The 72,089-nt window shown below is 43.7% G+C and overlaps 1 protein-coding gene, 1 long non-coding RNA gene and 1 pseudogene across 4 annotated transcripts; 1 reads left to right on the forward strand and 2 right to left on the reverse strand.

Annotated features, from left to right (window-relative positions):
- The first annotated feature begins 4,368 nt into the window (after nt 1–4,368).
- On the forward strand, nt 4,369–8,101 carry LOC139537863 (uncharacterized). Its single transcript, XR_011667610.1, has 2 exons — nt 4,369–5,481; nt 5,575–8,101. It is a non-coding gene; the product is annotated as an uncharacterized lncRNA (long non-coding RNA).
- Nucleotides 8,102–10,484: 2,383 nt separating this feature from the next.
- On the reverse strand, nt 10,485–54,465 carry LOC139537865 (P2X purinoceptor 1-like). 3 transcript variants are annotated; one of them, XM_071339719.1, is made up of 14 exons: nt 54,195–54,465; nt 37,845–37,989; nt 31,563–31,634; nt 27,418–27,472; nt 23,814–23,904; nt 22,766–22,846; nt 19,238–19,379; nt 18,717–18,862; nt 17,088–17,178; nt 16,899–16,964; nt 12,561–12,656; nt 11,238–11,279; nt 11,017–11,106; nt 10,485–10,616 (listed from the first exon to the last, which is right to left on the reverse strand). In XM_071339719.1, the coding sequence occupies exons 1-13, from the start codon at nt 54,380–54,382 to the stop codon at nt 11,053–11,055; spliced, it is 1,269 nt and encodes a 422-aa protein (XP_071195820.1). In that variant the 5' UTR covers nt 54,383–54,465; the 3' UTR covers nt 10,485–10,616; nt 11,017–11,052. The 3 variants fall into 3 exon arrangements, with proteins under 3 accessions (XP_071195820.1, XP_071195819.1, XP_071195821.1); XM_071339718.1 differs by having other exon boundaries at nt 27,406–27,472; nt 54,195–54,464; XM_071339720.1 differs by lacking the exon at nt 11,017–11,106 and having other exon boundaries at nt 27,406–27,472; nt 54,195–54,463.
- LOC139537998 (TBC1 domain family member 22B pseudogene) lies at nt 41,085–42,171 on the reverse strand (annotated as a pseudogene).
- Nucleotides 54,466–72,089: the final 17,624 nt, after the last annotated feature.

Genomic DNA, 72,089 nt, shown 5'->3' on the forward strand with positions numbered 1-72,089 from the left:
CTGTCCTCAGCCGTAGCCTCCGGGTTGTCTGGGATAAGTTATGTTACTGTCCTCAGCCGTAGCCTCCGGGTTGTCTGGGATAAGTCATGTTCCTGTCCTCAGCCGTAGCCTCCGGGTTGTCTGGGATAAGTCATGTTCCTGTCCTCAGCCGTAGCCTCCGGGTTGTCTGGGATAAGTCATGTTCCTGTCCTCAGCCGTAGCCTCCGGGTTGTCTGGGATAAGTCATGTTCCTGTCCTCAGCCGTAGCCTCCGGGTTGTCTGGGATAAGTCATGTTCCTGTCCTCAGCGGTAGCCTCCGGGTTGTCTGGGATAAGTCATGTTCCTGTCCTCAGCAGTAGCCTCCGGGTTGTCTGGGATAAGTCATGTTCCTGTCCTCAGCCGTAGCCTCCGGGTTGTCTGGGATAAGTCATGTTCCTGTCCTCAGCCGTAGCCTCCGGGTTGTCTGGGATAAGTCATGTTCCTGTCCTCAGCCGTAGTCTCCGGGTTGTCTGGGATAAGTCATGTTCCTGTCCTCAGCCGTAGCCTCCGGGTTGTCTGGGATAAGTCATGTTCCTGTCCTCAGCCGTAGCCTCCGGGTTGTCTGGGATAAGTCATGTTCCTGTCCTCAGCCGTAGCCTCCGGGTTGTCTGGGATAAGTCATGTTCCTGTCCTCAGCGGTAGCCTCCGGGTTGTCTGGGATAAGTCATGTTCCTGTCCTCAGCCGTAGCCTCCGGGTTGTCTGGGATAAGTCATGTTCCTGTCCTCAGCCGTAGCCTCCGGGTTGTCTGGGATAAGTCATGTTCCTGTCCTCAGCCGTAGCCTCCGGGTTGTCTGGGATAAGTCATGTTCCTGTCCTCAGCCGTAGCCTCCGGGTTGTCTGGGATAAGTCATGTTCCTGTCCTCAGCCGTAGCCTCCGGGTTGTCTGGGATAAGTCATGTTCCTGTCCTCAGCCGTAGCCTCCGGGTTGTCTGGGATAAGTCATGTTCCTGTCCTCAGCCGTAGCCTCCGGGTTGTCTGGGATAAGTCATGTTCCTGTCCTCAGCCGTAGCCTCCGGGTTGTCTGGGATAAGTCATGTTCCTGTCCTCAGCCGTAGCCTCCGGGTTGTCTGGGATAAGTCATGTTCCTGTCCTCAGCCGTAGCCTCCGGGTTGTCTGGGATAAGTCATGTTCCTGTCCTCAGCCGTAGCCTCCGGGTTGTCTGGGATAAGTCATGTTCCTGTCCTCAGCCGTAGCCTCCGGGTTGTCTGGGATAAGTCATGTTCCTGTCCTCAGCCGTAGCCTCCGGGTTGTCTGGGATAAGTCATGTTCCTGTCCTCAGCCGTAGCCTCCGGGTTGTCTGGGATAAGTCATGTTCCTGTACTCAGCCGTAGCCTCCGGGTTGTCTGGGATAAGTCATGTTCCCACAGAGGTCACAGCGGGACTTCTTGTGATGTTCCCCCGATTGCAGAGATTGTATTCACACTACAGATATCGGCTCAATCATAAATTATCTTTAAATGCTGCATTGTCGACAGCTATCGGATGAAATCCCAGCCCAAGGCTACGTCCCTAAGGGCCCTGGTCAAAAGTAGGGCACTAAATAGGGAATAGGGTGCTATAGTAGTGCACTATATATGGAATAGGGTGCCATTAGGGATGTACAGTATATTAACCCCCTGGTGGACGTATCAGTGCTGTTAGGTGCTACAGTGACAGGATGGATAGAGGGATGGTAGTGGAAGAAAAAGCTTTATTATACATTCTCTGTTGGCCAGGTCACATGGTGTTTTCTCTTTCACTCAAGCCATCTTAACACCCTCTCTTTATCCCGCTGGGGTTTTTCTTCATCGCCCTCCAGTTGCTTCAGTTTCACGTATTTACGGCAGCCATCTTTAATTATACTTGTTTCTTTGTGATTTCTATAGCATGCTATTCCAAGTGAAGGGTTTCAATCAACCTGAAGAGCTTGCTTTGTTTTCGGTAATGGCTTCTTGTTTTTCTACTCTTACTTTTCGTCCTGCTGCCTGTGGGCTGAACTCTATATTCATGTTACGCTGGAAGTGGTTGTTATGCGATGGAGCTTTTAAGGGGTTGTCTTTGTCACCTGTCAGTCTGTGGGTTAACTGGCAGTCAGTCTGTGGGTTAACTGTCAGTCTCTAGGTTAACTAACAGTCTGTGGGTTAACTAATAGTCTGTGGTTTAACTAACAGTCTATGGGTTAACTGTCAGTCTCTAGGTTAACTAACAGTCTATGGGTTAACTGTCAGTCTCTAGGTTAACTAACAGTCTATGGGTTAACTAACAGTCTGTGGTTTAACTGTCAGTCTGTGGGTTAACTGTCAGTCTGTGGGTTAACTGTCAGTCTGTGGGTTAACTGTCAGTCTTTGGGTTAACTGTCAGTCTTTGGGTTAACTGTCAGTCTTTGGGTTAACTGTCAGTCTGTGTGGTTAACTGTCAGTCTGTGGGTTAACTAACAGTCAGTCTGTGGGTTAACGGTCAGTCTGTGGTTTAACGGTCAGTCTGTGGTTTAACGGTCAGTCTTTGGGTTAACTGTCAGTCTGTGTGGTGAACTGTTAGTCTGTGGGTTAACTAACAGTCTGTGGGTTAACTGTCAGTCTGTGGGTTAACTGTCAGTCTGTGGGTTAACTAACAGTCTGTGGGTTAACTGTCAGTCTTTGGGTTAACTGTCAGTCTGTGTGGTTAACTGTCAGTCTGTGGGTTAACTGTCAGTCTGTGGGTTAACTGTCAGTCTGTGGGTTAACTAACAGTCTGTGGGTTAACTGTCAGTCTTTGGGTTAACTGTCAGTCTGTGTGGTTAACTGTCAGTCTGTGGGTTAACTAACAGTCTGTGGGTTAACTGTCAGTCTGTGGGTTAACTAACAGTCTGTGGGTTAATTGTCAGTCTGTGGGTTAACTATCAGTCTGTGGGTTAACTAACAGTCTGTGGGTTAACTGTCAGTCTTTGGGTTAACTGTCAGTCTTTGGGTTAACTGTCAGTCTGTGTGGTTAACTGTCAGTCTGTGGGTTTCATTCATGTTACGCTGGAAGTGGTTGTTATGCGATGGAGCTTTTAAGGGGTTGTCTTTGTCACCTGTCAGTCTGTGGGTTAACTGGCAGTCAGTCTGTGGGTTAACTGTCAGTCTCTAGGTTAACTAACAGTCTGTGGGTTAACTAATAGTCTGTGGTTTAACTAACAGTCTATGGGTTAACTGTCAGTCTCTAGGTTAACTAACAGTCTATGGGTTAACTGTCAGTCTCTAGGTTAACTAACAGTCTATGGGTTAACTAACAGTCTGTGGTTTAACTGTCAGTCTGTGGGTTAACTGTCAGTCTGTGGGTTAACTAACAGTCTGTGGGTTATCTGTCAGTCTGTGTGGTTAACTGTCAGTCTGTGGGTTAACTAACAGTCAGTCTGTGGGTTAACTAACAGTCAGTCTGTGGGTTAACGGTCAGTCTGTGGTTTAACGGTCAGTCTGGGTTAACTTTCAGTCTTTGGGTTAACTGTCAGTCTGTGTGGTGAACTGTTAGTCTGTGGGTTAACTAACAGTCTGTGGGTTAACTGTCAGTCTGTGGGTTAACTGTCAGTCTGTGGGTTAACTGTCAGTCTGTGGGTTAACTAACAGTCTGTGGGTTAACTGTCAGTCTTTGGGTTAACTGTCAGTCTGTGTGGTTAACTGTCAGTCTGTGGGTTAACTAACAGTCTGTGGGTTAACTGTCAGTCTGTGGGTTAACTAACAGTCTGTGGGTTAATTGTCAGTCTGTGGGTTAACTGTCAGTCTGTGGGTTAACTAACAGTCTGTGGGTTAACTAACAGTCTGTGGGTTAACTGTCAGCCTGTGGGTTAACTAACAGTCTTTGGGTTAACTGTCAGTCTGTGTGGTTAACTAACAGTCAGTCTGTGGGTTAACTAACAGTCAGTCTGTGGGTTAACTAACAGTCAGTCTGTGGGTTAACTAACAGTCAGTCTGTGGGTTAACTAACTGTCAGTCTGTGGGTTAACTGTCAGTCTGTGGGTTAACTAACTGTCAGTCTGTGGGTTAACTAACTGTCAGTCTGTGGGTTAACTAACTGTCAGTCTGTGGGTTAACTAACTGTCAGTCTGTGGGTTAACGGTCAGTCTGGGTTAACTGTCAGTCTTTGGGTTAACTGTCAGTCTGTGTTGTGAACTGTTAGTCTGTGGGTTAACTAACAGTCTGTGGGTTAACTGTCAGTCTGTGGGTTAACTAACAGTCTGTGGGTTAACTGTCAGTCTTTGGGTTAACTGTCAGTCTGTGTGGTTAACTGTCAGTCTGTGGGTTAACTAACAGTCTGTGGGTTAACTGTCAGTCTGTGGGTTAACTAACAGTCTGTGGGTTAACTGTCAGTCTGTGGGTTAACTGTCAGTCTGTGGGTTAACTGTCAGTCTGTGGGTTAACTGTCAGTCTTTGGGTTAACTGTCAGTCTGTGTGGTTAACTGTCAGTCTGTGGGTTAACTAACAGTCAGTCTGTGGGTTAACTGTCAGTCTTTGGGTTAACTGTCAGTCTGTGTGGTTAACTGTCAGTCTGTGTGGTTAACTGTCAGTCTGTGGGTTAACTAACAGTCAGTCTGTGGGTTAACTAACAGTCAGTCTGTGGGTTAACTAACAGTCAGTCTGTGGGTTAACTAACAGTCAGTCTGTGGGTTAACTAACTGTCAGTCTGTGGGTTAACTGTCAGTCTGTGTGGTTAACTGTCAGTCTGTGGGTTAACTAACAGTCTGTGGGTTAACTGTCAGTCTGTGGGTTAACTGTCAGTCTGTGGGTTAACTGTCAGTCTGTGGGTTAACTAACAGTCTGTGGGTTAACTGTCAGTCTATGGGTTAACAAACAGTCTGTGGGTTAACTGTCAGTCTAGGTTAACTGTCAGTCTGTGGGTTAACAAACAGTCTGTGGGTTAACTGTCAGTCTCTAGGTTAACTAACAGTCTGTGGGTTAACTGTCAGGCTGTGGGTTAACTGTCAGTCTGTGGGTTAACTGTCAGTCTGTGGGTTAACTGTCAGTCTGTGGGTTAACTGTCAGTCTGTGGGTTAACTGTCAGTCTGTGGGTTAACTGTCAGTCTGTGGGTTAACTGTCAGTCTGTGGGTTAACTGTCAGTCTTTGGGTTAACTAACAGTCTGTGGGTTAACTAACAGTCTGTGGGTTAACTGTCAGTCTGTGGGTTGTAACTGACGGGCTGTTGGGATCAGAACAAAGACAGCACCTGGCTGTGAGTTAACTGTCTGCCACCAGGATGAGAAATCACTATCTGACATTTCATCTAAAAGAACGATGATGCACACTGTACTGTATGTACAGGTATGTATGTACTGTATGTACTGTACTGTATGTATGTACAGGTATGTATGTACTGTATGTACTGTATGTACTGTACTGTACTGTATGTACTGTATGTATGTACAGGTATGTATGTATGTACAGGTATGTATGTATGTACAGGTATGTATGTATGTACAGGTATGTATGTATGTACAGGTATGTATGTATGTACAGGTATGTATGTACAGGTATGTATGTACTGTATGTATGTATGTACTGTACTGTATGTATGTACTGTACTGTATGTATGTACTGTATGTATGTACTGTATGTGTGTACAGGTATGTATGTATGTACAGGTATGTATGTACTGTATGTGTGCACTATATGTGTGTACTATATTCAATATTCTTGCCCTCTTTAGTGTTGTGTCCTGATTCTAAATGCACTCAGGTGCTCTTTCCTTCTGTCGATCATGTACATTGTCTTGGGAGTTGAGCTTGGTGATATTAACACGGTCTATATGCTAATTAATATGAACGTTGTGCACGTTTCCCCTTTAGCCGGCCCTCTATACTGCTGCCTGTCACTCCAGCTACACCTGTTAACATGCCCATGTCATTATGACACAGTCACACCTCTATACTGCTGCCTGTCACTCCAGCTACACCTGTTAACATGCCCATGTCATTATGACACAGTCACACCTCTATACTGCTGCCTGTCACTCCAGCTACACCTGTTAACATGCCCATGTCATTATGACACAGTCACACCTCTATACTGCTGCCTGTCACTCCAGCTACACCTGTTAACATGCCCATGTCATTATGACACAGTCACACCTCTATACTGCTGCCTGTCACTCCAGCTACACCTGTTAACATGCCCATGTCATTATGACACAGTCACACCTCTATACTGCTGTCTGTCACTCCAGCTACACCTGTTAACATGCCCATGTCATTATGACACAGTCACACCTCTATACTGCTGCCTGTCACTCCAGCTACACCTGTTAACATGCCCATGTCATTATGACACAGTCACACCTCTATACTGCTGTCTGTCACTCCAGCTACACCTGTTAACATGCCCATGTCATTATGACACAGTCACACCTCTATACTGCTGCCTGTCACTCCAGCTACACATGTTAACATGCCCATGTCATTATGACACAGTCACACCTCTATACTGCTGCCTGTCACTCCAGCTACACCTGTTAACATGCCCATGTCATTATGACACAGTCACACCTCTATACTGCTGTCTGTCACTCCAGCTACACCTGTTAACATGCCCATGTCATTATGACACAGTCACACCTCTATACTGCTGCCTGTCACTCCAGCTACACCTGTTAACATGCCCATGTCATTATGACACAGTCACACCTCTATACTGCTGCCTGTCACTCCAGCTACACCTGTTAACATGCCCATGTCATTATGACACAGTCACACCTCTATACTGCTGTCTGTCACTCCAGCTACACCTGTTAACATGCCCATGTCATTATGACACAGTCACACCTCTATACTGCTGCCTGTCACTCCAGCTACACCTGTTAACATGCCCATGTCATTATGACACAGTCACACCTCTATACTGCTGCCTGTCACTCCAGCTACACCTGTTAACATGCCCATGTCATTATGACACATTCACACCTCTATACTGCTGCCTGTCACTCCAGCTACACCTGTTAACATGCCCATGTCATTATGACACAGTCACACCTCTATACTGCTGCCTGTCACTCCAGCTACACCTGTTAACATGAGTTGAGATGAAGTGAATCTAATCGAGGGCTGTGAGTCTACATAGTGTTAAGATGAGGACAGTTTTTTGCATCGCTGTCATTTATCATATGTGATTGTCCTGGCCTCTGTGTTGAAGGTGTCATTTATCATATGTGATTGTCCTGGTCTCTGTGTTGGTGTCATTTATCATATGTGATTGTCCTGGTCTCTGTGTTGAAGGTGTCATTTATCATATGTGATTGTCCTGGTCTCTGTGTTGAAGGTGTCATTTATCATATGTGATTGTCCTGGTCTTTGTGTTGAAGGTGTCATTTATCATATGTGATTGTCCTGGTCTCTGTGTTGAAGGTGTCATTTATCATATGTGATTGTCCTGGTCTCTGTGTTGAAGGTGTCATTTATCATATGTGATTGTCCTGGTCTCTGTGTTGAAGGTGTCATTTATCATATGTGATTGTCCTGGTCTCTGTGTTGAAGGTGTCATTTATCATATGTGATTGTCCTGGTCTCTGTGTTGAAGGTGTCATTTATCATATGTGATTGTCCTGGTCTCTGTGTTGAAGGTGTCATTTATCATATGTGATTGTCCTGGCCTTGTTGTGAAGGTGTCATGTATCATATGTGATTGTCCTGGTCTCTGTGTTGAAGGTGTCATTTATCATATGTGATTGTCCTGGCCTCTGTTGTGAAGGTGTCATTTATCATATGTGATTGTCCTGGTCTCTGTGTTGAAGGTGTCTTTTGTTCAATGGGTTTATTCGATGTCTGTACTGTTCTGCATATTCCTGAAGCCTCTTTCATACCCGGTGCTAACGTGCCAGTTGTCCTGATGTTGTCCACATTTTGATTGTGCCCACATTTTTAGACGGTTGTAGTAAATATGCATTGTGATCTGATTGGGATCAGATCTTACAAGTGTAAACAGGACAAGATAAGGATGCATGTTAGAACCAGGTATAAATGGGAAAAAGCATGGCAAACCTGTACTGAATGCAACTGTTACCATGTAAATATGTACCAATATATAAATATGCTATTTTTTTTGCATGCTTTTTGTACACTAAGACATAATCAAATAATTAAAAATATCAGAATAATTTAATAATGTCTTTTTTTGTAAGTAATCTGTCAAAGTATTTGCAAGAGTACAACCTTCAACTCTGAAAGATTTATTGAATTTGCGTATCAATCGCAAAATTGTCAATGAGAAAGATTTAAATATCAAAAGTATGTAATTATTACAGTATTTCAAAGTGGAATACAACCTGGTGTGTGCTGTGCTGATGGAAGAGGTTGGACGCCGGCTTTCAACTCCGTCCGGCGTTCAACTTCCTCTTGAAAGTTGTTATAGTAGAATGCACAAGGTGCAACTTCTATATTGGGTAGGTGCATCATCAGTTCCTCTTGTGATGTCAGTCATTACAGACCTTAGAGAGCTATTTATTACCTGTCAGAAACGGTCCAGATCAACTAGCCCATGTCAGTCATTACAGACCTTAGAGAGCTATTTATTACCTGTCAGAAACGGTCCAGATCAACTAGCCCATGTCAGTCATTACAGACCCTAGAGAGCTATTTATTACCTGTCAGAAACGGTGCAGATCAACTAGCCCATGTCAGTCATTACAGACCTTAGAGAGCTATTTATTACCTGTCAGAAACGGTCCAGATCAACTAGCCCATTTAAGCCCATAGATTTTGTAGTAATGTTTGAGTCACTCAAATATCACAGGAATACACATTAGACATGGCCAAATGTATACAATTCCAAGAAAATTACCTTTAAAAACGGCAACATTTTCCCTGCACCCCATGACAAAATGTGTAGAAATGTGTCCCCATAGAAAATAGAGAATGTGTCACAATGTTTCTGAGTGAACCACGGCTTTAAGGTAACAAATGTGTTATAAAACGCATGACTCTGAGTTAATGAACGAACCCTAAACTAACACATAGTACTAATTATGACACATTGAGAGAGCAGCGCTTCAACAGTTGGTTTGGTTTTAGCAAACAGCCTGCACGACAGCAAACAGGCTACCCGACAGCAAACAGGCTACCCGACAGCAAACAGGCTACCCGACAGCAAACAGCCTGTACGACAGCAAACAGGCTACCCGACAGCAAACAGCCTGCACGACAGCAAACAGGCTACCCGACAGCAAACAGGCTACCCGACAGCAAACAGGCTACCCGACAGCAAACAGGCTACCCGACAGCAAACAGGCTACCCGACAGCAAACAGGCTACCCGACAGCAAACAGGCTACCCGACAGCAAACAGGCTACCCGACAGCAAACAGGCTACCTGACAGCAAACAGGCTACCCGACAGCAAACAGGCTACCCGACAGCAAACAGGCTACCCGACAGCAAACAGGCTACCCGACAGCAAACAGGCTACCCGACAGCAAACAGGCTACCCGACAGCAAACAGGCTACCCGACAGCAAACAGGCTACCCGACAGCAAACAGCCTACCCGACAGCAAACAGGCTACCCGACAGCAAACAGCCTACCCGACAGCAAACAGCCTACCCGACAGCAAACAGCCTACCCGACAGCAAACAGCCTACCCGACAGCAAACAGCCTACCCGACAGCAAACAGCCTACCCGACAGCAAACAGCCTACCCGACAGCAAACAGGCTACCCGACAGCAAACAGCCTACCCGACAGCAAACAGCCTACCCGACAGCAAACAGCCTACCCGACAGCAAACAGCCTACCCGACAGCAAACAGCCTACCCGTTAGCAAACAGGCTACCCGACAGCAAACAGGCTACCCGACAGCAAACAGGCTACCCGATAGCAAACAGGCTACCCGACAGCAAACAGCCTACCCGACAGCAAACAGGCTACCCGACAGCAAACAGGCTACCCGACAGCAAACAGGCTACCCGACAGCAAACAGGCTACCCGATAGCAAACAGGCTACCCGACAGCAAACAGCCTACCCGACAGCAAACAGCCTACCCGACAGCAAACAGCCTACCCGACCGCTCGGAGGCGTCCGCATGGTCCTAAAGCACATCGACGCCATGTTTTGTATCACATTCCAATGATAAAACTGGGGGGGACATAAATGCAATTTCAGAATGTGGGGGGGGCCTGTCCTCCCTGTCCCCCTGATGATTATTATTAGACAAACAAAGGAGGGTGGCTGTCTGAAAGAATGTTCCGTAATTATCTATCGGCAGGTAGCCTAGTGGTTAGAGCGTTGGGCCAGTAACCGAAAGCTTGCTAGATTGAATCCCTGAGCTGACAAGGTAAAAATCTATTGTTCTGCCCCTGAACAAGGCAGTTAACCCACTGTTCCTAGGCTGTCATTGTAAATACGAATTTGTTCTGACTTGCCTAGTTAAATAAAGGTAAAATCAAATTTAAAAAATCTCTTAAACTGAGAGCATGGTTTCAGGTCTGTTGACATGATTTGAAGGCAATAAATATCAGTTGAATAATAGAGCAAGAAAGTGGACACAGGCAGAAAACCATCACACTTGTTTAATCGTTTAAGAATGTACATTTCTCAGTGCAGATTGGAGTCAGTGTGTTGGAGTCGCAGACACCTGTTACTGCAGACTGGAGCCCAGGAGTCAGGACCCCTCTGCAGAATCACTCCTGTAGGAGAGGAACACAAACCCGGCCCATGTTCAAATGGGACTCCTTAAAAAACACGCATTATCGCCTGTGTGTTTCAATAGGCCTACGACGGGGGGGTAGATTACAGTGTGCACATCAAGAAATAACTGTCAGATGCAAAATGTATTGAACTCCTCTTTATCGATCCCCCACCAATAGTTAAACATGCTTGTGTGGTTCACCAATGTGTTTCTTCTGGGCCATGTTTGAATACATTCATCCTTCCTTCGTCCCTTCTATTGGGCTGAACACAGTCTGATAGCTGTCCACTGATCAAGTCATGTCAGATCAGACTGTAGTTCAGGAAGGGAGGGAAAGAGGATGTTTTTTTGTAAGTATTCCAACACAAACCAGAGGACCCACACCTGTCAACACAAACCTTAAGACTGATCTGATCCCGGCAGCTGCTGTAGGGCTAAGTCTCTGACAGCGGTGCCTCGTGATGCACTAGAACCTCTTCTGAATGCTTCTGTGTGGCCAAGAAGACATCAATGACATGCTACACCACAATGTGTTGGCCTGTCACCCACGGTAACCACAAACAATAACAGTTTAAAGGTGATAACTGGTGTATGACACAAACACACACTATGCGCTTACCTTGGATACTTCTTTTTCAGACTTGAACTCATCTAAAGGTTCCTGAAAGACAGACTCTGATTTATATCGATCCATTTTGTATCTGACCATCTTCTGTTTCACTTGTTTGAAACCAGTATTACTCTCTCAACTAATGTATTTTAAACATATTTACTTTGTAAGGTTTGAGTGTATTAAATAAAGATGAAGGGAAATAATATTCCAAACTATTGTTTCATCCTTTATTTAACCAGACGAAACACATTGAGATTTTACATCTCTTGTTCAAGTGATCTGAAGGGATATCTTCTTTACACTTTGACAACAGAGTGTCAGTTGGAGTTTGAATTTGCCCAATGGCGTGCTCTCACTAAAGACTGGGATGAAAATAAACACTGCTTTGGATAACATGTTATTTGGATAGTCTCCAATAGATAGATGTTAAATTGTCCTACTAACTAACCCCTAACTTCAACCCCAGAGTCATGTCCCATATCCCAGCTCATTCCTAACCCTCAACCCTAACCCAGAACTCCATCTTCATGTCCTCATCCTGATTCAACCCTAGCCTCAGCTACAACCCTAACCCTAGCATCCATGTCCATATTCATATCCTGATTCAACCCTAGCCTCAACCACCATCCTAACCCTAGCATCCCATGTCTATATTCATATCCTGATTCAACCCTAGCCTCAACCACCATCCTAACCCTAGCTTCATGTTAAACAGCCATCACTAGTAATGTTTGAACCATGTTTTGTGCTGCTACCATGTTGTTGTCATGTTGTGTTGCTACCATGCTGTGTTGTCATGTGTTGCTGCCTTGCTATGTTGTGGTCTTAGTTCTCTCTTTATGAGGTGTTGTGTTGTCTCTCTTGTTGTGATGTGTTTTTGTCCTATATTTATATTTTATAAAACATTTTATTTTTAATCCCAGCCCCCATCCCCACAGGAGGCCTTTTGGTATTCATTGTAAAATAAGAATTTGTTCTTAACTGACTTGCCTAGTTAAATAAAGGTTATATATAAAATAAATACAAATCTACGTGGCTTAAATGAGGACCAGCCAACCTTTTAATGCAGGATGCAGTGATGCGTATAAAAACTGATGCGTATTAAAAATAAAGTGGGACCCAGTAGCCTTCCCCAAAGGAGGAGCAAATTATTATTATTATGTATTTCTTAGAGAGACAACACATGAACTGTTGGGTAAATAATCGTGTGTACTGTTGAGGATCTGTCTTCCCAGTTATCTTCACAACTATTTTATTTTTTTTAAATGCCTCTTTGCTGCCACCTGGTGTTTAAACTGGATGTTACATAACAGTTAGATGTAAACTCACCTTCTCCATTTTTTCAGTGACCTTGAATTTCATGTTGTTGTAGAATTCCCTCTTGGGTAGTAGATGCAGGAGAATCAGATCACATACTACAGTTGCCTTTGGAAACAGCACAATTAGAGCAGAATTAGAGCCATAGAAATATGATATAAATGTAATTCTGTGATCACAACTAACTCCATCACATTGTTTAATAGATAAACATATTTGTTTAGTCTATTTCTATACAAGCTGTTTAAGAGATATACAGTAGGCTACTGGAGATTCTGTATGTTTTGCAGTATCAGATAGGATATATATTATCAGATAGGATGTGTAATATTAGATGGGATGAGTAGTATCAGATGGGATGTGTATTATCAGACAGGATGTGTAGTATTAGATGGGATGTGTAGTATCAGATAGGATATATATTATCAGACAGGATGTGTAGTATCAGATAGGATATATATTATCAGACAGGATGTGTAGTATCAGATAGGATATATATTATCAGACAGGATGTGTAGTATCAGATAGGATATATATTATCAGACAGGATGTGTAGTATCAGATAGGATATATATTATCAGACAGGATGTGTAGTATTAGATAGTATGTGTAATATTAGATAGTACGTATAGTATTAGACAGGATGTGTAGTACTAGACAGGATGTGTAGTATCAGACGGGATGTGTAGTATCAGATGGGATGTGTAGTATCAGATGGGATGAGTAGTATCAGATGGGATGTGTAGTATCAGATGGGATGTGTAGTATCAGATGGGATGAGTAGTATCAGATGGGATGAGTAGTATCAGATGGGATGTGTAGTATTAGATAGGATGTGTAGTATCAGACGGGATGTGTAGTATCAGACGGGATGTGTAGTATCAGATGGGATGAGTAGTATTAGATGGGATGTGTAGTACCAGATGGGATGAGTAGTATTAGACGGGATGTGTAGTATCAGATGGGATGAGTAGTATCAGATGGGATGTGTAGTATCAGATGGGATGTGTAGTATCAGATGGGATGTGTAGTATTAGACGGGATGTGTAGTATTAGATGGGATGTGTAGTACCAGATGGGATGAGTAGTATTAGACGGGATGTGTAGTATCAGATGGGATGAGTAGTATCAGATGGGATGAGTAGTATCAGATGGGATGTGTAGTATCAGATGGGATGTGTAGTATTAGATGGGATGTGTAGTATTAGATGGGATGTGTAGTACCAGATGGGATGTGTAGTATTAGATGGGATGTGTAGTATTAGACGGGATGTGTAGTACCAGATGGGATGTTTAGTATTAGACAGGATGTGTAGTACCAGAGGGGATGTGTAGTATCAGATGGGATGTGTAGTATTAGATGGGATGTGTAGTATTAGATGGGATGTGTAGTATTAGATGGGATGTGTAGTATTAGATGGGATGTGTAGTACCAGTTGGGATGTGTAGTATCAGATGGGATGTGTAGTATCAGATGGGATGTGTAGTATTAGATGGGATGTGTAGTATTAGATGGGATGTGTAGTATCAGATGGGATGTGTAGTATTAGACGGGATGTGTAGTACCAGATGGGATGTGTAGTACCAGATGGGATGTGTAGTATCAGATGGGATGTGTAGTATTAGATGGGATGTGTAGTATTAGATGGGATGTGTAGTATTAGATGGGATGTGTAGTATTAGATGGGATGTGTAGTACCAGATGGGATGTGTAGTACCAGATGGGATGTGTAGTATTAGATAGTATGTGTAGTATTAGAAGGTACGTGTAATATTAGATAGTACGTATAGTATTAGACAGGATGTGTAGTACTAGACAGGATGTGTAGTATCAGATGGGATGAGTAGTATCAGACGGGATGTGTAGTATTAGACGGGATGTGTAGTATTAGATGGGATGTGTAGTACCAGTTGGGATGAGTAGTATCAGATGAGATGTGTAGTATTAGACGGGATGTGTAGTATTAGATGGGATGTGTAGTACCAGATGGGATGTGTAGTATCAGATGGGATGTGTAGTATTAGATGGGATGTGTAGTATTAGATGGGATGTGTAGTACCAGTTGGGATGAGTAGTATCAGATGAGATGTGTAGTATTAGACAGGATGTGTAGTATTAGATGGGATGTGTAGTACCAGTTGGGATGTGTAGTATCAGATGGGATGTGTAGTATTAGGTGGGATGTGTAGTATTAGATGGGATGTGTAGTATTAGATGGGATGTGTAGTACCAGATGGGATGTGTAGTATTAGATGGGATGTGTAGTATTAGACGGGATGTGTAGTACCAGATGGGATGTGTAGTATTAGACGGGATGTGTAGTACCAGAGGGGATGTGTAGTATCAGATGGGATGTGTAGTATTAGATGGGATGTGTAGTATTAGATGGGATGTGTAGTATTAGATGGGATGTGTAGTACCAGTTGGGATGTGTAGTATCAGATGGGATGTGTAGTATCAGATGGGATGTGTAGTATTAGATGGGATGTGTAGTATTAGATGGGATGTGTAGTATCAGATGGGATGTGTAGTATTAGACGGGATGTGTAGTACCAGATGGGATGTGTAGTACCAGATGGGATGTGTAGTACCAGATGGGATGTGTAGTATCAGATGGGATGTGTAGTATTAGATGGGATGTGTAGTATTAGATGGGATGTGTAGTATTAGATGGGATGTGTAGTATTAGATGGGATGTGTAGTACCAGATGGGATGTGTAGTACCAGATGGGATGTGTAGTATTAGATAGTATGTGTAGTATTAGAAGGTACGTGTAATATTAGATAGTACGTATAGTATTAGACAGGATGTGTAGTACTAGACAGGATGTGTAGTATCAGACGGGATGAGTAGTATCAGACGGGATGTGTAGTATTAGATGGGATGTGTAGTACCAGTTGGGATGAGTAGTATCAGATGGGATGTGTAGTATTAGATGGGATGTGTAGTATTAGATGGGATGTGTAGTACCAGTTGGGATGAGTAGTATCAGATGAGATGTGTAGTATTAGACAGGATGTGTAGTATTAGATGGGATGTGTAGTACCAGTTGGGATGTGTAGTATCAGATGGGATGTGTAGTATTAGGTGGGATGTGTAGTATTAGATGGGATGTGTAGTATTAGATGGGATGTGTAGTACCAGATGGGATGTGTAGTATTAGATAGTATGTGTAGTATTAGAAGGTACGTGTAATATTAGATAGTACGTATAGTATTAGACAGGATGTGTAGTACTAGACAGGATGTGTAGTATCAGATGGGATGAGTAGTATCAGACGGGATGTGTAGTATTAGATGGGATGTGTAGTACCAGTTGGGATGAGTAGTATCAGATGAGATGTGTAGTATTAGACGGGATGTGTAGTATTAGATGGGATGTGTAGTACCAGATGGGATGTGTAGTATCAGATGGGATGTGTAGTATCAGATGGGATGTGTAGTACCAGTTGGGATGAGTAGTATCAGATGAGATGTGTAGTATTAGACAGGATGTGTAGTATTAGATGGGATGTGTAGTACCAGTTGGGATGTGTAGTATCAGATGGGATGTGTAGTATTAGATGGGATGTGTAGTATTAGGTGGGATGTGTAGTATTAGATGGGATGTGTAGTATTAGATGGGATGTGTAGTACCAGATGGGATGTGTAGTACCAGATGGGATGTGTAGTACCAGATGGGATGTGTAGTACCAGATGGGATGTGTAGTATTAGATAGTATGTGTAGTATTAGAAGGTACGTGTAATATTAGATAGTACGTATAGTATTAGACAGGATGTGTAGTACTAGACAGGATGTGTAGTATCAGATTGGATGTGTAGTATTAGATGGGATGTGTAGTATTAGATGGGATGTGTAGTACCAGTTGGGATGAGTAGTATCAGATGAGATGTGTAGTATTAGACGGGATATGTAGTATTAGATGGGATGTGTAGTACCAGATGGGATGTGTAGTACCAGATGGGATGTGTAGTATTAGATGGGATGTGTAGTATCAGATGGGATGTGTAGTATCAGATGGGATGTGTAGTATTAGACAGGATGTGTAGTGTCAGATGGGATGTGTAGTATCAGATGGGATGTGTATTATCAGAGGGAATGTGTAGTATCAGACAGGATGTGTAGTATCAGATAGGATGTGTAGTATTAGATAGGATGTGTAGTATCAGATGGGATGTGTAGTATCAGATGGGATGTGTAGTATCAGATGATGTGTAGTATCAGATAGTATGTTTAGTATCAGATAGTATGCGTAGTATCAGATAGTATGTTTATTATCAGACAGGAGGTGTATTATCAGACAGGATGTGTAGTATCAGACAGGACGTGTAGTATTGAAAGACTCACCACTCCAAAGATGCCAACACCAGATCCTATAGCTGTTAGTGTTGGAATGATATCAAATTTTCTGGCCTGGAAAATAACAATAACATCAACAATCTTTTAGACTTTTTAAATCTACAGTCGTAAGGGAGGAATTCAAAAACACTGTCTGGAACATTACAAGGATCGCAACCGTGAACTTCATGAACTTACCACTGAACGAACAATGATGTCAAATCGAATCCCAAACACTTTCATAAGCGTTCTTTTCTCCTGCTTGTCCTCCATATAATGCTTTGCATACCTAAAGCACAAAATTTAGACACACTTTTCAGCCTCTAGGCTAGTGTTCAGATCTGTATCTCTTCTGTCTTTCACATGACCCTAGCCATGCAACTAAGAAGAGTAAGTTGTATAATGAATAGTGTAATTTCCTTATTCGCATGGTTAGCACGACCCCCAATGGCTAACACGACCCCCAATGGCTAACACATGGCTAACACGACCCCCATGGCTAACACGACCCCCATGGCTAACACGACCCCATGGCTAACACGACCCCCAATGGCTAACACGACCCCCATGGTTAGCACGACCCCCAATGGCTAACACGACCCCCAATGGCTAACACGACCCCCAATGGCTAACACGACCCCCAATGGCTAACACGACCCCCAATGGCTAACACGACCCCCAATGGCTAACACGACCCCCAATGGCTATCACGACCCCCATGGATAACACGACCCCCATGGATAACACGACCCCCATGGATAACACGACCCCCAATGGCTAACACGATCCCCATGGATAACACGACCCCCAATGGCTAACACGACCCCCAATGGCTAACACGACCCCCATGGCTAACACGACCCCAATGGCTAACACGACCCCCAATTGCTAACACGACCCCCATGGTTAGCACGACCCCCATGGATAACACGACCCCCATGGATAACACGTCCCCCAATGGCTAACACGACCCCCAATGGCTACCACGACCCCCATGGTTAGCACGACCCCCATGGTTAGCACGACCCCCATGGATAACACGACCCCCAATGGCTAACACGACCCCCATGGCTAGCACGACCCCCAATGGCTAACACGACCCCCATGGCTAGCACGACCCCCATGGTTAGCACGACCCCCATGGCTAACACGACCCCCAATGGCTAACACGACCCCCAATGGCTAACACGACCCCCAATGGCTAACACGACCCCCAATGGCTAACACGACCCCCATGGGTAACACGACCCCCAATGGCTAACACGACCCCCATGGCTAACACGACCCCCAATGGCTAACACGACCCCCAATGGCTAACACGACCCCCAATGGCTAACACGACCCCCAATGGCTAACACGACCCCCAATGGCTAACACGACCCCCAATGGCTAACACGACCCACAATGGCTAACACGACCCACAATGGCTAACACGACCCACAATGGCTAACACGACCCCCAATGGCTAACACGACCCCCAATGGCTAACACGACCCCCATGGCTAACACGACCCCCAATGGCTAACACGACCCCCAATGGCTAACACGACCCCCAATGGCTAACACGACCCCCAATGGCTAACACGACCCCCATGGCTAACACGACCCCCAATGGCTAACACGACCCCCAATGGCTAACACGACCCCTTTCTAAGTGTTTTTCTTTGATGTATTTAAAATCTTAACTCGAGAAAGGACAGGAAATGTAGAAGAGGTTGCGAGTCAGAAGGGCAGTAAGCTGGATCTCAAACCCATGCTGACTCTGGTACACAATTGTGCCAGGGTCTGCAGCACTAACCACAAGACCATGGCAGATGCTTTATGTACCTGAAGTTGTATCCCAAAGATGCTCTGGCCGTGTCTGTCTCGTTGGGGTTTCCATAGAGACCGTGGAAGGAGTAGATCGGTTTACACTCTGACTGGGCATGGTCCAGGTTACAGGTCCAATCAATAATGATACCAATCGCCCCACCCTGTCAGATCAATCAATACATCCAGTCAATGATGATTACCAATAACACAATCATTATACCTCGTTACCAATAACACCATCATTATACCTCATTACCAATAACACCATCATTATGCCTCATTACCAATAACACCATCATTATGCCTCGTTACCAATAACACCATCATTATATCTCATTACCAATAACACCATCATTATGCCTCGTTACCAATAACACCATCATTATACCTCGTTACCAATCACACCATCATTATACCTCGTTACCAATAACACCACCATTATACCTCATTACACCAAAAGAAAACCACAGCCATACACGGACTGACAGGTACTTGCAAACCCCCTTTACTCATAAATATAATAGCATATTGCTCACCAGTTTGGCTATGTCGGGGAAGATGAAGCCAGACAGCTGTACCAAGTCGCCCAGTCTGAAAATTGGACACAGTGGGGACGTCTTTGGGTCATACAGGCAACTTTTGACGTATTCATTGTCGATACCTTCTACGAGGTTACACCTGGAGTGAGAACAGGAAGAGATCATTGTTAAAAAGATGGCAAGTTTATATCATACTGTACTGGTTATGTAGCAAATAGATATTTGAATCAACATCACATTTGGGACATCCTCTATATTCAGTGCATAGCTACATACACAATATGTGTGTGATGTAATGCATGTAACAAACATAGCAACCATTGCCTGAGGCTCCTTAATGGTTACTAGGCTGAAGAGGCTAAAGAGGTGTGGTCTCTGGTCGCTTCACTCATAGAAAGAAAAGTGCCATCTAGAACCCTGTTCCTGGAGTGTGCAGGTACTGCAGGATGTTGTTCCAATTAGGCACCACACCTGACCAACTGATATAATTGATCAGTTCAGTAATTAGCCTACATTCAACACACCTGGTCTTCCAGGTCGGTTTAATCAAAATCATGAAGTGCCTGCGGCACTCCAGGACCACGGTTGTCTATCCCTGATCTAGAACCTTAAAGCGTTCTTCGGCTGTCCCCATGGTAGAACCCTTAGAAGAACGCCTTTTGGTTCCAGGTAAAACCCTTTGGAACCCCCTTTTCTAAGAGCACAGGCTGGTGGATGTTATTTATTCTCCTGTCGAACTACTCTATATGAAAAAATATATATTTCACCTTTATTTAACTTGTAAAGTCAGTTAAGAATAAATTATTATTTACAATAACGGCCTACCCCAGATGACACTGGGCCAATTGTGCGCCGCCCTATGGGACTCCCAATCACAACCGGATGTGATGCAGCCTGGATTTGAACCAGGGACTGCAGTGAACCCTCTTGCACTGAGATACAGTGCACCACTCGGGAGCCTAATATATGGTCTGAGGCCTCAAGGTTCTGCTCCCCCACAGAAGAGCAGAGAGGGGGCAGTATTATTAACAATGATGTATATAAACCCTGGATTGCTGATGCTATGCATCGGTCGGCCATATTGGTACTACCCGGTAGAAGAAGTCCTCCATAGGAATGAATGGAATTCTACACTATTTAAATTAAATGTTTCAAGGACAGAATTACATATATTTAAGTATTTTTTGTTCTTGTAGTGGGGACAGTAACATCAGTAATCTAAAACATTATACTCGAAGGAAAATGTTTTTATATACAGTACCAGTCAAAAGTTTGGACACACCTACTCATTCAAGGGTTTTTCTTAATTTGTACTATTTTCTGCATTGTAGAATAATAGTGAAGACATCGGAACTATGAAATAACACATATGGAATCATGTAGTAGCTAAAAAAGTGTTAAACAAATCTAAATATATTTTATATTTGAGATTCTTAAAAGTAGCCACCCTTTGCCTTGATGACAGCTTTGCACACTCTTGGCATTCTCTCAACCAACTTCATGAAGAATCTCAAACATAAAATTGGAGTGGCCATCACAAAGCCCTGGCCTCAATCCTATAGAAAATTTGTGGGCAGAACTGAAAAAGCATGTGCGAGCAAGGAGGCCTACAAACCTGACTCAGTTACACCAGCTCTGTCAGGAGGAATGGGCCAAAATTCACCCAACCTATTGTAGGAAGCTTGTGGAAGGCTACCCAAAACGTTTGACCCAAGTTAAACAATTTAAAGGCAATGCTACCAAATACTAATTGAGGGTATGTAAACTTCTGACCCACTGGGAATGTAATTCTCTCTATTATTCTGACATTTCACATTCTTAAAATAAAGTGGTGATCCTAACTGACCTAAGACAGGGATTTCTACTAGGATTAAATGTCAGGAATTGTGAAAAACTGAGTTTAAATGTATTTGGCTAAGGTGTATGTAAACTTCCTACTGCAACTGTATATATACTGTCTATATATATATATAGATGAGTTCCACGACCTACAAGACAGATCGGTTGAGGGGCGAGTGTCGGGTAGGAGTGACGCCATCTAACGTGAGGCAATGCTTAAATGAAAAAAATAATCTAATATCACGATTTATTTGATTTATATATATTTATATTTATATTATTATAATAATTTATGTTTAGCTCACATAATATAATTTCAAAGTATTCAATAAGGTGTCTGTAATAGAATAAATGTGGCAAAAAAATGTATGTAGACATTAATACATGCATTTCTGTCTTCCTAAATGCTGTATTTTTCTTTTACAATGTGAGGGAGTGCCAAGATGGAGGCACGATGGCTTCAAAACAGCACAGTCATCTAGTGTATATATACATAATGAATTATGAATCTGTGGTTGTGTTAAATGTGTATTCACCAAGCCGTTACTATCATGATCATCTATCTTCAGAAAGGTACACTCAGCGGGAAAACATACCCACTGGACGCAGACGGCAGTTCAACGTCTATTTTTTTATTTACATTTGGTTGAGTTGTCAACTAAAGTGAACAAAAAATATCACCATTGGATTTAGGTTCAAAGTTGGGTGAAAATCTGACGAAATTCTCTTACGTTGATTGATGCCTTTTGCAAATCCAATCAGTTTTCCACTGTGATTCAAAGTAATCTGGTAATGCCCTCTGTTCCTGTTTTGATCAAATTGAATATTTTTGTTGAAATGACGTGGAAACAACATTGATTCAGTAGTGTATATCTCTATATGAATTTAACCTATGGGATCTGTCTCTTCTCATGTTTACCTATAGAATCTGGCTCTTGTCATTTTAACCTATAGGATCTGACACTTCTCATGTTAACCTATAGGATCGGACTCTTCTCATGTTAACCTATAGGATCTGGCCCTTCTCATGTTGACTTATGTTGCCTCTCATGATCCTAGGAGAGTTACTGGATGACCTGCCACTGACCTGACCTCAGCTCACTATCAGGGAGTTACTGGATGACCTGCCACTGGCCTGACCTCAGCTCAGCTCACTATCAGGGAGTTACTGGATGACCTGCCACTGACCTGACCTCAGCTCACTATCAGGGAGTTACTGGATGACCTGCCACTGACCTGACCTCAGCTCACTATCAGGGAGTTACTGGATGACCTGTCACTGACCTCAGCTCACTATCAGGGAGTTACTGGATGACCTGCCACTGACCTGACCTCAGCTCACTATCAGGGAGTTACTGGATGACCTGTCACTGACCTCAGCTCACTATCAGGGAAGCCGGAGGGGAGAGATGTCCTCATGTTGTTGCTTTGCTATTTGGCAATGGTGTGTTAACAGTATGGTTGTTATGCTGTATAATGTTCTGCAGGATCGTGTAGGTTCAGAGAGACAGACACCACCTGCGTCCAGCACAGGTTATCGCGTGTGCAAATACTAACGATATTAGGAAGAAGAAGCAACTATTTAATGTTTTTATGAGTTTTATAGACTGGATCCATGGTTACTCTCCTCATTTTCAATAGGCGTTGATGAAAGGATGCACGTTGTGTGTCAAACAGGGGTCTTACCTCGTAACACCGTACTCTGGAAAGTTGATTGTGTTTTTGATGAACAGTGTGAAGTTCTCTGCCGACATCAACAGCGCAGGACTGCACAGAAAACAGTAGAACATATGAAAACAAAGACTAACAAAGCATTAACACATCATACACACATCAGACACACACAGACACACACAGACACACACAGACACACACAGACACACACAGACACACACAGACACACATCATACACACACAGACACACACAGACACACACAGACACACACAGACACACATCAGACACACACAGACACACACAGACACACACAGACACACACAGACACACATCATACACACACAGACACACACAGACACACATCATACACACACATCATACACACATCGACACACATCATACACACACAGACACACACAGACACACACAGACACACACAGACACACACAGACACACACAGACACACACAGACACACACAGACACACATCGACACACACAGACACACACAGACACACATCATACACACATCATACACACACAGACACACACAGACACACACAGACACACATCATACACACACAGACACACACAGACACACATCATACACACACAGACACACACAGACACACACAGACACACACAGACACACATCATACACACACAGACACGCACAGACACACATCATACACACACAGACACACAGACACACACATCATACACACACAGACACACACAGACACACATCATACACACACAGACACACACAGACACACACAGACACACACAGACACACATCAGACACACACAGACACACACAGACACACACATCATACACACACAGACACACACAGACACACATCATACACACATCATACACACACAGACACACAGAAATGTCATAACAAAAAACTGGTAGAGACCGTTTTCATTTCATCAGCCTACAAATCACTCGGTAGAGTCAAAAGTTGTTCAGTACCATTCAGTACACAACACTTCTGATGAGTAATAAAACATTATACCTGTAAAGTGTTAACATCATTTTCAGTGATCTTACATACTCTGGGATATATCTGTCATCTTCCACAGGACACCAGGCTAGCACCTCACACATCTTGGTTGTGTTCACCAAACACTTCCCCGTCATATGACCTTGGGGTGGGGGTGGGGGGGGTGGCAGTGGGACAGAGACACGGAGAAAAGACACCAGGGATATAGCTTTTCAACATGGAGTAGCAACTATGAGCCCACAGATTAGGGTTGTCACCATATCGGTATCGCGATACTCAAGAGGTATCGTGGCAGGGAAACAAAACATGAAGCTGACTGAATTTCCTGAGGAAACAACCAGCCTGATGTTGTCACCCAGATTCACATGTTTCTTTTAACAAGTTATATCACACTATGTTCCATACAGCAGGGTTTTTAAAGAATCAAAGAGTTTAGTCTGCTTTGTGTTTACCTTGTTGCCAGGGGGAAATCAGGTATCGTAGTATCGTGATACGATTGTCGTGACAACCCTACCACAGATGAGGTTGTCTTTTAACTCGAAGAAATGACTTCCGCTTTAAATAGAATTGCTGTTTCAATCATCCACTCATCCAAACTCCTTAAAATCTCGACTAAAATGTGTCTCGTTACAGAACACCAAAGGAAATGTGTCTCGTTACAGAACACCAAAGGAAATGTGTCTCGTTACAGAACACCAAAGGAAATGTGTCTCGTTACAGAACACCAAAGGAAATGTGTCTCGTTACAGAACACCAAAGGAAATGTGTCTCGTTACAGAACACCAAAGGAAATGTGTCTCGTTACAGAACACCAAAGGAAATGTGTCTCGTTACAGAACACCAAAGGAAATGTGTCTCGTTACAGAACACCAAAGGAAATGTGTCTCGTTACAGAACGATGCGTCTCTTTCATCTCTCACTGATTTTATACTGTAAGGATCATTTCTTTCTGCATGATAAGCATGGCTATTATCTGTGTGTGGTCCTGTCTCCCTGGTCTTGTCTCCCTGGTCCTGCCTCCCTGGCCCAGTCTCCTGGGCCCTGTCTCTCCCTGTCCTGTCTCTCCCTGTCCTGTCTCTCCCTGTCCCGTGTCTCCCTGTCCTGTCTCTCCCTATCCCGTCTCTCCCTATCCCGTCTCTCCCTATCCTGTCTCTCCCTATCCCGTCTCTCCCTGTCCCGTCTCTCCCTATCCTGTCTCTCCCTATCCTGTCTCTCCCTATCTTGTCTGTCCTGCCTCCCTGGTCCCATCTCCCTGGTCCCAGTCTCCCTGGCCCAGTCTCTCTGGCCCAGTCTCTCTGGCCCTGTCTCTCCCTGTCCTGTCTCTCCCTGTCCCGTCTCTCCCTGTCCTGTCTCTCCCTGTTCTGTCTCTCCCTATCTTGTCTGTCCCTCTGGTCCCGTCTTTCTGGTCCCGTCTTTCTGGTCCCGTCTCTCTGGTCCTGTCTCTCTGGCCCTAGCTGGATTGGCAGAGAAGTATGAAAAAGATTTACAGACACGGTAAAGTGAGCCACCCCACAGGACATGATCAGAAGACCGGTTCACCCTGAGGGCTTTAACAACAGCTTCTGTTCTGTTTGCTTGCCTCTAGTCTCAACCACAGTCTAACCATTAACCAGCACATCCTTCTCAAGGACACAAGGATATATAGATGCCCCCAAGTCAACATGGCAGTGGTGGCATCAACAGATCTAAATCATCTGCCAACAGCTTTCTGATTGAACCTGAAAGGGCCTCTGAGAGGTTAAAGAGGCTTGGGTGTAACCCAGGGTCACATGAGGACTGTTACAAAATACACAACCAACCCTTTCAATGTTATATAGGCTTAGAATTATTATTGGATCCGCTGCTACTACTCTACTATTTATCTGCCTGTCTCTGACTGTCTGCCTGTCTCTGACTGTCTGCCTGTCTCTGACTGTCTGCCTGTCTCTGACTGTCTGCCTGTCTCTGACTGTCTGCCTGTCTCTGACTGTCTGCCTGTCTCCGACTGTGTGCCTGTCTCCGACTGTCTGCCTGTCTCCGACTGTGTGCCTGTCTCCGACTGTCTGCCCGTCTCTGACTGTCTGCCTGTCTCTGACTGTCTGCCTGTCTCTGACTGTCTGCCTGTCTCTGACTGTCTGCCTGTCTCTGACTGTCTGCCTGTCTCCGACTGTGTGCCTGTCTCCGACTGTCTGCCTGTCTCCGACTGTGTGCCTGTCTCCGACTGTCTGCCCGTCTCTGACTGTCTGCCTGTCTCCGACTGTCTGCCTGTCTCTGACTGTGTGTCTGTCTCTGACTGTCTGCCTGTCTCTGACTGTGTGCCTATCTCTGACTGTGTGCCTGTCTCTGACTGTCTGCCTGTCTCTGACCGTCTGTCTGACTGTCTGCCTGTCTCTGCCTGTCTGCCTGTCTTTGACTGTCTGCCTGTTTCTGACTTTGTGCCTGTCTCTGACTGTCTGGCCGTCTCTGACTGTCTGCCCGTCTCTGACTGTCTGCCCGTCTCTGACTGTCTGCCCGTCTCTGACTGTCTGCCCATCTCTGCCTGTCTGCCCGTCTCTGCCTGTCTGCCCGTCTCTGACTGTCTGCCCGTCTCTGACTGTCTGCCCGTCTCTGCCTGTCTACCCGTCTCTGACTGTGTGCTTGTGTCTCTGACTGTCTGTTTGCATGCTTTAATAGAATGATAATCCAAGTCACTCAACCATCCTGGATCCTGGCTGTTAAAAACATGGAAAGTTGTTGATCTAAATCAAGCATACTTTTTCTTCTTGAATTCATGACTTCGGGCAGGGAAATTCCTGACTAGTCAAAATGTTTATCTTGGTGGTTTGTTTTGTGTGACTAATGTATTGTACATTTAGCTCATAGACGCCCCAAAGTACAGAATACACCCAATACACTGCTCTGACTTTCCTACAGTCCACCATTACTCTCCTGCAACAACAAAAAAGGAATGGAATCATCTGTCTCTTCCTCCCATCCTCTTTTGTCACAGGATTGTGAACTGAAACTGACCAAAGAACCGCTGAGAAAGTTTACCAACGATAAACAAACTTAATCCTAAAACAGTGATGAGACAACTGAACACTTAAAACACCTGAAGGTTGCCCTCTGACAAGTGAAATCATGTGCCGTTTTCATTTCTGATGAATAACCTTTCATCACAGTTATCAGTACAGAGACACTGGTGGCTAGAAATATGTATAATGACAATCCTCTATATAGTAATAATTTAAGAAAGTAAGGGATAGACAACGAAGGGCTCATTATTTCCACAGAACTCCCAGCCCCTCATTGTTTATCCCTCATAGCGTAGTCACAGAGACGATGGCTAGTGTGAGTAGTCAGGTTGGGGGGGGGGGTAGTGGTAGTAATGGATGGCTGGATTTGTCAATGCGGAGGGTAGTGAGGAGGGTTAGTTAGTCGCAGTGTTTCTCAACCTTTTTCATACCAGGGGCCAACAAGCAATGTTTTTTCCTCCTTTGGGGGCAACTTACATTCAAACTAGCACTGTAGAACTGACGACATTAGTGTCCGTTAACTATCTCAGAGGACTGGCCGGCGATTTGCCATAGACTGGCGCTGGTCCACGGACCAGAGGTTGAGAAACACTGAGTTAGTAAAGGGGACTGTGGCACACTGTCACACTGCCATGCCGTCCGGACTTTACCATCTCCCGTACGTTCTGATCTTCCTTCACATTCTGCGTCGGAGCTGCATCGACTCGAGTTTGAGAGCTGAAACACAGGAGTTGGAGTGAGTGTACAGTGTATTCGGAAAGTATTCAGACCCCTTCCCTTTTTCCACATTTTGTTACATTACAGCCTTATTCTAAAATGTATTAAATATCGACACACAATACCTTTTTTTTGTGTGGAAATGTATTTTTTTTTTTTATTATACTTATTTACATAAGTATTCAGACCCTTTGCTATGAGACTCGAAATTGAGCTCATGTGCATCCTGTTTCCATTGATCATCCTTGAGATGTTTCTACAACTTGATAGGTCCACCTATGGTAAATTCAATCAATTGGACATGATTTGGAAAGGCATGATTTGAATGCCAAATCAAATCAATTTTTATTGGTCACATATACATATTTAGCAGATGTGTAACGGGTATAGCAAAATGCTTGTGTTTCTAGCTCCAACAGTGCAGTAATATCTAACAATTCACAACATTACACAAATCTAAAAGTGAAATAATGGAATTAAGAAATATATACATTTTAAGACGAGCAATGTCGGAGTGGCATTAACTAAGAATAGAATACAGTATATATATATGAGCTGACCGTACCACCCTCTGGAGAGCCCTGCGGTTGCGGGCGGTGCAGTTACCGTACCAGGCGGTGATACAGCCCAACAGGATGCTCTCAATTGTGTATCTGTAAACATTTCTGAGGGTCTTAGGGGTCAAGACAAATTTCTTCAGCCTCCTGAGATTGAAGAGGCACTGTTGCGCCTTCTTCACCACACTGTCTGCGTCGGTGGACCATTTCAGATTGTCAGTGATGTGTACGCCGAGGAACTTTAAACTTTCTACCTTCTCCCCTGCAGTCCCATCGATATAGGGGCGTGCTCCCTCTGCTGTTTCCTGATGTCCAAAATCAGCTCCTTAGTTCTGTTGACGTTGAGGGAGAGGTTATTTTCCTGGCACCATTCCGCGATTCCGGTGTTGTTTCCTACCTTCACTACGTGGGGATGCCCTTCAGGAAGTCCAGGACCCAGTTGCACAGGACGATGTTTAGACCCAGGGCCCCAAGCTTAATGATGAGCTTGGAGGGTACTATAGTGTTAAATGCTGAGCTGTAATCAATGAACAGCATTCTTACACAGGTATTCCTCTTGTTCAGATGGGATAGAGCAGTGTGCAGTGCGATGGCGATTGCATCATCCGTGGATCTATTGGGGCGGTAAGCAAATTGAAGTGTGTCTAGGGTGTCAGGTAAGGTAGAGGTGATATAATCCTTAACTAGCCTCTCAAAGCACTTCATGATGACAGAAGTGAGTGCTACGGGGTGATAGTTATTTAGTTCAGTTACTTTTGCTTTCTTGGGTACAGGAACAATGGTGGACGTCTTGAAGCAAGTGGGGACAGCAGACTGGGATAGGGAGAGAATGAATATGTCCGTAAACACTGCAGCCAGCTGGTCTGTGTATGCTTTGAGGACGCGGCTATGGATGCCCGTCAGCGAGAGTTAACACGCTTAAATGTCTTACTCACGTCGGCCACGGAGAACGAGAGCCCACAGCCACAGTCCTTGGGAGTGGGCCGCATTGGTGGCACTGTGTTATCCTCAAAGCGGGCGAAGATGGTGTTTAGCTTGTCTGGGAGCAAGAAGTTGGTGTCCGCGACGTGACTGGTTTTCCCTTTGTAATCCATGATTGTCTGTAGACCCTGCCACATAAGTCTTGTGTCTGAGCCGTTGAATTGTGCCTCCACTTTGTCTCTGTACTGACGTTTTGTCTGTTTGATTGCCTTATGGAGGTAATAACTACACTCTTTGTATTCAACCATATTCCCAGTCATCTTCGCATGGTTAAATGCAATGGATCGCACTTTCATTTTTGCGCGAATGCCGCCATCTATCCACGGTTTCTGGTTTGGGTAGGTTTTAATAGTCACCGTGGGAACAACATCCCCTATACACTTCCTGATGAACTCAGTCACTGTGTCCGTGTAAGCGGCAATGTTATTCTCAAAGGCTCCCCGGAACATATCCCGCATGATCAAAACAATCTTGAAGCATGGATTCCGATTGGTCAGACCCGTGTTGAATAGATCTTAGCACAGGTACTTCCTTTTTGAGTTTCTGCCTATAGGAAGGAAGGAGAAAAATTGAGTCGCGATCTAATTTGCCAAAGGGAGGGCGGGGGAGGGCCTTGTAGGCATCTTGAAAAGGCGAGTAGCAGTGATCCAGTGTTTTTCCTAAGCAAGTAGCACAGTCAATGTGTTGATAGAATTTCGGTAGCGTTTTCCTCAAATTTGCTTTGTTTACATCTTTATTCCTGTCTGCGTGATGAACTGAGAACCCAGCTGGCTGTATGGACGGGGACAGTATATCCCGAGAGAACCATGATTCAGTGAAACAGAGTATGTTACAGTCACTGATGTCTCTCTGGAAAGAGATCCTCGCCCTGAGCTCGTCTAATTTATTGTCCAGAGACTGAACATTAGGGAGAAATATACTCAGAAGCGGTGGATGGTGTGCCTCCTGAGTCGGACTAGAAGTTCACTCCGAATACCTCGTCTCCGCCGTCGGCGACTTGGAGCAGCCTCTGGGATAAGTTAAATTGCCCTGGGGGGGTACGAACAAAGGATCCAATTCAGGAAAGTTGTATTCCTGGCCGTAATGCTGGTGAGTTACCGCCGCTCTGATATCCAAAAGTTATTTCCGGCTGTATGTAATATCACAAAAAACATTCTGGGCTGATAATGTAAGAAATAACACACACACAAAAAAAATACTGCATAAATTACTTAGGATCTAGAAGGAGAGCTGCCATGTCTGTTGACGCAATCTTGTGCATCACGGTGGCAGCATCATTATATGGGGATGTTTTTCAGCAGCAGGGACTGGGAGACTAGTCAGGATTGAGGGAAAGATGAACGGAGCAAAGTACAGAGGGATCCTTGATGTAAACCTGCTCCAGAGCACTAAGGACCTCAGACTGGGGTGAAGGGTCAGCTTCCAACAAGACAACGACTCTATGTCCTTGAGTGGCCCAGCCAGAGCCCGGACTTGAACCCGATCGAACATCTCTGGAGAGACTTGAAAATAGCTGTGCAGCGACGCTCCCCATCCAACCTGACAGAGCTTGAGAGGATCTACAGAGAAGAATGGGAGAAACTCCCCAAATACAGGTGCGCCAAGCTTGTAGCGTCATACCCAAGAAGACTCGAGGTTGTAATCGCTGCCAAAGGTGCTTCAACAAAGTACTGAGTAAAGGGTCTGAATACTTACAGTATGTAAATGTGAATACTTACGTTTTTTTTTTATACATTTGCAAAAATTTCATTTTTTTTTTTTGCTTTGTCATTATGGGGTATCTTGTTTAGATTGATGAGGGGAAAAAATATTTAATCAATTTTAGAATAAAGCTGTAACGTTACAAAATGTGGAAAAAGTCAATACTTTCCAAATGCACTGTACATGTATAATTTCTCCCATTCCTCTCACAGGAGGTTGGTGGCACCTTAATTGGGAGGAACGGGCTTGTTGTAATGACAGGAGCGAAATCAGTGGAATGGTATTAAATACATCAAACACATGGTTTGCAGGTATTTGATGCCATTCCATTTTCTCCGTTCCGGACATTATTATAAGACGCTCTCACCTCAGCAGCCTCCACTGATATAGTTATATACACACACAGACAAAGTGTACAAAACATTAGGAACACCTTCCTAATATTGAATTACAGACGCTTTTGCCTTCAGAACAGACTCAATTCGTCGGGCATAGACTACAAGGCATTGAAAGCGTTCCACAGGGATGCTGGTCCATGTTGACTCCATGTCATCCCAGAGTTGTGTCAAGCTGGCTGGATGTCCTTTGGGTGATTGACCATTATTGATACACACGGGAAACTGTTGAGCGTGAAGAACCCAGCAGCATTGCAGTTCATGACACACTCGAACAGGTGACATCAATAAGGGACCATAGCTTTCACCTGGATTCGCCTGGTCAGTCTATGTCACGGAAAGAGCAAGTGTTCCTAATTTTTTGTACACTTAGTCTGTGTGTATATAACTATATCTGAAACATGACCTCTGTGCAAATTTAGGAAAAGCAAAGAATGAAGAAAGAAGTTGACTTACCTCAGAACATTTTTCCATTTTCTGACCTTTGGTCATAATGTAGTTGGTCATCACCACAAAAGAAGAGTCTCCCTGAGGTGTGAGAGAGAGAGAGAGAGAGAGAGAGAGAGAGAGAGAGAGAGAGAGAGAGAGAGAGAGAGAGAGAGAGAGAGAGAGAGAGAGAGAGAGAGAGAGAGAGAGAGAGAGAGAGAGAGAGAGAGAGAGAGAGAGAGAGAGAGAGAGAGAGAGAGAGAGAGAGAGAGAGAGAGAGAGAGAGAGAGAGAGAGAGAGAGAGAGAGAGAGAGAGAGAGAGAGAGAGAGAGAGAGAGAGAGAGAGAGAGAGAGAGAGAGAGAGAGAGAGAGAGAGAGAGAGAGAGAGAGAGATGAAACAGAAATAGAAATGAAACAGAAATGAAACAGAATAATCTGTGAATGGACAATGTTGCAACTGTGATGGGGATCATACTCTGGACTTCAAAACTATTGTCGCTAGGAAATGTCCCGTCCTCACAGGAGGCTTCTGCGCCTGTGTTGAGACCTGATTAGAATTAGTTTTTTTTAAAGAAAAGCAAGTTGATTTTATTTAGGCAATATATTTTTTGATAGTTCGTATGATATTTTATTTATTTTAACCCAAATATTTTCCTTTTTGGGATCGTTATTATCCACCCGCCACAGTAGGTGGCGGAATGCACATCCAATTGTTGCGAACGACCCATACAAGTAGAATAAGAACTTCACCAGCCTGAAAAAGGAAAGAAATATCGGCGTCGCAAAAAATAAAAACTGATCCCCTGTCACGATCGCTCGTAGAAATGGACCAAAGCGCAGCGTATGTTGAGTTCCACATAATTTAATAAAGAAGTGAAACTATAGCAAAGACAAAACAATAAACAACGAACCGTGACTACAACACTACCTCAAAACATAAACAATATCCCATAACCCACTGGTGGAAAAAATGCTACTTAAATATGATCCCCAATTAGAGACAACGATAGCCAGCTGCCTCTAATTGGGAATCATACCAAAAACCCCAACATAGAAAAAACAACCTAGAACCCCACATAGAAAATATAAACTAGACTAACCCCCCGAGTCACGCCCTGACCTACTCCACCATAGAAAATAAAGGCTCTCTATGGTCAGGACGTGACATCCCCCTTAAAACCGGTTTCTTTCAATTGTTCAGCAACTCCGTTTGGAAGCCTATAATCAATCAATCGATCAATCAATCCAGTGTTTGGAGAGACGCACCGGAACGGGAATGCTTTGCGCTTATTCCAGATGCCTAACAGAGATCTAAAAAAAAAAACACTTTACAGATTAAATTCTCTCGAACCTTGCGATTCTAGGTCACAAACAGATGCCGCGTTCAAAACAACTGGGAACTCGAAAAATACGACGTCAGTGGTCTCCAGGTCAGATATTTGACACCTCTTTTCTCCCATCAGCCCCCGGTACTTAAAAATACAGCATTTGACAGTGCATTCAATGAAAAATAATAAACATAAGATCATAGACCAGACATACCCTTCTTGGTCAGTTGGAAAAAATAAATAATCTTACCTCTCTATCTACTGGGCTGTTCCCAACTAACTTGATAGTTCACTGGCCTAAATGTGTAACATTTGTTACAACATGACAAACCTTTTGTCACTGTTGTTATGGTAACAGACCTATAGCCCTCCCCGTAGAAATATAATGACTGAATTAACATGAGGGTGCAGTAAAATAGCCCTGGTCTAGGCACTTCCTCGTTCTAGTAACAATATATCTATGACCCTCGCTATCCGCTTTCCTTCTATTGGCCCTCTCCCTAGTCTTGACCATGATGTCATTCATGTCAATGTAAACTAACTCATATGTAGAGGCCATAAATAGCACAGTACATGTGGCCCTGCATTAATAAGGACTGGTACAGGACGCCTTCCTGCCTGGGTAACTGCATTAGATGTCATCAGACCTGGGTTCAGATACTCTTTCAAATCATTTAGCCGAGCTTGATTAAACTTGCTTGTGAGCTTGGCCCAAGCTTTCCAAAATGCAAACCTCGGCCGTCTGACACTCAAGGCAGGCTAATGTATTTGAAAGATATGAAACAGTACATAAACCCAAGTCTGGATGACATGCTTGAGTCATTTCGGTCGCTGGATGAAAATTGATGTGGTCACTGATTGTGACCACATTGTGACCACATCGGGAAGAAGTGGTTATTATCATGCAAAGAGACAGATGGGATAGCATAAATTCCTGTCAATGTTATAGAATGGCAGCTAATGGACAATGCAGTTGGTCAGTATAATTTAATTGTGGATGAATCTAATTAAGACATGTCTGTGTAGTGACAATAGTACAATACCATTTGTACTACTACTACTCTAAATGCTCAATGTACGACCTATTTTCATACTACTCTAAATGCTCAATGTACGACCTATTTTCATACTACTGTAAATGCTCAATGTACGACCTATTTTCATACCACTGTAAATGCTCAATGTACGACCTATTTTCATACTACTGTAAATGCTCAATGTACAACCTATTTTCATACTACTGTAAATGCTCAATGTACGACCTATTTTCATACTACTGTAAATGCTCAATGTACGACCTATTTTCACACTACTGTAAATGCTCAATGCACGACCTATTTTTATACTACTGTAAATGTTCAATGTACGACCTATTTTCATACTACTGTAAATGCTCAATGTACGACCTATTTCCATACTACTGTAAATGCTCAATGTACGACCTATTTCCATACTACTGTAAATGCTCAATGTACGACCTATTTTCATACTGCTGTAAATGCTCAATGTACGACCTATTTTCATACTACTGTAAATGCTCAATGTACGACCTATTTTCATACTACTGTAAATGCTCAATGTACGACCTATTTCCATACTACTGTAAATGCTCAATGTACGACCTATTTTCATACTGCTGTAAATGCTCAATGTACGACCTATTTTCATACTACTGTAAATGCTCAATGTACGACCTATTTTCATACTACTGTAAATGCTCAATGTACGACCTATTTTCATACTACTGTAAATGCTCAATGTACGACCTATTTTCATACTACTGTAAATGTTCAATGTACGACCTATTTTCATACTACTGTAAATGCTCAATGTACGACCTATTTTCATACTACTGTAAATGCTCAATGTACGACCTATTTCCATACTACTGTAAATGCTCAATGTACGACCTATTTTCATACTACTGTAAATGCTCAATGTACGACCTATTTTCATACTACTGTAAATGCTCAATGTTCGACCTATTTTCATACTACTGTAAATGCTCAATGTACGACCTATTTTCATACTACTGTAAATGCTCAATGTACGACCTATTTCCATACTACTGTAAATGCTCAATGTACGACCTATTTTCATACTACTGTAAATGCTCAATGTACGACCTATTTTCATACTACTGTAAATGCTCAATGTATGACCTATTTCCATACTACTGTAAATGCTCAATGTACGACCTATTTTCATACTACTGTAAATGTTCAATGTACGACCTATTTTCATACTACTGTAAATGCTCAATGTACGACCTATTTTCATACTACTGTAAATGCTCAATGTACGACCTATTTTCATACTACTGTAAATGCTCAATGTACGACCTATTTTCATAGTCTAGAAAATAAATGCCTTTGGGTGTAACACAACGTTGAATCACTGAATCAAATACTATAAAACCAGTATCAATGTAATTGTTTTGGAAATCACCGGGATACTCAGGTAGATACCGTGAATAGATAAACAAATACCATATATCATTATAACAGACAAGGTCATCTTCAGGTAGATACCTTGAATATTAAAGGTAAATAGATACGGACATAAACTGTATAATCTTGATATGTGTTTTATCATCTTCTTACGGTTTGGCATTGATCTCCCTCCTCCTCCTCAGTCAACCAGTTCAGAATGAAATAGACCAACCGTGGCCACCCCTCTCAGAGTACACAGTAGTGTTTTCTTTATGGCTTAGACATGGGCAAACAACGGACTGTCACTTTGTTTACAGAGAGTCTCATGTTTGTCTCTATATTTGCCTAACGTGTGAGCAGGATCAGGGTGCGTACAAAAGGAACCACTGGTGAAAGTTAGGTACAGTTTCTCTCTCTCACGCCTGTTTGTTGACAATCAGGATGTGAGTGTTTTAAACTCCTGTCTCGGTAATCTTTATCTTCGTCAGTCTGTCAGACGTCTTCTGACTTCCGTAGATGAATCTCTCTGTAGTACTTTATACTACACTACTATTACAATACTACACTACTACTATTACACTACTACTACACAACTATTACAAAACGTCTACACTACTACACTACTACTAAACTACTACTACACTACTATTACAATACTATTACCTTACTACAATACTATTCCAATACTACTACACAACTATTACAATACGTCTACACTACTACACTACTACTAAAATAATACTACACTACTACTAAACTACTACTACACTACTATTACAATACGTCTATACTACTACACTACTAAAATAATACTACACTACTACTAAACTACTACTACACTACTGTCAATCAATCAATCAATCAAGTTTATTTTATATAGCCCTTCGTACATCAGCTAATATCTCGAAGTGCTGTACAGAAACCCAGCCTAAAACCCCAAACAGCAAGCAATGCAGGTGTAGAAGCACGGTGGCGAGGAAAAACTCCCTAGAAAGGCCAAAACCTAGGAAGAAACCTAGAGAGGAACTAGGCTATGAGGGGTGGCCAGTCCTCTTCTGGCTGTGCCGGGTGGAGATTATAACAGAACATGGCCAAGATGTTCAAAATGTTCATAAATGACAAGCATGGTCAAATACTGTTACAATACTATTACCTTACTACAATACTATTCCAATACTACTACACCACTTTTGCCTTACTACACTACTACTATTACACAACTACACTACTACTATTACACTACTACTAAATAAATACTACACTATTACACTACTGCACTACTATCACCCTACTACACTACTATTACAATACTACTACACCACTATTACCTTACTACACTACTACACTACTACACTACTACTATTACACTACTACTAAACTACTACTACACTACTATTACAATACTTTAACACTACTACTACAATACCACTAAATATATACTACACTATTACACTACTGCACTACTATTACCCTACTACACTACTATTACAATACTACTACACCACTATTACCTTACTACACTACTACACTACTACACTACTACTATTACCTTTTTACACTACTACACTAATATTACAATACTACTACTACACTACTATTACACCACTATTACCTTATTACACTACTACACTACTATTACCTTACCACACTACTATTACAATATTACTACACTACGTTTACCTTACTACCGTACTACACGGTAGTACTACTACTACTACGATTACAATACTACCACACTACTATTACACTACTACAATACTAAACGACTATTACCTTACTACACTACCACAATACTACACTACTATTACAATACTACCACACTACTATTACCTTACTACACTACTACAATACTACACTACTATTACAATACTACCACACTACTATTACCTTACTACACTACTACAATACTACACTACTATTACAATACTACCACACTACTATTACACTACTACCCTACTACACTACTGTTACACCACTATTACCTTACTACACTACTATTACAATACTACCACACTACTATTACACTACTACAATACTACACTACTACACTACTATTACCTTACTACACTATTGTTACACTACTATTAGCTTACTACACTACTGTTACACCACTATTACCTTATTACACTACTACACTACTACACTACTACTATTACCTTATTACACTACTACACTAATATTACAATACTACTACTGCAGTACTATTACACCACTATTACCTTATTACACTACTACACTAATATTACAATACTACTACTGCAGTACTATTACACCACTATTACCTTATTACACTACTACACTAATATTACAATACTACTACTACACTACTATTACACTACTATTACTGTATTACACTACTACACTACTACACTACTATTACAGAACTATTACACTACTACACTACTATTACAGAACACTGGTAGATGTACTGTGAGGCTCAGTTCCTAAAGGTTCTAGAGCTCTGTGACCTTTCATGTCATTCATTCATTCAGTAAAATGCCCTTCTTATAACAACACTACCTTAGTAGATCCACACTCAGCCAATGACCCACCTGTACAGGGAAGACATAGTCGGCCACGTCCCAGATCCTCTCCCCTCCGGTCTCGTTGGTGTAACTCACCCCCTTCACCTTAGTCAAGACAGAACCCACGGCCGTGTCTGACGACTGGTAGCCTTTCTCATAGATGAACACCCACCTGGACAGGACAGAGGATACCACCGGTCAATCAAACATTTTCAGAAAGCCCCAACAGTCGTTGTTTACAGTAACCCGGCCAAGACCCTAAAAAGCGGAAGAACAGTGGTAAGGAAAAAATCCCTGGAAGGCAGAAACTTTGAGAGGAACCAGACTCATGCTATTCGTTTCAGCGTTTGGACACCTGCTTGTCGAACATCTCATTCAAAAATCATGGACATTAATATGGAGTTGGTCCCACCTTTGCTGCTATAAGTGCCTCCACTCTTCTGGGAAGGCTTTCCAATAGATGTTGGAACTTTGCTCCTGGGACTTGCTTCCATTCAGCCACAAGAGCATTAGTGAGGGGGGCACTGATGTTGGGCGATTAGGCCTGGCTCGCAGTCGGCGTTTCAATTCATCCCAAAGTTGTTCGATGGGGTTGAGGTCAGGGCTCTGTGAAGACCAGTCAAGTTCTTACACACCAATCTCGATAAACCATTTCTGTAAGGACCTCGCTTTGTGCACGGGGCATTGTCATGCTGAAACAGGAAAGGGCCTTCCCCAAACTGTTGCCATGAAGTTGGAAGCACAGAATCATCTAGAATGTCATTATATGCTGTAGCGTTAAGATTTCCCTTCACTGGAACTAAGGGGCCCGAACCATGAAAACAGCCCCAGACCATTATTCCTCCTCCACCAAACTTTACAGTTGGCACAATGAATTCGGGCAGGTAGCATTCTCTTGGCATCCACCAAACCCAGATAAGTCCGTCGGAATGCCAGATGGTGAAGCGGGATTCATCACTCCAGAGAACGCATTTCCACAGCGTCGAGCTTAACCCTACTCCAGCCGACGCCTGGCATTGAGCGTGGTGATCTTAGGCTTGTGTGCGGCTGCTTGGCCATGGAAACCCATTTCATGAAGCTCCCAATGAAGAGTTATTGTGCTGAAAGCTTCCAGAGGCAGTTTGGAACTCGGTAGTGAGTGTTGCAACTGATGACAGGCGATTCGAACCAGGGTCTGGAATCGAACCAGGGTCTGTAGTGACGCCTCTAGCACTGAGATGCACTGCCTTAGACCGCTGCACCATTTGGGAGCCCAGAATTATTAAATTAGATGATTTAAATTGCAGACAAATCCTAATTGAACAACATGTTGATCTTGAAAACCAATATGAGAATAATACTGGTAGGGAAGTTATGGCACTTCTGTTTCCTCAGTATCATGAAGTGAATTCATATCATTACAGGTCTAATACCACAGCTCACTGTCCTAGTACTGATTATTAAAACACTGAACTTCAATTAGGTGGTCATAGGGTCACTAAAACCTGACAAAACAAATGTACTCCATATTGTTCAATGCCATATCCACATGTCAATTTCACAAACTGATCCTCAATGCCAATACAAGAATGATAAAATTGAAATAATGATTGTCAAATCTTTCATACCATATCAGAGAAATGATTATGAGGGTTGGTGAAATAACAACATAATTATATTCACAATGCATTGTTTAAATGTAATTACTATTCCTGCTTTACGTCACCTACTGTAAGTGAGGTCACAGCCGGTAAGCTACTACATAACCCCAATATTTAAATTGAAACACAAAATACAAACAAAACAGGGCAAATGATAACATTTAAATTGTCTATGCTAGTCAAAGTGCATTAGAAAATGCTTATAACAAAGACATCGTTACAGACTTGAAATACGTCTGTAAGTAACTGTGGACTGACTTGAAATACGTCAGATCAAGTAACTGTGGACTCGGGAGGGCTACTAAAAGTTGGAATATCAACATCGGCATGAGCAGACAACCCTCAGATGCAAGGCAAAACACATTCATCCTTAATAAAAGGTTAATTTACAGGAGAACAAATCTTAACATTTGAATTCTTAATATACACAATTGTCACTTCAATATTATTAAAGTTAACAGACAAGTGTTTAAGTTAAACATAGTAAACAAGAGTAGATATTGTAAACAAACAACAGGGAAGTACAACAGTCATTTTCTCTAAATGAAGAGATGGTTGTGACATTGTGTGGCAGATTGTTAAATTAGATTGCACTTCTTCAGAAAGAGGAAATAGACAATGCAATATCTTCAAAGTGTGACCAATCTGAATGTGAAAATTACAAAGCAATATTGCTAGTAATCAGTTGAGATAAACATAACCTAGATCCAGATGAACTGAACATGTCTCCTAAGTGTTAACTTAAAGAAGGGGGGGGGGGGGGGGGGACTTCACAATCATACACCGTCTAAAAACACAAGGTCCCTATTCTCATCTTATTCACATTGAGGCCTTGGGATTCAATACAGCACCAATACAGATAATCCCTGAAATAAAGCACCTTTTCCTGGTCTACAGAGTGGCTATTAGTAGCAGCTGTGGCTCCTCCTGTACCATTTTTTCAGTAGATATTCAGACTGGCCATTTAGTGGACTCACTATAGCCATGAAGAGAACAAGTGGGGACAAAGTGGTCAAATATGAGGACTAGTTTTTACCACTCAACTCTGTTAGATAAAAACGATTTCTAACAGCCCCCACTCTTCTGGGAAGGCTTTCCACTAGATGTTGGAACATTGGCCCGGGGACTTGCTTCCATTCAGCCACAAGAGCACAACAGTCATTATCTCTAGATGAAGAGATGGTTGTGACATTGTGTGGCAGATTGTTGATTTAGATTGCACTGGATTCTTTGTTTATTTCTTCAGAAAGAGGAAATAGACAATGCATAATCTTCAAAATGTGACTAATCTGAATGTGAACATTAAACCTGAGAATTGCAAAGCAATATACAGTTGAAGTCGGAAGTTTACACACACTTAGGTTGGAGTCATTAAAACTTGTTTTTCAACCACTCCACACATTTCTTGTTAAGAAACCATAGTTTTGGCAAGTCGGTTAGGGCATCTACTTTGTGCATGACACAAGTAATTTGTCCAACAATTGTTTACAGACAGATTATTTCACTTATAATTCACTGTATCACAATTCCAGTGGGTCAGAAGTTTACAGACATTAAGTTGACTGTGCCTTTAAACAGCTTGGAAAATTCCAGAAAATGATATCATGGCTTTAGAAGCTTCTGATAGGCTAATTGACATAATTTGAGTCAATTGAAAGTGTACCTGTGGATGTATTTCAAGAGCTACCTTCAAACTCAGTGCCTCTTTGATTGACATCATGTGTGTATGTCCTCATCAATTCTGCTGACCAATTCTTCCAAAGCTTTCATATTGTTCTGAATCCCTGGCTGAGCAAAAAGTGTAGTTGTCCTGTATTCCCGTCCAGCAGCTTAGTCATGCACCAGAAACCTCAACGTTCCTCTGGGTGTCAGATCATCAAAAGATCTCCACATCGTCCTCAGCAATTTCGGAGAGGAAGACCACAATGAATGGAGTGACCAAGTTGTTGATTCTCTGGACATAGCCACTGGCTGGATGGCGGATGGCCCAGATGAAGAGGATCTGCTCAAGCACCTCTTGCACCGCAGGCTGCTGGAAAAGTGGAATTAGCCGGGTTTGTACTCTGAATATAGATGTGGATCTGTCTATATGTGTCTTAGTAAGTCTCGTCTGTCCTGGAGTGGTAAGGAAGCCGAAGTACTCATCTCTCTTCCTCTTCAGCACCAGGTCTCTGCGCTCCATGTTGGCTGGGAGGTAACCAGAGAGGAGCCTCCATGTGATGGGCCTCACTTCTCGTGGAATGCCTGACCAGTTGTGCTTCCGGAGCGCCTCGAGGTCGGTGTTAGGACAGGACAGAAGGTATTTGTCCAATCGGCTCTTGTCTCGCACTGTCATGATTGGGGCCCCTGAGGAATTTTGGTCAGAGATTCTGGCGACCAATGGAATGATAGAACGAACTGGGAGAGACTGTTGCTTCTGCAGGGTGGAGCGCCCTGTATTGGTGTTGAGCAGGGCCTCACTGCTGGACTTCACCACCACTTCTGCCATTGATCTGTCCACAGTCTGTGTCCTCCTCCTGCTGAAGACAGACCTCTGCTGTTGGGGGAGCCGGCTGGTCTGCAGGCCCTGGCCCCGTGTCTGGCTCCCTGCCGGTGTCACTGGGTCGTTGTGAAGGAAGAGCAGGCACCTGGTGTGTGGAGTGCCGCCTTTTTAGACTTGAGATTGTATAACAGCACTTACAGTTGACCGGGGGCAGCTGTAGCAGGGCAGACATTTTACGAACTGACTTGTTGGAAAGGTGGCATCCTATGACGGTCACTGAGCGTCTACAGCCAAGGTTTGTCTATGGAGATTGCATGGCTGTGTGCTCGATTTTATACACCCGTCAGCAAAGGGTGTGGCTGAAATAGCTGAAACCACAAATGTGAAGGGGTGGCCACATACTTTTGTGTATATATAGTGTATGTTGCTATCAAGTTGATGCTTTTGTATCCAATGAAGATGCCACGTTGAACGTCACTGAGCTCTTAAGTACTTGGCCATTCTACTGTCAATGTTTGTCTATGGAGATTGCATGGCCGTGTGCTCGATTTTATATTATATAAGGGGTGTCCTATACCTTTTTATATATAGCGTATCAAACCTCAGGCAAGTGCAAAGGTCCATGGGTAAAACCAGCTTTCCTAGATGTCGGTTCCACATGACGCAAACAGATTTAAGACAAAGTTACAGTACAGCAGTGTTTCTCAACACCAGTCCTCCAGTACCTCAACAGCCCAACTCCAGTCCTCCAGTAAACTGTTGGGGGTACTGGAGGACTGGAGTTGGGCTGTTGGGGGGACTGGAGTTGGGCTGTTGGGGGGACTGGAGTTGGGCTGTTGGGGGGACTGGAGTTGGGCTGTTGAGGACTGGAGTTGGGCTGTTGAGGTACTGGAGTTGGGCTGTTGGGGGTATGCCAGCTGCTCATCAAAGAGCTTCTGCTATCCTGGCATCTGGCTCCAGGGGTCTCCTGTCGGAGACCAGGCCATCCCTCCAATACTGTTTTAATAAACCTTCATAATTGCATTCTGTCAATGTTCTTCATTCAGGTAAGGCTCGATTGAAATGTATTCACTCGTTCTGACCCTAACAGTCCAATATGCATCAAGACAGCTAGACCCTAACAGAACTGTCTATTATACATAAAGACAGCTAGACCCGAACAGAACTGTCTATTATACATAAAGACAGCTAGACCCGAACATAACTATCTATTATACATAAAGACAGCTAGTCTTTACAAATGCACATTTGTGGCCTGCTGGAGGTCATTTTGCAGGGCTCTGGCAGTGCACCTCCTTGCACAAAGGCGGAGGTAGCGGTCCTGCTGCTGGGTTGTTGCCCTCCTACGGCCTCCTCCACGTCTCCTGATGTACTGGCCTGTCTCCTGGTAGCGCCTCCATGCTCTGGACACTACGCTGACAGACACAGCAAACCTTTTTGCCACAGCTCGCATTGATGTGCCATCCTGGATGAACTGCACTACCTGAGCCACTTGTGTGGGTTGTAGACTCCGTCTCATGCTACCACTAGAGTGAAAGCACCGCCACCATTCAAAAGTGACCAAAACATCAGCCAGGAAGCATAGGAACTGAGAAGTGGTCTGTGGTCACCACCTGCAGAACCATTCCTTTTTTGGGGGTGTCTTACTAATTGCCTATAATTTCCACCTTTTGTCTATTCCATTTGCACAACAGCATGTGAAATTTATTGTCAATCAGTGTTGCTTCCTAAGTGGACAGTTTGATTTCACAGAAGTGTGATTGACTTGGAGTTACATTGTGATGTTTAAGTGTTCCCTTTATTTTTTTGAGCAGTGTATATAAAGACAGCTAGACCCGAACAGAACTGTCTATTATACATAAAGACAGCTAGACCCGAACAGAACTGTCTATTATACATAAAGACAGCTAGACCCGAACAGAACTATCTATTATACATAAAGACAGCTAGACCCGAACAGAACTGTCTATTATACATAAAGACAGCTAGACCCGAACAGAACTGTCTATTATACATAAAGACAGCTAGACCCGAACAGAACTGTCCATCATACATAAAGACAGCTAGACCCCAACAGAACTGTCTATTGTACATAAAGACAGCTAGACCCGAACAGAACTGTCTATTATACATAAAGACAGCTAGACCCCAACAGAACTGTCTATTGTACATAAAGACAGCTAGACCCGAACAGAACTGTCTATTATACATAAAGACAGCTAGACCCGAACAGAACTGTCTATTATACATAAAGACAGCTAGACCCTAACAGAACTGTCTATTATACATAAAGACAGCTAGACCCGAACAGAACTATCTATTATACATAAAGACAGCTAGACCCGAACAGAACTGTCTATTATACATAAAGACAGCTAGACCCGAACAGAACTGTCTATTGTACATAAAGACAGCTAGACCCCAACAGAACTGTCCATCATACATAAAGACAGCTAGACCCGAACAGAACTGTCTATTATACATAAAGACAGCTAGACCCGAACAGAACTGTCTATTGTACATAAAGACAGCTAGACCCCAACAGAACTGTCTATTGTACATAAAGACAGCTAGACCCGAACAGAACTGTCTATTATACATAAAGACAGCTAGACCCTAACAGAACTATCTATTATACATAAAGACAGCTAGACCCGAACAGAACTGTCTATTATACATAAAGACAGCTAGACCCGAACAGAACTGTCTATTATACATAAAGACAGCTAGACCCGAACAGAACTGTCTATTATACATAAAGACAGCTAGACCCTAACAGAACTGTCCATCATACATAAAGACAGCTAGACCCGAACAGAACTGTCCATCATACATAAAGACAGCTAGTCCCGAACAGAACTGTCCATCATACATAAAGACAGCTAGGCCTTTGATATTGGATACTGGCAATGAAAGGTAAAGGAATGTCATCACAGACTATCCTAAGTAACAATTACCTGTTTTAACCTTTGAGAATGCTAGGACTTCAACTTATCTCTAACATCTTTAACAAACACAGGTGTTGCAAGTTCAATCAAACATTGTCGATATGTCAACCTTTCCATTTGAACAGTGATTACTGATGAGGTCTTCTGGCAACACCCACTGCTCAAGACATTTTCACATCTACCTCTGACCATCCTAGCTGTCTGTATGTATAATGACGGAAGGGGTCAGATGACACGGATGAATTGCAATTAATTGCAAAGTCCCTCTTTGCCATGCAAATGAACTGAATCCCCCAAAAACATTTCCACTGCATTTTAGCCCTGCCACAAAAGGACCAGATGACATCATGTCAGTGATTCTCTTGTTAACACAGGTGTGAGTGTTGACAAGGACAAGGCTGGAGATCACTGTCATGCTGATTGAGTTCGAATAACAGACTGGAAGCTTCAAAAGGAGGGTGGTGCTTGGAATCATTGTTCTTCCTCTGTCAACCATGGTTACCTGCAAGGAAACACGTGCCGTCATCATTGCTTTGCACAAAAAGGGCTTCACAGACGAGGATATTTCTGGCAGTAAGATTGCACCTAAATCAACCATTTATCGGATCATCAAGACCTTCAAGGAGAATTGTTGTGAAGAAGGCTTCAGGGCACCCAAGAAAGTCCAGAAAGCGCCAGGACCAACTCCTAAAGTTGATTCAGCTGCGGGATCGGGGCACCACCAGTACAGAGCTTGCTCAAGAATGGCAGCAGGCAGGTGTGAGTGCATCTGCACGCACAGTGAGGCAAAGACTTTTGGAGGATGGCCTGGTGTCAAGAAGGGCAGCAAAGAAGCCACTTCTCTCCAGAAAAAAACATCAGGGACAGACTGATATTCTGCAAAAGGTACAGGGATTGGACTGCTGAGGACTGGGGTAAAGTCATTTTCTCTGATGAATCCTCTTTCCGATTGTTTGGGGCATCCAGAAAAAAGCTTTTCCAGAGAAGACAAGGTGAGTGCTACCATCAGTCCTGTGTCATGCCAACAGTAAAGCACCCTGAGACCATTCATGTGTGGGGTTGCTTCTCAGCCAAGGGAGTGGGCTCACTCACAATTTTGCCTAAGAACACAGCCATGAATAAAGAATGGTACCAACACATCCTCCGAGAGCAACTTCTCCCAACCATCCAGGAACAGTTTGGTGACGAACAATGCCTTTTCCAGCATGATGAAGCACATTGCCATAAGGCAAAAGTGATAACTAAGTGGCTCGGGGAACAAAACATCGATATTTTGGGTCCATGGCCAGGAAACTCCCCAGACCTTAATCCCATTGAGAACTTGTGGTCAATCCTCAAGAGGCGGGTGGACAAACAAAAAAACACAAATTCTGACAAACTCCAAACATTGATTATGCAAGAATGGGTTGCCATCAGTCAGGATGTGGCCCAGAAGTGAATTGACAGCATGCCAGGGCGGATTGCAGAGGTCTTGAAAAAGAAGGGTCAACACTGCAAATATTGACTCTTTGCATGAACTTCAATAAAAGCCTTTGACACTTATGAAATGCTTGTAATTATACTTCAGTATTCCATAGTAACATCTGACAAAAATATCTAAAGACACTGAAGCAGCAAACTTTGTGAAAATGTATATTTGTGTCATTCTCAAAACTTTTGGCCACGACTGTACAGATTAACTCAACTAGCCTGTACCGCCGTACACTGACTCGGTACCGGTGCCCCCTGTATATTGCCTCGTTATTGTTATTCTTATTGTGTTACTTTTTATTATAACTTTTTATTTAGTCTACTTGGTAAATATTTTCTTCTTCTTGATCTGCACTGTTGGTTAAGGACTTGTAAGTAAGCATTTCACGGTAAAGTCTACACTTGTTGTATTCGCCGCATGTGGCAAATAAAGTTTGATTTGATTTGATCCGCATGCTTCCCATCCTAAAGAGTTAGGAACAGTTAGTGGATATATTATGATGACCTTTTGTGACGTTTGTGTTCTTTTTGGCATTTGGCAAGGTTTTTATCGGCTGTTCGTGCACACACGTTTTTTTCCCAGAGGCAGGCTGAAGTTCGGAAGCCAAAGTCTTCAATGAAGTGTTTGTTCAATGAAGTGTTTGTTCAATGAAGTGTTTGTTGTCGTTCAATGATAGACGACTCGTTTTCATGCACATTTTTCACTTGAGAAATACTGCACCAAACATCTTAGTTAGATGTAAAATTTCGCGACTAAGAAAACGTAAAAATGTATGACTGATTTCTTGAGTTATCTAAGATTAATGCTGACAAGTTTGAGGACGTGTATACTGGCTACGGCGTCTAAAGATGGACAAACAGTACTATTGCCGCTTTTTTCCATCGTGTTCAAGTGAAGGTATTCTAAGTGTGTATGTGAGCTAGAGTATATGATTCCCTTTGGGAATCTAGTGCAGAGCTAGAGTATATGATTCCCTTTCGGAATCTAGTGCAGAGCTAGAGTATATGATTCTCTTTGGGAATCTAATGCAGAGCTAGAGTATATGATTCCCTTTGGGAATCTAGTGCAGAGCTAGAGTATATGATTCTCTTTGGGAATCTAGTGCAGAGCTAGAGTATATGATTCCCTTTGGGAATCTAGTGCAGAGCTAGAGTATATGATTCTCTTTGGGAATCTAATGCAGAGCTAGAGTATATGATTCCCTTTGGGAATCTAGTGCAGAGCTAGAGTATATGATACCCTTTGGGAATCTAGTGCAGAGCTAGAGTATATGATTCCCTTTGGGAATCTAGTGCAGAGCTAGAGTATATGATTCCCTTTGGGAATCTAGTGCAGAGCTAGAGTATATGATTCCCTTTGGGAATCTAGTGCAGAGCTAGAGTATATGATACCCTTTGGGAATCTAGTGCAGAGCTAGAGTATATGATACCCTTTGGGAATCTAGTGCAGAGCTAGAGTATATGATTCCCTTTGGGAATCTAGTGCAGAGCTAGAGTATATGATTCCCTTTGGGAATCTAGTGCAGAGCTAGAGTATATGATACCCTTTGGGAATCTAGTGCAGAGCTAGAGTATATGATTCCCTTTGGGAATCTAGTGCAGAGCTAGAGTATATGATTCCCTTCGGGAATCTAGTGCAGAGCTAGAGTATATGAGTGAGCGGAGCGAGGAGTGCAGAGCTAGATTCCCAAAGGCAGGAGTGTAGGCCCACTACAACTTCACTCCAGTAGCTCTCCAGTAGGCTCACTTCGTGAGCTCAGGGCACTTTGTGAGCCCAGCATGTATTTGTAGTCTACTTGCACACTGCTATAGCCCCTTGCTTTAGTTACTGTCATGGAGTTCACTAAATATTTTCATAAAGAAACTGATAAAACACACAGGTACTAAATCAAGGTGACTTACAAAGACGAGGACCAAGATCAAGAGAGGGAGTGTGGTGATGTAATGTCCACAACTAAAGAAGAGAGGGAGTGTGGTGATGTAGTGTCCACAACTAAAGAAGAGAGGGAGTGTGGTGATGTAGTGTCCACAACTAAAGAAGAGAGGGAGTGTGGTGATGTAGTGTCCACAACTAAAGAAGAGAGGGAGTGTGGTGATGTAGTGTCCACAACTAAAGAAGAGAGGGAGTGTGGTGATGTAGTGTCCACAACTAAAGAAGAGAGGGAGTGTGGTGATGTAGTGTCCACAACTAAAGAAGAGAGGGAGTGTGGTGATGTAGTGTCCACAACTAAAGAAGAGAGGGAGTGTGGTGATGTAGTGTCCACAACTAAAGAAGAGAGGGAGTGTGGTGAGGTAGTGTCCACAACTAAAGAAGAGAGGGAGTGTGGTGATGTAATGTCCACAACTAAAGAATCCTTTTGGAATCTGAAAAAAGCATGATGGTGTACTTACTATGTGCACATGCTAAAAGCCAGGAATGAGGTACGTAGATAACTAAGATAATTGTATCATTGCAGCAAAGTTTTTATAAACAAAACATCTGATATCTTAAAACCTCTTAAATGTAATGGCAAAATTTAGACATACCCAAAAGTAAATCCAAATCCCAAATCAAATTGTATTTGTCACAAGCCCCTAACCTTACAAGCCCCTAACCAACAATGCAGTTTTAAGAAAATACAAATAGTCTGGGAAGCCATTTGATTAGCTGTTCAGGAGTCTTATGGCTTGGGGGTAGAAGTTGTTGAGAAGCCTCTTGGACCTAGACCTGGTGCTCCGGTACCGCTTGCCGTGCGGTAGCAGAGAGAACAGTCTATGACTAGGGTTACTGGAGTCTTTGGCAATTTTTAGGGCCTTCCTCTGACACCGCCTGGTATAGAGGTCCTGGATGGCAGGTAGCTTGGCCTCGGTGATGTACTGGGCCGTACGAACTACCCTCTGTAGTGCCTTGCGGTCGGAGGCCGAGCAGTTGCCATACAAAGCAGTGAAGCAACCCGTCAGGACGCTCTCGATGGTGCAGCTGTAAAAGGACCTGCCTAGAAGGCCAGCATCCCGGAGTCGCCTCTTCACTGTTGACATTGAGACTGGTGTTTTGCGGGTACGATTTAATGAAGCTGCTCAGTTGTGCACTGGCGCCTCCCAATTGTTTTCCTATTCTGGTTAGAGCCAGTTTGCTCTGTTCTGTGAAGGGAGTAGTACACAGCGTTGTATAAGATCTTCAGTTTCTTGACAATTTCTCACATGGAATAGCCTTCATTTCTCAGAACAAGAATATACTGATGAGTTTCAGAAGGAAGTTATTTGTTTCTGGCCATTTTGAGGCTGTAATCGAACCCACAAATGCTGATGCTCCAGATACTCAACTAGTCTAAAGAAGGCCAGTTTAATTGCTTCTTTAATCAGCACACAGTTTTCAGCTGTGCTAACGTAATTGCAAAAGGGTTGTCTAATGATCAAATAGCCTTTTAAAGTAATAAACTTGGATTAGCTAACACAATGTGCCCAATGGAACACAGGAGTGATGGTTGCTGATAATTGGCCTCTGTACACCTACAGTGGGGAGAACAAGTATTTGATACACTGCCGATTTTGCAGGTTTTCCTACTTACAAAGCATGTAGAGGTCTGTAATTTTTATCATAGGTACACTTCAACTGTGAGAGACGGAATCTAAAACAAAAATCCAGAAAATCACATTGTATGATTTTTAAGTAATTAATTTGCATTTTATTGCATGACATAAGTATTTGATCACCTACCAACCAGTAAGAATTCCGGCTCTCACAGACCTGTTAGTTTTTCTTTAAGAAGCCCTCCTGTTCTCCACTCATTACCTGTATTAACTGCACCTGTTTGAACTCGTTACCTGTATAAAAGACACCTGTCCACAACCTCAATCAAACAGACTCCAACCTCTCCACAATGGCCAAGACCAGAGAGCTGTGTAAGGATATCAGGGTTAAATTGTAGACCTGCACAAGGCTGGGATGGGCTACAGGACAATAGGCAAGCAGCTTGGTGAGAAGGCAACAACTGTTGGCGCAATTATTAGAAAATGGAAGAAGTTCAAGATGATGGTCAATCACCCTCGGTCTGGGGCTCCATGCAAGATCTCACCTCGTGGAGCATCAATGATCATGAGGAAGGTGAGGGATCAGCCAGAACTACACGGCAGGACCTGGTCAATGACCTGAAGAGAGCTGGGACCACAGTCTCAAAGAAAACCATTAGTAACACACTACGCCGTCATGGATTAAAATCCTGCAGCGCACGCAAGGTCCCCCTGCTCAAGCCAGCGCATGTCCAGGCCCGTCTGAAGTTTGCCAATGACCATCTGGATGATCCAGAGGAGGAATGGGAGAAGGTCATGTGGTCTGTTGAGACAAAAATAGAGCTTTTTGGTCTAAACTCCACTCGCCGTGTTTGGAGGAAGAAGAAGGATGAGTACAACCCCAAGATCACCATCCCAACCGTGAAGCATGGAGGTGGAAACATCATTCTTTGGGGATGCTTTTCTGTAAAGAGGACAGGACGACTGCACCGTATTGAGGGGAGGATGGATGGGGCCATGTATCGCGAGATCTTGGCCAACAACCTCCTTCCCTCAGTAAGAGCATTGAAGATGGGTCGTGGCTGGGTCTTCCAGCATGACAACGACCCGAAACACACAGCCAGGGCAACTAAGGAGTGGCTCCATAAGAAGCATCTCAAGGTCCTGGAGTGGCCTAGCCAGTCTCCAGACCTGAACCCAATAGAAAATCTTTGGAGGGAGCTGAAAGTCCGTATTGCCCAGCGACAGCCCCGAAACCTGAAGGATCTGGAGAAGGTCTGTATGGAGGAGTGGGCCAAAATCCCTGCTGCAGTGTGTGCAAACCTGGTCAAGAACTACAGGAAACGTATGATCTCTGTAATTGCAAACAAAGGTTTCTGTACCAAATATTAAGTTCTGCTTTTCTGATGTATCAAATACTTATGTCATGCAATAAAATGCAAATTAATTACTTAAAAATCATACAATGTGATTTTCTGGATTTTTGTTTTAGATTCCGTCTCTCACAGTTGAAGTGTACCTATGATAAAAATTACAGACCTCTACATGCTTTGTAAGTAGGAAAACCTGCAAAATCGGCAGTGTATCAAATACTTGTTCTCCCCACTGTATGTAGATATTCCATTAAAGAAAATCAGCCGTTTCCAGCTACAATAGTCATTTATAACATTAATAGTGTCTACACTGTATTTCTGATCAATTTGATGTTATTTTAATGGACAGAAAATGTGCTTTTCTTTCAAAAACAAGGACATTTCTAAGTGATCCCAAACTTTGAACGGTAGTGTATGTTAAAGGATGGATACTGGTGTTATATAAAGGAGGTATAAAGCAATAAACTGTTAGCATCAAGCATCAAGATGGAGGGAGGAAGGGAGAGAGGATGGAGGGGAGGGAGGAAAGGAGAGAGGTAGGGATGGAGGGAGAATGGGAGAGAGGATGGAGAGGAGGGAGGAAGGGAGAGAGGATGGAAGGGAGGGAGGAAGGGAGAGAGGATGGAGGGGAGGGAGGAAGGGAGAGAGGATGGAGGGGAGGTGGGAAACGGTTTCACGCTGACAGAATAACTGTTGTGTTCAGGGGTCACTCACTAATATCAACAGAGACTGGAGATAACCTCCTAACTTTCAGGGACAAACCCATTAAACTTTTACTTTATAGTCAAAGAAAACTTTTCAGCATTTTTTTGGTGGTGAAAACGTTCACCCTTGAATGTGGTTTGGAATTTCGCCCCTGATAAAAGAGGATTTAGGACCAATGACAAAGAGAAAGATGAACCCTGATTAGCATCATAACAACAATGTCCTGTCACCTTATAAAAAGGTAAAGCTTGTTGTTCTAGAAGCCGTTGTGTGGACTCTCTCTGAGAAACCTGTCCTGAAAATGTCCCAAGAAATGTACATCTCTGAGGTCACTTTGATGTGACACTGTAGGAAGAGTAAACATCTGAGAGGCTATAATTCTGGTGTGACTTAATCTGCAGAGCTGAGTGCATGTCCTGTACGTTTCTCTGATGTGTATTGTCTCTTGACTTTCAGGCCTTATCCAAAGAAGGAAAATCACGCAGCTTTGTGTGTACCCAAGATTGATTGTTATCTGTGTGAGCCAAAGCCTGTTCACATCCTGTAGGTCCTAAAGTCTGGCTACCTGAAGATGTATACAGACAGAATACACATGCAGGCATGCACACACAGAAAGTGTTAACAAGTGTTAACAAGTAATTTGTTTTGTTGAGACATAACACAGTCTGTCTCCATTAAGATAGAACGTACAACAATAAATATACAAAGTACAAAATGAAAAAGCACTGTTCTTTTCCAAAGAATGAATTCGTCCTCCATGAATCATCATACTATTTGCAAACCTACATGTGGTAGCAAGTTTGCAAGCTAAGAGGTTTGGTCCAATGTGACTATCTATCTGAGCAAGTTGCCCAAAATGCAGTTATGTTGTCTTGACACGAATCTCTATGAGCTGGAAAGGGCATTACCACAGATAGAACAATGAGACAGATATTTCACCGGATGTATAAATGTGAAACATCTGCTTAATTAATGTCTCCATTCACTACCAAATGTGGTAGTGAGAGGAAGCCCAGTGGCAGGCAGTGGGAGATGGATCTTGGCCAACATACTCATCAAAGAAACATATGATCTCAAAGCTGTTGTTACATCATCTATTTCTCCAGATAAATATATTTAACAACAAAAAATATAAACGCAACATGCAACAATTTCAAAGATTTTACTTAGTTACAGTTCAATATAAGGAAATCAGTCAATTGAAATAAATAAATGAGGCCCTAATCTATGGATTTTACATGAATGGACAGGAGTGCAGCCAATCAGAATGAGTTTTTCCGAACAAAAGGGCTTTATTACAGACAGAAATCCCCCCCCCCCCGCAGGTGAAGAAGCCAGATATGGAGGTCTTGGGTTGGCGTGGTTACACATGGTCTGTGGTTGTGAGGCCGGTTGGACGTAATGCCAAATTCTCCAAAATAGACGTTGGAGGCAGCTTATGGTAGAGAAAAATATTAAATTATCTGGCAACAGCTCTGGTGGACATTCCTGCAGTCAGCATGGCAATTGAACGCTCCCTCAAAACTTGAGACATCTGTGGCATTGTGTTTTGTGACAAAACTGCACATTATAAAGTGGCCGTTTATTGTCCCCAGCACAAGGTGCACCTGTGTAACGATTATGCTGTTTAATCAGCTTCTCGATATGGCACACCTGTTAGGTCGATGGATTATCTTGGCAAAGGAGAAACACTCACTAACAGGAATGTAAACAAATTTGTGCAAATATTTTTGAATGAAACATGAAACACTTTACATGTTGCGTTTATATTTTTTTCAGTGTAAGATAGTAAGATAAGATAGTTCCTGTTTACATCCATTCATCCTGTTCGCAAAAAAATATATTGTTTCTGTTTGCGTTTAGAGTAAGTCATTAGACTCATCACACATAATTATCAAACCTGAATTAGTCCTGATGTCATTCATCCACAAGAGAGTTCCATACCATACATACATCCCTCCTGTATGCAATTTCTTTTTGGCCAAATTGCAATATAAAGTCATCACCCTTAAATATCACACCTTGATTTTGTTAGAGGTCTCTTGATTAATTAACAGTAGTGTTGTACTTCGTGAAGATTGCCATTTACCCCAAGTCATGTAACAAGCCATGAAAACAAGCCAGAAAAGCTGGGTCATGGATTTTGCAGTTGAGGAATTTCTTAGCCATAGACATGCTGAAACATGATGTCAACAGACACGCTCTAACACTACCTCTACATGCAGTCCACTCTAAGTTTGTAGAATTCTTTAAAGGGGAGGAGGGCTTACCCGATGATGTAAGCCAGGACCCCCAGCTGGATCAATCGGCACACGACCCCCACCCTTCTGCTCCGTACCAGCACCTGACGGGGGGTCTCGTACTCGAAGAAGAAGTCAGAGAGGGTGTTTGTGATGAAACGCTTCATCTTGCTGCTCCGCTGGTGAGAGGAAGGTCTCTCAACCCCGCTGGTATACATACACTCTCTCTCTCTCTCTACCTCCCTCCTTCAGCCTCCCTTAACCAACAGCTGACACGTTTCAGTAGCAGTGTTGGACTTTCCCCCTCCCTCCCTCCCGCTCTTTGTCTCTGACTGTCTCTCTCTCTCTCTCTCTCTCTTTGTCTCTGACTGTCTCTCTCTCTCTCTCGCCCTCTCTTTGTCTCTGACTGTCTCTCTCTCTCTCCTCGCAGGCGGTCCCTGTCACCCTTCCCTCTCTCACACTTCCTCATTCACTAACCTAGCAAATCTCTTTCTCTCTTCTTCCCTCCCCCTCCCTCTCTCTCTCTCTCTTCTTCCCTCTCCCTCCCTCTCTCTCTCTCTCTCTCTTCTTCCCTCCCCCTCCCTCTCTCTCTCTCTCTTCTTCCCTCCCCGTCCCTCTCTCTTCTTCCCTCACTCCAAAACAAACAAATACTATTGAATCTTGCCGTAAACCAAGGTGTTACTGGTCCCCAGTCCTTTAAAGCAAATAATGACTACAGTGAGCCACTGATCAGATCATTCACCATCTGTCACAGACATCCTTCTCTCACCATCCCCCTGTGACACTGTCTTCCTGGTGTACAGAGATAGCAGGGACACGCTTGATCTAAACTTAGGCCACAACAACAGCTCCCCAAATGTATATTGGATGTTTTTGTTGTCGTTGTTCATCACACAATTAAAATGTCAATGACATTCCGTTAATGTGAATGAATTAAATGAACTTGGACTATGTTTCCTGCGTCTTTAGCTATTCATTACAGATGTTATATACAGTAATGCCATTTATTTTTGGTTAAAAGGCGGGGGGGGGGCGGTAGCCAACACAAAGTATGAGCAAGAGACAGAAACTAATACATTAATAAAAGATGAAACAATAATACAATTACATTAATAATAAGGAAATCTTCCGTTCTGAATGTAATTAAACCACATCTGTTTGATCAATACAGGACCATTGAACGAACGCAATTCATTTACTTGTGCTGTGTGTTGCTTAGGAACGAGTTCAACACAACAATACCGCGCACAACAAAATGTTGTCATGTTGATTTAAAATAGAATCTATAAACTCATATCTCTGGCCAGCAATGGAAAGTACAATTTAAATGTGTTATTTATCCCAACTTTTCAAATAGCAAATGAGCTAGCATTTAAAACTTCAAAATTACCACACAATTAGCCCTATTTATACGGGGTAAGTTACAGCTGTATAGCCTACATAAACAGTAGCATTTTGAGCTACTGTTCTATGCTCTGATGCTCTGAAGGTTGTCAAAGGTTACTTCTAGTCCAGGGCTGTGTCAAATGCATATGAAATACTTCAGGTGTACTGATTGACTTACTGTAGTTTGCAGTGTCTCAAATACTTAGCCCGAGGCCTATTTATTTTAACTTTTATTTAGCTTGTCAGTTAAGGCAAGTCAGTTAAGAACAAATTCTTACTTACTGCAGTTTGCAGTGTTCAAGCTAAATCAAGCGTGTCTCAAAAACGTGGCTCTAGGCCTATTTAAAGTAGGTCTGTTTACTCCCAGAGAATTTATTCACCGCAGTGTGTGTGCGTATTTGCGTGACAGAACTCGAAACTGTCACGTTCCTGACCTGTTTTCTCTTGTTTTGTATTTATTTAGTATGGTCAGGGCGTGAGTTGGGTGGGTTGTCTATGTGTTGTTTTCTATGTTGGGGTTTTGTGCGTTCGGCCTGGTATGATTCTCAATCAGAGGCAGCTGTCAATCGTTGTCCCTGATTGAGAATCATACTTAGGCAGCCGGGGTTCACGTGTGTGTTTGTGGGTGTTTGTATTTCGTGTCAGTGTTCGTGCCACACGGGACTGTCTTTCGGTTTGATTCGCTTTTGTTATTTTGTTTCGTGTAGTGTTCAGTTTATTGTTAATAAATCATGGACACTTTCCACTCTGCGTCTTGGTCCGATCCCTACACCTCCTCTTCAGACGAAGAGGAGGAAATCAGCCGTTACAGAAACAGTTCAATAGGGATTTGTGTCGTTCCAATGACGATACTGTAGATACTGATGTTCTGAGTCTTATCCTGGACAACCATGTCTGTGTACTGACTACTGAACTGTAAGCTACTGGAGAAAATAGTTCAATATATCAATGTGTTATAGTTTATTATAAACTGGGTGGTTCGAGCCCTCAATATTGATTGGCTGACAGCTGTGGTATATCAGACCGTATACCACGGGTATGACAAAACATAACTTTTTACTGCTCTAATTACGTTGGTAACCAGTTTATAATAGCAATAAGGCACCTCGGGGGTTTGTGGTATATGGCCTAAGAACAGCCCTTAGCCGTGGTATATTGGTCATATACCACAAACCCCCGAGGTGCCTTATTGCTTCAATATATCACAGGATATGACTGGGATAGACTAGTTGAAGTAGGCTAAGCTGGAATCATTCAAAGAACATTTGCAAACCGTGTACAGTGTCTGCTTTTAATCAGGAAAAACATGTATTGTAATTGGATAAAATATGTCTGGATCACTGGATCACTGCCTCACAAGTTTGTTAAAAGGGCAGACCAGTCAAAAACGTGATTTTTTGACTGGTATACCATATGGTATATGATATACCATATGGTATATGGTCTGATATACCACGGCTGTCAGCCAATCAGCATTCAGGGCTCGAACCACCCAGTTTATAATTGCATTTATACAACGGGTGGGTCTAATCCTGGATGCAGATAGGTTAAAACCGCATTCCAGCCGGTGTCAATTACACAACTTCCCATCGGCTAAATATATGACGTTGAAATGCCTATTTACTCTGTTTCATCTGACTGTCTCATCAGCCCGGCCAGGCAATTTATAATTTGAAGGCTCCCGAGTGACGCAGGTGTCTAAGGCATCACTACAGACCCTAGTTCGATCCCAGGATGTATCACAACCGGCCGTGATCGGGAGTCCCATAGGGCGGCGCACAATTGGCCCAGCGTCTTCCCGGGTGAGAGGAGGGTTTGGCCGGGGTATGACATCATTGTAAATAAGAATTTCTTCTTGACTGACTTGCCTAGTTAAATAAAGGTTCATTGAAATATAGCCTACTAGATATACACCATAAAAAGCATCTAGACATTATCTCCCATTTCTTTTACACTAGCATTTGGTTTTCAACAGCTGAGATTTGTATTAAACTTATTGTCTGTTTCTCCGACATTTGCAACATTGTTTCAATAATGAAATTCGATCTCCAGCTGTCCCATAGTAATGAAAGTGTCACGAGTCGGGACGAGACAGACAAGCTGGCAGCTTTTCTCAGCCTGTGGAAATCATAAATCGGCATCCTTTTAATGCATATATACAAAGAAATGTCAATAGAAAACCACAAAATGCAGCTTGTTTGCTGTCATTCCAGCTTCAGTTTAAAGTGATTGTGTTGCTGTGTAGTTTGCTATCTCTTCTGAACAGTGGCCTGGCGAGAGAGAAAATGTTCTATGCCAGGCGAAATTTCACATAATTAGCTCATTTTTTTTGATGCACCTCCCAAAAAATTCCCTAGAAAACAGCCTAAACCAACAGAAATGCAGCTACTTTGCTGTTATTCTGGCTGCACTGTTTGACGTGACTATGTTAGCCAAAGTTGGCTAGCTAGCAAGCACAGGATAAGAACGTTGACAGCCATCATGGCAATGGAACATTTAGAACGAACATCCATAGATTTAGAACAAAAATACTTAGACTGGGTCGCGTCTCTGGCAACCGTACCGATAGAATGAGCGACCAGCCGGCTTGGATAGCAGCAACCCTCGTTTTCGGGACTATATCTCGTGGAAGGATGTGTTGGGTGGTTCTTTGCATGGGGTGATGTAAGTTACCTTAAACAATCAGTCTTCCAGATAGATGACACAGTAACCTTGGTGTAAAACTCTTTAGTAATAAAATGCAATTGCAGACAGAGATTCACATACAGAGTACCCCAGCAGTCTATAGTAAATATCTGTGTGGCAAAACAAGAGACCACACTCTTTAAAATCCACCTTTCCAGAAACAAGTCTCTCACCGTTGCTGCTTGCTATAGACCACCCTCTGCCCCAGCTATACCCTGGACACCATATGTGAATTGATTGCCCCCCATCTATCTTCAGAGCTCGTGCTGCTAGGTGACCTAAACTGGGACATGCTTAACACCCCGGCCATTCTACAATCTAAGCTTGATGCCCTCTGTCACGACTTCCACCGAAGTCGGTTCCTCTCCTTGTTCGGGCAGTGTTCGGCAGTCGGCGTCACCGGTCTTCTAGCCATCGTCGATCCACTTTTCATTTTCCATTTGTTTTGTCTTGTTTTCCTACACACGTGGTTTCCATTTCCCTCATGATTTGTTGTGTATTTAACCCTCTGTTCCCCCCATGTCTTTGTGTGGGATTGTTTGTTGTAAGTGCTTGTGCACTTGTTTACTGGTGCGCGTTGGGTTTTTGTACCCATATTCTGTTGTATTTTTATGCCGTTGGTTTTTGGATTAAACTGCTCCGGCTACTATCTAGTTCTGCTCTCCTGCGTCTGACTTCCCTGCCACCAGTTACACAGCCCCTTACACCCTCAATCTCACAAAAATTATCAATGAACCTACCAGGTACAACCCCAAATCCGTAAACACAGGCACCCTCATAGATATCATCCTAACCAACTTGCCCTCCAAATACACCTCTGCTATCTTCAACCAAGATCTCAGCAATCACTGCCTCATTGCCTGCATCCATAATGGGTCTGCGGTCAAACGACCACACCTCATCACTGTCAAACGCTCCCTAAAACACTTCAGCGAGCAGGCCTTTCTACACGACCTTGCCCGGGTATCCTGGAAGGATATTGACCTTATCCCGTCAGTAGAGGATGCCTGGTTATTCTTTAAAAGTGCCTTCCTCACCATCTTAAATAAGCATGCCCCATTAAAAAAAATGGAACAAGGAACAGATATAGCCCTTGGTTCACTCCAGACCTGACTGCCCTTGACCAGAACAAAAACATCCTGTGGCGTACTGCATTAGCATCAAATAGCCCCCGTGATATGCAACTTTTCAGGGAAGTTAGGAACCAATATACACAAGCAGTTAGGAAAGCAAAGGCTAGCTTTTTCAAACAGAAATGTGCATCCTGCAGTACAAACTCAAAAAAGTTCTGGGACACTGTAAAGTCCATGGAGAATAAGAGCACCTCCTCCCAGCTGCCCACTGCACTGAGGCTAGGAAACACTGTCACCACCGATAAATTTCCGATAATTGAGAATTTCAATAAGCATTTTTCTACGGCTGGCCATGCTTTCCACCTGGCTACCGCTACCCTGGTCAACTGCCCTGCACCCCCCACAGCAACTTGCCCAAGCCTCCCCCATTTATCCTTCACCCAAATCCAGATAGCTGATGTTCTGAAAGAGCTGCAAAATCTGGACCCCTACAAATCAGCCGGGCTAGACAATCTGGACCCTCTCTTTCTAAAATGATCTGCCGAAATTGTTGCAACCCCTATTACTAGCCTGTTCAACCTCTCTTTCGTATCGTCTGAGACCCCCAAAGATTGGAAAGTTGCCTCAGTCATCCCCCTCTTCAAAGGGGGAGACACTCCAGACCCAAACTGCTACAGATCTATATCTATCCTACCCTGCCTTTCTACGGTCTTCAAAAGCCAAGTTAACAAACAGATCACCGACCATTTCGAATCCCACCATACATTCTCCGCTATGCAATCTGGTTTCAGAGCTGGTCATGGGTGCACCTCAGCCACGCTCAAGGTCCTAAACAATATCATAACTGCCATTGATAAGAGACAATACTGTGCAGCCGTATTCATCGACCTGGCCAAGGCTTTCGACTCTGTCAATCACCACATCCTTATCGGCAGACTCAACAGCCTTGGTTTCTCAAATGATTACCTTGCCTGGTTCACCAAATCGGAGGGCCTGTTGTCCGGACCTCTGGCATTCTCTATGGGGTTCCACAGGGTTCAATTCTCGGGCCGACTCTCTTCTCTGTATACATCAATGATGTCGCTCTTGCTGCTGGTGATTCTCTGATCCACCTCTAAGCAGACGACACCATTCTCTGTACCTCTGGACCTTCTTTGGACACTGTGTTAACTAACCGCAAGACGAGCTTCAATGCCATACAACTCTCCTTCCATGGCCTCCAACTGCTCTTAAATGCAAGTAAAACTAAATGCATGCTCTTCAACTGATCGCTGGACGCACCTGCCTGCCCGTCCAGCATCACTACTCTGGACGGTTCTGACTTAGAATATGTGGACAACTACAAATACCTAGGTGTCTGGTTAGACTGTAAACTCTCCTTCCAGACTCACATTAAGCATCTCCAATCTAAAATTACATCTAGAATCGGCTTCCTATTTCGCAACAAAGCATCCTTCACTCATGCTGCCAAACATACCCTCGTAAAACTGACCATCCTACCGATCCTCGACTTCGGCGATGTAATTTACAAAATAGCCTCCAACACTCTACTCAAAAAATTGGATGCAGTCTATCACAGTGCCATCCATTTTGTCACCAAAGCCCTATTTACTACCCACCATTGCGACCTGTATGCACTCGTTGGCTGGCCCTCGCTTCATACTCGTCGCCAAACCCACTGGCTCCAGGTCATCTACAAGTCTCTGCTAGGTAAAGCCTCGCCTTATCTCAGCTCACTGGTCACCATAGCAGCATCGACACGTAGCATGCGCTCCAGCAGGTATATCTCATTGGTCACCCCCAAAGCCAATTCCTCCTTTGGCCGCCTTTCCTTCCAGTTCTCTGCTGCCAATGACTAATCTCTACATAGTTGGATGGGATATCTCATCCCCATACTGTATATATTTATTTATCTTGCTCCTTTGCACCCCAGTATCTCTACTTGCACATTCATCTTCTGCACATCTACCATTCCAGTGTTAAATTGCTATATTGTAATTACTTCGCCACCATGGCCTATTTATTGCCTTACCTCCCTTATCCTACCTCATTTGCACGCACTGTATATAGACTTTTTTCTACAGTATTATTGACTGTATGTTTTGTTTATTCCATGTGTAACTCTGTGTTGTTGTATGTGTCGAACTGCTTAGCTTTATCTTGGCCGGGTCGCAGTTGTAAATGAGAACTTGTTCTCAATTATACGACCTGGTTAAATAAAGGTGAAAAGAATAATAAAATACAACCTACCGTCAATCATATCTTAACATTGTTGCATTGGATTAGATACAAAGTATCTAAGATGAAGAAAACATGTCTAGACTGTGGTTTCTCACTCTGCTATCTCGGCCTTGAGGCTGTGTGACTATCAGCAAGAGCAGACAGTTATCAGCCTGAGAACGGAAGCAGTACATCTCCATTTACCCAGTTCTTTTACATCCTTCCGCATTGCAAGCATACAAAAGTTATCACATATATATACAGTAATCATGGCATTGGTATAGCCCCAAACCTGACCCCTCCAAGGTAACCACCAACAGATGAAATAGTATTAGAAAAAATGGAAACATGATAAATATTATTTGAATAGGTTTTTGTGGCCCCCAACCCCCATCAAAGTTGACCATCCCTGCTCTAGAGTATACACTGCTCACCCCTTCAGTGTTTGGAGGATATATATAAATCAAATTAAACTTTATTCGTCACATGTGCCGAATAAAACAAGTGTAGACCTTACTGTGAAATGCTTACTTACAAGCCCTTAATAACCAACAGTGCAATTCAAGAAGAATTAAGATCATATTTACCAAAAACTAAAACTAAAAAAAGTATAAAAAGTAACAATAATAAAATAACAATAACGATGCTATATACAGGGGGTACCAGTACCGAGTCTGTATGCGGGGGTACAGGTTAGTTGAGGTTACTTTTACATGTAGGTAGGGCTGAAGTGACTATGCATGACAATAAACAGTGAGTAGCAGCAGTGTACAAAACAAATGGGGGGCGTCTATGTAAATAGTCCTGTGGCCATTTGATTAATTGTTTAGCACTCTTATGGCTTGGGGGTAGAAGCTGTTGAGGAGCTTTTTGGTCCTAGACTTGGCGCTCCGGTACCGCTTGCCGTGCAGTAGCAGAGAAAACAGTCTGTGACTTGGGTGACTGGACTCTCTGACAATTAATATGGGCTTTCCTCTGACACCGCCTATTATATAGGTCCTGGATGGCAGGAAGCTTGGCACCAGTGATGTACTGGGCCGTACGCACTACCCTCTGTAGCACCTTACGGTCTGATGCCAAGCAGTTGCCATACTAGGCGGTGATGCAACCCGTTAGGGTGCTCTCAACGGTGCAGCTGTATAACTTTTTGAGAATCTGGGGAACCATGCCAAATCTTTTCAGTCTCCTGAGGGGGAATTGTCGTGCCCTCGTCATGACTGTCTTGGTGTGTTTGTACAATGATAGTTCGTTGGTGATGTGGACACCAAGGAACTTGAAACTCTCGACCTGCTCCACTACAGCCCTGTCGATGTGAATGGGGGCCTGTTTGGCCCGCCTTTTCCTGTAGTCCATGATCAGCTCCTTTGTCTTGCTCACATTGAGGGAGAGGTTGTTGTCCTGGCACCACACTGCCAGTTCTCTGACCTCCTCCCTGTAGGCCGTCTCATCGTTATCGGTGATCAGGTCTACCACTGTTGTGTCATCAGCAAACTGAATGATGGTGTTGGAGTCGTGTTTGGTCACGTAGTCATGGATGAACAGGGAGTACAGGAGGGGACTAAGTACACACCCCTGAGGGGCCCAGTGTTGAGGATCAGCGTGGCAGACGTGTTGTTGCCTACTCTTACCACCTGGGGGCGGCCTGTCAGGAAGTCCAGGATCCAGTTGCAGAGGGAGGTATTTAGTCCCAGGGTCCTTCGCTTAGTGATGAGTTTTGTGGGCACTATGGTGTTGAATGCTGAGCTGTGGTCAATGAACAGCATTCTCACATAAGTGTTAATTTTGTCCAGGTGGGAAAAGGGCAGTGTAGAGTGCGATTGAGATTGCGTCATCTGTGGATCTGTTGACTTGGTATGCGAATTGGAGTGGGTCTAGGATATCCGGGAGAATGCTGTTAATGTGAGCCATGACCAGCCTTTCAAATCAATTCATGGCTACCTACGTCAGTGCTACGGGACGGCAATCATTTAGGCAGGTTATCTTCACTTCCTTGGTCACAGGGACTATGGGGGTCTGCTTGAAACATGTAGATATTACAGACTCGGTCAGGGAGAGGTTGAAAATGTCAGTGAAGACACTTGCCAGTTGGTCCGCGCATGCTTTGAGTACACGTCCTGGGAATCCGTCTGGCCCCCCGGCTTTGTGAATGTTGACCTGTTTAAAGGTCTTGCTCACATCGACTACCGAGGGCATTATCACACAGCCATCCAGAACAGATGGTGCTCTCATGCTTGCTTCAGTTTTATTTGCCTCAAAGCGAGCATAAAAGGCATTTAGCTCATCTGTAGGCTCGCGTCACTGGGCAGCTCGCGTCTGGGTTTCCCTTTGTAGTCAGTAATAGTTTTCAAGCCTTGCCACATCCGACGAGCGTCAGAGCCGGTGTAGTAGGATTCAATCTTAATCCTGTATTGACGCTTTGCTTGTTTGATGGTTCGTCTGAGGGCATAGCGGGATTTCTTATAAGCGTCCGGATTAGTGTCCCGCTCCTTGAAAGCGGCAACTCTAGCCTTTAGCTAGATGCGGATGTTGCCTGTAATCCATGGATTCTGGTTGGGATATGTACGTACAGTCACTGTGGGGACTACGTCGTCGATGCACTTATTGATGAAGCCGGTGACTGAGGCGGTGTACTTCCCAATGCCATTGGATGAATCTCGGAACATATTCCAGTCTGTGCTAGTAAAACAGTCCTGTAGCGTAACATCCGCGTCATCTGACCACTTCTGTATTGAGCGAGTCACTGGTACTTCCTGCTTTAGTTTTTGCTTGTAAGCAGGAATCAGGAGGATTGAATTATGGCCAGATTTGCCAAATGGAGTGCGGGGGAGAGCTTTGTATGCATCTCTGTGTGTGGAGTAAAGGTGGTCTAGAGTTTTTTTCCCCTCTGGTTGCACATGTGACATGCTGGTAAAAATTTTGTGAAAATTATTTAAGTTTGCCTGCATTAAAGTCCCCGGCCACTAGGAGCGCCGCTTCTGGATGAGCATTTTCTTGTTTGCTTATGGCCTTAAAGAGTTGGTTGAGTGCGGTCTTAGTGCCAGCGTCGGTCTGTGGTGATAAATAGACGACTACGAATAATACAGGTGAGAACTCTCTTGGTAGATAGTGAGGTCTACAGCTTATCATAAGGTACTCTACCTCAGGCGAGCAATACCTTGAGACTTCTGTAATATTAGACATTGCGCACCAGCTGTCATTGACAAATAGACACCCCCCCCCACCCCTCATTTTACCAGACGTAGCTTCTCTGTTCTGACGGTGCATGGAAAATCCCGCCAGCTCTATATTATCCGTGTCGTCGTTCAGCCACAACTCGGTGAAACATAAGATATTACAGTTTTTCATGTCCCGTTGGTTGGATAATCTTAATCGTAGGTCATCAATTAGCCAATAAAACGGATGGTAGTGGGAGTTTACTCACTCGCCTACGAATTCTCAGAAGGCAGCCCGACCTTCGCCCCCTTTTTCTCTGTCTTTTCTTCAAGCAAATGACGGGGATTTGGGCCTGTTCCCGGGAAAGTAGTATATCCTTCTCGTCGGCGCTCGTTAAAGGAAAAAGCTTCTTCCAGTTTGAGGTGAGTAGTCACTGTTCTGATGTCCAGAAGTTATTTTCGGTCATAAGAGATGGTAGCAGCAACATGAAATCAAATCAAATCAAATCAAATTTTATTTGTCACATACACATGGTTAGCAGATGTTAATGCGAGTGTAGCGAAATGCTTGTGCTTCTAGTTCAGACAATGCAGTAATAACCAACAAGTAATCTAACCTAACAATTCCACAACTACTACCTTATACACACAAGTGTAAAGGGATAAAGAATATGTACATAAAGATATATGAATGAGTGATGGTACAGAACGGCATAGGCAAGATCAGTAAATGGTATAGAGTACAGTATATACATATGAGATGGGTAATGTAGGGTATGTAAACATAAAGTGGCATAGTTTAAAGTGGCTAGTGATACATGTATTACATAAAGATGGCAAGATGCAGTAGATGATATAGAGTACAGTATATACAGTGGGGAGAACAAGTATTTGATACACTGCCGATTTTGCAGGTTTTCCTACTTACAAAGCATGTAGAGGTCTGTAATTTTGATCATAGGTACACTTCAACTGTGAGAGACGGAATCTAAAACAAAAATCCAGAAAATCACATTGTATGATTTTTAACTAATTAATTTGCATTTTATTGCATGACATATGTATTTGATACATCAGAAAAGCAGAACTTAATATTTGGTACAAAAACCTTTGTTTGCAATTACAGAGATCATACGTTTCCTGTAGTTCTTGACCAGGTTTGCACACACTGCAGCAGGGATTTTGGCCCACTCCTCCATACAGACCTTCTCCAGATCCTTCAGGTTTCGGGGCTGTCGCTGGGCAATACGGACTTTCAGCTCCCTCCAAAGATTTTCTATTGGGTTCAGATCTGGAGACTGGCTAGGCCACTCCAGGACCTTGAGATGCTTCTTACGGAGCCACTCCTTAGTTGCCCTGGCTGTGTGTTTCGGGTCGTTGTCATGCTGGAAGACCCAGCTACGACCCATCTTCAATGCTCTTACTGAGGGAAGGAGGTTGTTGGCCAAGATCTCGCGATACATGGCCCCATCCATCCTCCCCTCAATACGGTGCAGTCGTCCTGTCCCCTTTGCAGAAAAGCATCCCCAAAGAATGATGTTTCCACCTCCATGCTTCATGGTTGGGATGGTGTTCTTGGGGTTGTACTCATCCTTCTTCTTCTTCCAAACACGGCGAGTGGAGTTTAGACCAAAAAGCTCTATTTTTGTCTCATCAGACCACATGACCTTCTCCCATTCCTCCTCTGGATCATCCAGATGGTCATTGGCAAACTTCAGACGGGCCTGGACATGCGCTGGGTTGAGCAGGGGGACCTTGTGTACGCTGCAGGATTTTAATCCATGACGGCGTAGTGTGTTACTAATGGTTTTCTTTGAGACTGTGGTCCCAGCTCTCTTCAGGTCATTGACCAGGTCCTGCCGGGTAGTTCTGGGCTGATCCCTCACCTTCCTCATGATCATTGATGCCCCACGAGGTGAGATCTTGCATGGAGCCCCAGACCGAGGGTGATTGACCGTCATCTTCAACTTCTTCCATTTTCTAATAATTGCGCCAACAGTTGTTGCCTTCTCCCCAAGCTGCTTGCCTATTGTCCTGTAGCCCATCCCAGCCTTGTGCAGGTCTACAATTTAACCCTGATGTCCTTACACAGCTCTCTGGTCTTGGCCATTGTGGAGAGGTTGGAGTCTGTTTGATTGAGTGTGTGGACAGGTGTCTTTTATACAGGTAACGAGTTCAAACAGGTGCAGTTAATACAGGTAATGAGTGGAGAACAGGAGGGCTTCTTAAAGAAAAACTAACAGGTCTGTGAGAGACGGAATTCTTACTGGTTGGTAGGTGATCAAATACTTATGTCATGCAATAAAATGCAAATTAATTAGTTAAAAATCATACAATGTGATTTTCAGGATTTTTGTTTTAGATTCCGTCTCTCACAGTTGAAGTGTACCTATGATAAAAATTACAGACCTCTACATGCTTTGTAAGTAGGAAAACCTGCAAAATCGGCAGTGTATCAAATACTTGTTCTCCCCACTGTACATATACATATGAGATGAGTAATGTAGGGTATGTAAACATTATATTAAGTGGCATTGTTTAAAGTGGCTAGTGGTAAATTTTTTACATAATTTCCATCAATTCCCATTATTAAAGTGGCTGGAGTTGAGTCAGTATGTTGGCAGCGGCCACTAAATGATAGTGGTGGCTGTTTAACAGTCTGATGGCCTTGAGATAGAAGCTGTTTTTCAGTCTCTCGGTCCCTGCTTTGATGCACCTATACTGACCTCGCCTCCTGGATGATAGCGGGGTGAACAGGCAGTGGCTTGGGTGGTTGTTGTCCTTGATGATCTTTATGGCCTTCCTGTGACATCGGGTGGTGTAGGTGTCCTGGAGGGCAGGTAGTTTGCCCCCGGTGATGCGTTGTGCAGACCTCACTACCCTCTGGAGAGCCTTACGGTTGTGGGCGGAGCAGTTGCCGTACCAGGCGGTGATACAGCCCGACAGGAGGCTCTCGATTGTGCATCTGTAGAAGTTTGTGAGTGCTTTTGGTGACAAGCCGAATTTCTTCAGTCTCCTGAGGTTGAAGAGGCGCTGCTGCGCCTTCTTCACAACGCTGTCTGTGTGGGTGGACCAATTCAGTTTGTCCGTGATGTGTACACCGAGGAACTTAAAACTTTCCACCTTCTCCACTACTGTCCCGTCGATGTGGATAGGGGGGTGCTTCCTCTGCTGTTTCCTGAAGTCCACAATCATCTCCTTTGTTTGGTTGACGTTGAGTGTGAGGTTATTTTCCTGACACCACACTCCGAGGGCCCTCACCTCCTCCCTGTAGGCCGTCTCGTCGTTGTTGGTAATCAAGCCTACCACTGTAGTGTCGTCCGCAAACTTGATGATTGAGTTGGAGGCGTGGATGGCCACGCAGTCGTGGGTGAACAGGGAGTACAGGAGAGGGCTCAGAACGCACCCTTGTGGGGCCCCAGTGTTGAGGATCAGCGGGGTGGAGATGTTGTTACCTACCCTCACCACCTGGGGGCGGCCCGTCAGGAAGTCCAGGACCCAGTTGCACAGGGCGGGGTCGAGACCCAGGGTCTCGAGCTTGATGACGAGTTTGGAGGGTACTATGGTGTTAAATGCTGAGCTGTAATCGATGAACAGCATTCTCACATGGGTATTCCTCTTGTCCAGATGGGTTAGGGCAGTGTGCAGTGTGGTTGCGATTGCGTCGTCTGTGGACCTATTGGGTCGGTAAGCAAATTGGAGTGGGTCTAGGGTGTCCGGTAGGGTGGAGGTGATATGGTCCTTGACTAGTCTCTCAAAGCACTTCATGATGACGGAAGTGAGTGCTACGGGGCGGTAGTCGTTTAGCTCAGTTACCTTCGCTTTCTTGGGAACAGGAACAATGGTGGCCCTCTTGAAGCATGTGGGAACAGCAGACTGGGATAAGGATTGATTGAATATGTCCTTAAACACACCAGCCAGCTGGTCTGCGCATGCTCTGAGGCCGCGGCTGGGAATGCCGTCTGGGCCTGCAGCCTTGCGAGGGTTAACACGTTTAAATGTTTTACTCACCTCGGCTGCAGTGAAGGAGAGCCCACAGGTTAAGGTAGCGGGCTGTGTCAGTGGCACTGTATTGTCCTCAAAGCGAGCAAAAAAGTTATTTAGCCTGTCTGGGAGCAAGACATCCTGGTCCGCGACGGGGCTGGTTTTCTTTTTGTAATCCGTGATTGACTGTAGACCCTGCCACATACCTCTTGTGTCTGAGCTGTTGAATTGTGACTCTACTTTGTCTCTATACTGGGACTTAGCTTGTTTGATTGCCTTGCGGAGAGAATAGCTACACTGTTTGTATTCGGTCATGTTTCCGGTCACCTTGCCCTGGTTAAAAGCAGTGGTTCGCGCTTTCAGTTTCACGCGAATGCTGCCATCAATCCACGGTTTCTGGTTTGGGAATGTTTTAATCGTTGCTGTGGGTACGACATCGTCAATGCACTTTCTAATGAACTCGCTCACCGAATCAGTGTATTCGTCAATATTGTTGTTGGACGCAATGCGGAACATATTCCAATCCACGTGATCGAAGCAGTCTTGAAGCGTGGAATCAGATTGGTCGGACCAGCGTTGAACAGACCTGAGCGAGGGAGCTTGTTGTTTTAGTTTCTGTTTGTAGGCTGGAAGCAACAAAATGGAGTCGTGGTCAGCTTTTCTGAAAGGAGGGCGGGGGAGGGCCTTATATGCGTCGCGGAAGTTAGTATAACAATGATCCAAGGTTTTACCAGCCCTGGTAGCACAATCGATATGCTGATAGAATTTAGGGAGTTTTGTTTTCAGATTAGCCTTGTTAAAATCCCCAGCTACGATGAATGCAGCCTCAGGGTGTGTGGTTTCCAGTTTACAAAGAGTCAGATAAAGTTCGTTCAGGACCATCGATGTGTCTGCTTGGGGGGGAATATATACGGCTGTGATTATAATCGAAGAGAATTCCCTTGGTAGATAATGCGGTCGACATTTGATTGTGAGGAATTCTAGATCAGGTGAACAGAATGACTTGAGTTCCTGTATGTTGTTATGATCACACCACGTCTCGTTAATCATAAGGCATACACCCCCGCCCCTCTTCTTACCAGAAAGATGTTTGTTTCTGTCGGCGCGATGCGTGAAGAAACCAGCTGGCTGCACCGACTCCGTTAGCGTCTCTTGAGTAAGCCATGTTTCCGTGAAGCAGAGAACGTTACAATCTCGGATGTCTCTCTGGAATGTTACCCGTGCTTGGATTTCATCAACCTTATTGTCAAGAGACTGGACATTGGCGAGTAGTATGCTAGGGAGTGGAGCGCGATGTGCCCGTCTCCAAAGCCTGACCAGGAGACCGCTTCGTTTGCCCCTTTTTCGGCGTCGCTTAGGGTCGCCGGCTGGGATCACACACAATGATGAAAATAATCATGGCCTCTAAACCTTCAAGCTGCATACTGGATCCTATTCCTACTAAACTACTGAAAGAGCTGCTTCCTGTGCTTGGCCCTCCTATGTTGAACATAATAAACGGCTCTCTATCCACAGGATGTGTACCAAACTCACTAAAAGTGGCAGTAATAAAGCCTCTCTTGAAAAAGCCAAACCTTGACCCGGAAAATATAAAAAACTATCGGCCTATATCGAATCTTCCATTCCTCTCAAAAATTTTAGAAAAAGCTGTTGCGCAGCAACTCACTGCCTTCCTGAAGACAAACAATGTATACGAAATGCTTCAGTCTGGTTTTAGACCCCATCATAGCACTGAGACTGCACTTGTGAAGGTGGTAAATGACCTTTTAATGGCATCAGACCGAGGCTCTGCATCTGTCCTCGTGCTACTAGACCTTAGTGCTGCCTTTGACACCATCGATCACCACATTCTTTTGGAGAGACTGGAAACCCAAATTGGTCTACACGGACAAGTTCTGGCCTGGTTTAGATCTTACCTGTCGGAAAGATAGCAGTTTGTCTCTGTGAATGGTTTGTCCTCTGACAAATCAACTGTACATTTCGGTGTTCCACAAGGTTCCGTTTTAGGACCACTATTGTTTTCACTATATATTTTACCTCTTGGGGATGTTATTAAAAAACATAATGTTAACTTTCACTGCTATGCGGATGACACACAGCTGTACATTTCAATGAAACATGGTGAAGCCCCAAAATTTCCCTCGCTAGAAGCCTGTGTTTCAGACATAAGGAAGTGGATGGCTGCAAACTTTCTACTTTTAAACTCGGACAAAACAGAGATGCTTGTTCTAGGTCCCAAGAAACAAAGAGATCTTCTGTTAAATCTGACAATTAATCTTGATGGTTGTAAAGTCGTCTCAAATAAAACTGTGAAGGACCTCGGCGTTACTCTTGACCCTGATCTCTCTTTTGACGAACATATCAAGACTGTTTCAAGGACAGCTTTTTTCCATCTACGTAACATTGCAAAAATCTGAAATTTTCTGTCCAAAAATGATGCAGAAAAATTTATCCATGCATTTGTTACTTCTAGGTTAGACTACTGCAATGCTCTACTTTCCGGCTACCCGGATAAAGCACTAAATAAACTTCAGTTAGTGCTAAATACGGCTGCTAGAATCCTGACTAGAACCAAGAAATTTGATCATATTACTCCAGTGCTAGCTTCCCTACACTGGCTTCCTGTTAAGGCAAGGGCTGATTTCAAGGTTTTACTGTTAACCTATAAAGCGTTACATGGGCTTGCTCCTACCTATCTTTCCGAGTTGGTCCTGCCGTACATACCTATACGTACGCTACGGTCACAAGACGCAGGCCTCCTAATTGTCCCTAGAATTTCTAAGCAAACAGCGGGAGGCAGGGCTTTCTCCTATAGATCTCCATTTTTATGGAACGGTCTGCCTACCCATGTGAGAGACGCAGACTCGGTCTCAACCTTTAAGTCTTTACTGAAGACTTATCTCTTCAGTAGGTCATATGATTGAGTGTAGTCTGGCCCAGGAGTGTGAAGGTGAACGGAAAGGCTCTGGAGCAACGAACCGCCCTTGCTGTCTCTGCCTGGCCGGTTCCCCTCTCTCCACTGGGATTCTCTGCCTCTAACCCTATTACAGGGGCTGAGTCACTGGCTTACTGGTGCTCTTTCATGCCGTCCCTGGGAGGGGTGCGTCACTTGAGTGGGTTGAGTTACTGACGTGATCTTCCTGTCTGGGTTGGCGCCCTTGGTTTGTGCTGTGGTGGAGATCTTTGTGGGCTATACTCGGCCTTGTCTCAGGATTGTAAGTTGGTGGTTGAAGATATCCCTCTAGTGGTGTGGGGGCTGTGCTTTGGCAAAGTGGGTGGGGTTATATCCTTCCTGTTTGGCCCTGTCCGGGGGTTTCTTCTGATGGGGCCACAGTGTCTCCTGACCCCTCCTGTCTCAGCCTCCAGTATTTATGCTGCAGTAGTTTATGTGTCGGGGGGCTAGGGTCAGTTGGTTATACCTGGAG

The sequence above is a fragment of the Salvelinus alpinus genome, chromosome 13 (assembly GCF_045679555.1).
Source record: "Salvelinus alpinus chromosome 13, SLU_Salpinus.1, whole genome shotgun sequence".
Taxonomy (NCBI): Eukaryota; Metazoa; Chordata; class Actinopteri; order Salmoniformes; family Salmonidae; genus Salvelinus; species Salvelinus alpinus.

What these genes read in the sequence shown, in the direction of transcription:
- LOC139537865 (XM_071339718.1), bottom strand. Translation starts at nt 54,382, where the DNA reads ATGTATACCAGCGGGGTTGAGAGACCTTCCTCTCACCAGCGGAGCAGC. An exon ending in GTCCTGGCTTACATCATCGG is followed by an intron (nt 37,990 to 54,194) that starts GTAAGCCCTCCT and finishes TGTCCTGTCCAG; the next exon opens with GTGGGTGTTCATCTATGAGA. An exon ending in CTGAAAAAGAAGTATCCAAG is followed by an intron (nt 11,107 to 11,237) that starts GTAAGCGCATAG and finishes TTGGCCACACAG; the next exon opens with AAGCATTCAGAAGAGGTTCT.